Source organism: Protopterus annectens, chromosome 11.part0 (assembly GCF_019279795.1).
Source record: "Protopterus annectens isolate FY-2018-M chromosome 11.part0, PAN1.0, whole genome shotgun sequence".
NCBI lineage: Eukaryota > Metazoa > Chordata > Ceratodontiformes > Protopteridae > Protopterus > Protopterus annectens.
The window spans coordinates 1,542,129,962-1,542,202,050 of NC_056745.1; positions in this window are offsets into that span (position 1 = coordinate 1,542,129,962).

A 72,089-nucleotide genomic window follows, 5' to 3' on the forward strand; every position below is an offset into this window, starting at 1 on the left:
AATGGCACCCTAGACATACTATTTCAGCCCCCCACAAACACACACACATACCCTCCAGTCTTCCCCTGCCCCCCCCCCATCTTGGGTTCCCCATACTATGCACATTACTTTTTTCTTCATTTTCTCACATTTTGCCTTATTCTTCAGCTTTTTCAAGAAGCTATAACTTCTTATATGCATTTTATAAAGTTTTTTTTATATGACCTTTTCGTCCAGTGATGGCTTGAACAGAAATTATGATTGTGGAAATATATTGTGTTGCTGCTCAGCTTTAGTTTTCCTTGCATCCTTTCAACACACCTTTCCTGACCAAGACAACACAGTAATAACCGTTTTGGAAATAACTCAAATAAGCCAGGGCCCAAGAAGCTATATGGTTAGAGATGTTCTGGGATGTATTTTTGAGCATTTTCCCAGCCTTATAATCCAATGAAGACAATGTTCAAAGATGATAAAACAGTAGCTCACAATAAACTAACAAGCCAGTTGTTTTCCGGATATGCAGGTACTATATGGGAACTGCCTGTCTTCGTAACCCCCCCCCCCCCCAAAAAAAAAGACTGCCTATGCATCTCTCTGGTGTTAGACTGGGATGAAAGCAGAAGTTCAAATTGCCAAAGTTACGTATTTCAAGTGGCTGCCGACATGCATATAAATAGCATGCCTCCTCACCTCTAACGCCCAAAAGTAAAACCAATAAAAGTGCCTGAAGCATGATTGTGAGGAAAGTGAAAAAAAAAAGAATGATTATAGTAATGCATTCTATTTTGTTTTTTTAACACCTTTATTGAATTATCACTAGTGACACAGGCGCATTTACATTTATATAGAAGTAATTAAACTGTATTAAGTTAAAATCAACAAACGTTATGCTTCACATAGCTCCTAAACAGTACACTGCCCCTACACAAGCTGTAGTAACCTTCTTTGTACACCTCTGAGGTGTGTGAGAAAAGTAAAAGAAACAATGACTACACTGTCCTGAATCCAAACACAAGCTATATTCACCTAATGTGCATGCCTCTAAGATTTGACTGTGATGAAAATTAAACAATTAATAATCATACAAGCTCCCCTCACACACACACACACACACACACACACACACACACACACACACACACACACACACACACACACACACACACACACACACACACACATGCACACGCGCACACGCACACATGCACACACACACACACACACACAGACACACACACACACACACACACACACACACACACACACACACACACACACACACACACACACACACACACAAAACCTATGTCAGCCTTCTGTACACACACATCTGAGCAGGGCTGGATTTAGAATGTGTGTAGTTGAGAGCAGAGGCCATTATCAGCTTTATCCTAACACGGTCATATCACAGCCTGTTCAGGTTAAACAGTGTAATCAGAAAGTTAATACATTTTTTATCATAATTTTTCCCCAACCAAAAACAGCTTTTACGAGGCCCCCACAGAAAGTCCCCCTATAACCATTTATATAGTCTGGGAAGTGGAAGCCCCCAGAGTCTTAGAAGATGTAAATGTATGGATATTTTTGTGATATATTTTATGCCTTAGGTTTGAATGTCTTAGTGTCTGAATGTTCTGTCATATATTACATGCCTTATGTTTGAAATATAATTACTTCTTAACTACATTTTTACTCATACCAGAAGATTAATGTAGGTGTCCTGGCATTATTGGGTGTGTGCACAGTTAAAAATCATGCACACACAAACATAATTTTGTACTTATTTCAGCCAATAGTAATACATAGTACAATACTGATATTGCCAGATCAGTAACTACTGTTTAACAGTCAAGCAAGCTGCAGGGATGTCACTTTTATTTACCTCATTGAGGGGTAATGCAGACATGTCCCTGATTTCACAGACCCTCCCTGATTTTGCTCATAATTTTGCTCAGTCCACCAGAAATAGTTTGATTTGCTTGTAAATCATTCAGGATTACAGACAATCAATAAATACAGAAATCAGAGTTTTATACTTATTGTCCAAAAAATGCATGTTGATGCAAAAGGTGTTATTCTAGTAACTTTTCTAATTGAATTAGAGTAATATTTAAAATGTGTTCCTGATTTTGAGCCTTTATTCTGCTATTATTGGTATTGTGCTGAATTCTTCACCAAAGAAGTTGGAAGTTATAGTATCTGGTGTTCTGCCCATATTTATAAAACTCCCTGAAAGAGAAAACCATCCATGAAGACTGGAAGCATCTGTTCTTCTTAAAATCCAAGATTTGCAGTGAAATTAGTCTCTCTGGGCTGCTGATCTCATTAGTGCTTACCTTGCTTATGTTCATTAACAGGGTCATATCACAGTGCTGTGGAGGTTAAAGGGCATAATCAGGAAATTAATACATTTTTTCTCCTCATTTTCCCCTACCAGCAGCAGCTTTTGTGGGGCCCACACACAGCCAAGGATGATTAAGGGGGCCCCCTTGCAGCCATGGGTATTGCAGGTTCCTAAAGCTGGGTTAGTTTTAATGGAGAGAATTTCCACCAGAAGAGTTTAACTAAGCCAGGGGCACTGTGTCAGTGATACAATATTTTAATAGAATTATGAAAGCTGTTGCTTGATAAAACACTGTTACTATAACCAGATATATCTTTTGAGTTTTAAAGGAAATATAAATGAGTTATTACCCACCTGATTTATTAAATATACAAGATTGCTGTACTAGCTTTTGTTGATTTTACAAACATGTTACAAAATATCAACATAAGATAACTTGCTGTGGTTGAGGTCCCCCCAGGAACAGAGGGCCCCCAGAGACTGCAGGGCTCACCGGTGCCTAAAGCTGGCTATGTGTGACGTGCAATATTTTGCACTAGAGACATCTGCTTTTCTGAAATATGTTTTCCTTTCCTCACTAGCTGTTGATCCATGTTCTGAAATAAAGCTCTTTTTTCTTCTGGGCAAGACCCTCCAGGACAAACATTGCATTAATGTCTACTTTAACAACTGTGGGAAATTTTGTCTACTCAGATGTGTACAACTGTGCTCAGACAAAAACATACAAGAGACTGCTGCATTACAGTATTTCTCTCCCTACAGAATTCACATATACTTAGTGTATTTGTACCATTCATTACTATTATTTTTATGACTTAATCCCTATGTGCTGCTAGTGCTTGTTCTCATCGGATTCCTGCTAAGCATTTACTACTGCCTGAAGCTAGGAACAGCTTGTACAATGACTCATTACACACCGCTGAGTAGCTCGTCTATGGCTCGTGTTGCAAGCTAGTTCTGTTATTCCACATGCATGTCATAACACTTACAGTGGTTTCTATTTTTCCCTGCTGAGATGAACAGGGGAACTTTTAATGGTGAACATTGGCTCCCTGCAGCTCAAAAACATCATGTTCAATTACTGTCTTTATCGCTAGGGTCCCAAACGTATTTACAGCACGTCACCTTTAATTTGCCTTTGACATATTGTCTAATCGGCCCATATTCTTTTCTATTTACTTACTTTGCCTGACCTATAATTGTGGCTGCAAGCACATGCCATGGAATAAAATATCAACTTGGCCTAAACTGCTCGTTTATTACATATTGCTTGGGCTTCTGTAAAATAGCTCTGATTCTAGATTTCTGTATATTAAAATATCCACTTTATCATGTTTATTTTTTCCCGATTTCTGCAATAAATCTGGTATTTGAATAAACCCAATATTTTTTTTCTGTTTATTTCTATTGTTTGACTACAGCCCAGTTTTGATAACTCAGTTATAAGTTATACTGTTTCATAATACTCTAGATATTAGAACATTGCTTATCTCCAGCATTATAGAATCCTCTGTTCTCCTTCTCATGTTCTTATTTCTGATATGAAAACATATGTTTGGGGAAGACATTGCACATTTTAACCATGTATGTAAAGTGTGCTGAACATAGCCAGCTAGTGAATACTGCTGCTTAGTGTTTAAGTTATTTCTGATCTGTTAGTTTTAGGTTAACTTACTTAGATTTTTGCTTCTTATTTTTATGTCTGAGTAGAGTCACATTTTTTACATTTATTTCAGGCTTTGGTTGTTTATTTCTACTACATGAATGCTTCCCATTTGACTACATCATGCGGGGAATCTGATAAAATAATCTATAATTTTCTTTTCTTTCAATATCTTCAGTTTTGCTAATTCATTCTGGAATGATGCAACTCAGCTCTTATGCATTTCTGGTACCAGAAAATATTACGGAGTTGTTCATTTACTTGTAGCTAAATATGGGCAACCCAAAGCCATCTTGATCTTGGCTCGAGCTAAATACAAGATTGTCTCTGTCTCGTGATCCAGCAGGTTAAAGAGCCAAGAAAGAGCTGAACCACAATCACAGTTTTTTTTTTTTTTTTGAGTAACTGCTGACTGTTGATTCATATCAGACCTGCAGGATCTGAAGAATTTCTGGTAAGTCCAATCTGCATATCTGAGCATTGAGGTTGACTGGAATGCCAGACAAGGTGGTGCCACATTCCGTAGTGCTGAAAAGAAAAGATTTGCAGCTCATTTTTAGGATGAGGGGTGCATTATTTCATTTAATCTAGGGTGCTTGCATGCTTTCATGGAGGGGGGAGCCAATTTCAGTGAGAGAAAGAGAGCTCAGGAGAACTTGGAAAGCACTGTCAGTGTTAAAGATAGCATGGGCAGAATTCTTTTGTTTCTTTATTTTTATTGAGGTAAGCCCCAGTCTCTCAATTGTCCCTGATTTTAGCTCAATGCTGTGAATCTCTGAGAAGTGCTTAGTGCATTTTTTGGGGTGTATATCTGTTTAAGAGCAACGTGTTGAAATTACTATATTATTGTAGTTGTTACTTTTTTCTTTCACTCTCCTCACCATCAAGCATCAGACATGTGCAGAGAGCTGGACTGCTTTTTTTGGGGGTAGGGGTGTGGATGCATCTTATACAGAAAAGCACAAGACCATCATATAATTATTGCTGGCAAATAAACATGTTATGACTTAGGGGCAGTGTATTTCTTTACCAATCACAACCTGAAATAGTTACATTACATTTTTCATTCTTTTCTCAATGAGAATTTAGCACACGGAAAGGTACTATAATTTTTTTTGATCATGCAATACATGAGAGCAAAGGGCAGTTATGGTTGATATGGTTTGTTAGAGGGCAGTATCCATCAAAGAGAAAAGTTTGCCAGTATTGTTATATTTTGTAGCAATTTCACAGTCAGAGATGGTGTACCTTCTCAGAAGGGGCTCAGTCCACCAGGGCAGTGTGTGTATTTTATACCCAAAGAGGTTATTAAGAATACTGATTTTTTTTAATTACTGTGGGTTGCCTTAAGGGAACTGAAATATAGTTTTACATAAAGCTAACAAAATCCAGCATTTTACAAAGCTTTTGTTATTCCATTTAGGCAGTGTATCTAGATTTTACCTTGGGTTGTTTGACCATTTCTTGCAAAGTGTGGCTGAGCTAGTATGCACTAAATCATCATTAAACCAAAAGGGGAAAATGAATTTTTTTCAAGCGCCAGGGCAAATTTCATGTTCCTGCATAGAGTGATGTACTTGTATGCTATTCCTTATCATAGTTTTTTTACAATTTTTCATTGTCAGCAGAACTGTAGCTTGAGCAAAGTGAAGGGGGTGGCTGGAGCAAGCCGTTACGAAGTGTGATCAGCATACCATCAACATTCATTCAAGTGCACGTTGGCAATGTGGCAATGTCAATGTCTGTTTGGCTGTAACCATAGTATTTTTTTTTTGTTACTTAATCACCTGTGGACTTCCAGATGTAGTTATTTCTAACAGAGCTACTGCTGCGATTGTCTGCTGTGGCTTGGCTGTTATTGGGCTGTAAGAGCCAAGCCAGACCCTTGGCTCAGCTCTTCTTCAAACATGCCAAGCTTGCCCAACTTTACTTCCAGCATGGAGTATTTCCTAGTTTTGTTTCTTCTTTTCCTCATATTGACTAAACTTCCAGTTTTCGATGAAGTTCTGCCATAAGTATGATAGTGGATGTTAAAATACCAAGAGATTCATCCTAAAGCATGAGAACAGAATTCTAATACTCCAAAGAGAACACAGTGCTGGAAGAGATACAGATTTAGAATGCAGCTGCCTGTGCAAAATATGTTGCCTGTGTGTATCACTTAAACAAAACGTGTGTGATCAACTAGCTAATTGCAAATTCTGAGTATACTGCTTGAACAACTGATCTTCAGATGCCTCTCAGCTGTCATTGATTTTACAGAATGCCCGATTTTGCCTCATATTTTTGCCCTGACCCGTAAAATTTTTGATTTCCTATAACATCGCAGAGGATTGCAGGCAATCGTGCCAACCAGTTTTGTGCCTCTTATTGTTCATAAAGTGTTTGTTTTGTTTCAAGATATGTTGCTCTATTAACTTTTCTAATGAATTATAGCAGTATTTATTTTAATTTATTCTTTACTGACTGCATTAATCTATGAACAGAGGAGTGAAAAGTAAAGGAAAAATATTAATGTTCATATTTCATTTTAAATGCACTTTCATTTCAAGATGGATTCCTGATTGTTTCAGTCTCCTGATGATTTATTTCCTGCAAACATGGAAGTGCTAACGTGGCAAAGTGCAGAAAGTTCTTTTCTTTGTAGAAAATTCTTTTCTGGAATTTGAAACTTGTGCCTAATATGAAAAGGCACAGACAGTCGATATATCTTAGCAAAATTAAAGCTGTAGCGTTAATTTTTCATTGGTCAGTGATTGTATTTTAATTGTTACAATATTGTTGCTTTTAATCAGAACTCGTATCAAATATCCATGATTTTATGGTTCAGGGAGACAGGACGTTGATTTCCTTGTCTCCCACATACATGTTGTTCTCTGCAATAAACAGATTATTATTCTCTGCTGAACTACGTTGTGTGAAAGTTATTTTGTACCTTAAAAAGTCCCACTAGGCTTGTGGCCTTTTTTCAGGGGAAATTTGGCCAGGGAATCAGGGAACTTCACCTATTCTTTTCAATAGTATTTTTATATCCATCAACTCAAGCAAATGGGAACTCCATTTAAATTTAATCTGAAGGACAACACACTCAGGAGTGCAGCACCTTTCTAATGCTACACAATCCAATCACTTGGAGTGGGAATAGATCCCGCAGCCTTCTGGTCTTCTAGTATCGAAAGCAAGAGTGCTACTTGTTGCACTACTGACACTGCTGACAATTTAAAAATTGTTCCTGATTTTGGCCCTTTGTTCTCCCATTCATTTTGTTTTGATCTAGAATTCCTGAGCAAAGAATTTGAGAGGTATAGTTGCTCACATTTTGCTTTACCCCTCCTCTCCCACTTCTTCTTGTGATTTGAAATTGTACACCCTTGGGCAGAGAGGTCTCTTCCTATGCTGCCCTGGGCTAAGCATCCTTTAACAGGGCATATGATAAACACATGGGGTCGGATTCCAAAAGCTATTTGAGGGACAGTGCAACACGCTGAAGGAAGACTTCAGAGCAGCAAGCTCCAGGCACGATTTCAGAAAACATGCTGCAAGCAGTCTGAACTCTTAACTATTCAGTGTAGGATAATTACAGATTCCATGCATGGCCATCAGATTCCAAAACACACCATGCTTATCCAATGCAACTTACTGCAACATTGACTCTGTTTCCAAAATCCTTGGCATATGCCATACTGTAATGCAAGGAACAGAAGCTATTACTACAGAATACAATGGAATCCATAATAATACTGAACAAAAAAAAAATGCTACCTGAAGTACTGCAAGTCAAGGAGAAGGATGTGCCTGTTTTTCCTAGAAGGCAGCCAGCTAGACAGAGAGCCAGGCTACAACTAAGCCAACTGTCAGATCAACAAATCATTGATGAGTACTGCCTTGACAGACAGCTGGTGCAGGATTTGTGCAACATATGTGTCCCACACATGTCTGTGCTCACATTGAGAGGCAACCACATCCTTCTTGAAACAAAACTGTTTCTCAACCTAGGTGTACTTGCATCTGAAACTTTCCAAAGTCATATGGGGATGCTGTAGAAGTGTTCTAAACAGCTGCCAGTCATATCCTGTCAAAACTCCTGGCAGCAATGTGCAAAAAAGTGAATGACTAGATACACTATTCATCTACCACCATGGAGTGGAGAATCTGTTATGCACCAATTCTATAGCCTTGCAAACTCCCCACATGTACCTGGTACAATAAACTGCTCCCACATCCCTGTCAAGACCCCAGTTCATCCAGAAGTAGACAATACAACAACAGAAAGGGGTGGCCATCTCTGAACTGCCAGTTCCTGTGTGAAGCCGATGGCAGCATAATAAATATCATTGCAACACATCCTGAACATGTCCATGATGCTGCCATAATGGAGGGAAAGTGGTGTGAGGGCTGCATTCCTGCAAGGTGAAATACCTGAATAATACTGGGTAAGTACAGGAACATACCTAGGATGTGAGCTAAGGACATCCCTCCCAACATTATCCATGATGACAACATATGTATTTAACTCCCCCAACAGGTGACTGTGATTATCCATGTGAGCTGCACCTAATGATCCTGTACAGAGAAACATCAAACCTTGCAGAGGAGGCCTACAATAGAGTGCATGCAACAACAAGAAATGCCATTGAGCATGTGTTGTACTGAAAGCTAGGTTCAGATGTCTGAGCACATCCGAGGGTGCACTGCAATTCATACCTGAGAAGGCAGCTGTCAAAGGAAAAATATACTTTAAAAATGATCAAAACACGGTAGGTTCAGGTTAAGGCACTTTAATCTTGCAGCAAGGAGACAAAAACATGCTAATACAGAGTTTGTCTAACCAGAAACAGGAAATACATTCATTTTTATAGGTTTTCAAATTAATCCTGTCCTACCATGCTGACGCAACAGATTACCACCTTTTCATCATCATCTGTTGACCATCTTTCCCATGAATTTCTGCTGATTTAAACAATTTTTATGTGAAACTTCCTGAGGAAAACAACATGGCCTTGGTTACTTTCAGTTAGATACTTGTTATGTTACATTCAAGATACTATGGCTAAATCAAGCACAATGCTAGCAGTTCATTTCTCTAATAATCCTTTGTCTACTTTATATCTAAATTATTGCAGCTGCAGAGGTTCCCATCCTCTGGACAAGGCTGTTTGTCTAGAATCATTACATTTATAATATAAGACATTGTTCATTCATTTACTTCTGACCTAGCAGATAAATACCTGCTTCTCAAGTACATTTCCACAAGGCATAAACAAGAATATTGCTGTGCTAGCAGTTACTAGGTCAGAGGGCAACTTGCAAGTTCCAGAAAGCATGCTGCAGTTTTCAAAAAGCATCTTTTTCAGTCTCATATGAAACTCAATTTGTATAAAACACAGTGCATGAAAAATAGAATGAAAAGCATATTAAAAACACTTGATTATTAATTTGGCATTAAGCATACACACATTAATACATATTTTTCTAACATTTCCTTCCTGTTAATACTTTTTATTCTATTTTCAAAAAAGAATAAACAGCTTGCTTCTTTTCCTAACCTCTTCCATTCAGGATTTGCAGTTAAGAAAGTCATTCAGTTTAAACTTTTATGAAAGTGTTTCGCATTCTAGCAGCTCTTCAAATTCAGTACTTTGATACATAGTCTCAGATACGGATATATCTATGAATTCTTTAATTAATCTCTTCATGCAGGGGATTCCGCAACAAATACAAACTCCTATTAGGAGTAATCCTACCCCAATAGCAATCAATATGTTCATAAAAATGGAGCCCCACCCCCCGAAGGCATTCTGGAAAAACTCTGTCAGAGGGTTTGGGCCTGGTTTGGTCATGGCCGACACTTGCTGAATCACCTCAAGATGGTCGTTAATCTCATGCTGATGGTCAGGAATGAACGCACAGCATTCTTCTTTGATTAAAGCACAAGTTCCACCTCTCGCCGCTAGGGTGAAGTCAAGAGCCATTCGGTTTTAGAGCACTACAGTTCTCATGGCATTCATTTCATCAGTTATCAGTTCAAGGGCAGAAAAAGTCGCATTACTCATTATTTCAAGATGTTTGGACAGTTTTCGCAGCTCCCATATTGATTTAACTCCGCCATACATGGGTGATATAGGGTGATATACCTGCCCAGGATATAACAGCATCACTCAAGTCCATGTGCACAAGTTTGGTTCCCACATTACGATGGTCTTTCCACCCTGCTTCGATTTGTCCCACTGGATTCCCAGGTTTCTTAACAGTCTTTTTGGTTACGTCTCGAGTATTTCAAATACTCCCCTGAGGCAAAGTTCCAGTGTGTCGGATGGCCAGAACCAGGTACCCCAAAAAACAACTGCCAGACCAATTCTCAGGTAACCATTTATATGCCTTTTTAATACATACAAAATAACAGTCTTCTACCTTAGTTATTACTTTGTTATGAAATGACTGCCCTGCAGGAAACATTTTCCTATCTATTACTGATAACTGTTTGAAAAGTACAGGATTGTATTGTACCTGATCAAGAGTCTTATGCATAGATTTCAAAAATGAGTCATAATCTGTACTACAAGATCCACTCAAATCATTTGGTTTTCTATAACATTTATACTGTACTGTAACGTTGTATTTACTCCATCCAATTTGGATGGTACCATTTTTATAGAAGCATACAATTCCTTTTTGTGTCACAGGCAAACACAGTGCTACCTTATCTTGTGCTTTAATAGCAACTGTGTCAAAAAACAGATTTTCCCAGGTCTCATTGACCCCTGGGGGGATAGCAGTCATTAATAAACCCCCGTATGCTGTTGGTATGGCCGTACAGACCCAGCAGTTCGAAACATTAAACGTCTCTGCGTACACACGTGTAATTACCTGATAAGTGTTAAAGTTCGGATGCCAGTCTATGTTTGGTTCATTACGTCTAATCAGTTCAACCTTTGTGGCAGGAAAAAGGAACGGCCACAACAAAAAGAACAGTGTGATTAATATTGCAATAAAAACAATCATACAAGTTTTCTGAGGTTGCTCAATGTCTCTACTCACTCTGTACCTGGCCATTTTGTTCTTGTTGTACAACAGTAACAAAGTTTTTGTCCAGTTCAAAGTTTTTAACCAGTTTACAGTGTGTCAAATGAATCCAGGAAGCTCGCTCTGCAATCTTGACTGCAGTGGGTGTCGACAGTAGTACCTGGTACGGACCTTCCCACTTCGGAGAACTCCAATTCTTCCACTTTACAATCTTCACTCAGACCCAGGTGCCTGGGGCTACTGGTGCTTCCGATTTCAGTTGCACTTTATCTGAAACAGAATTTAACTGCAAAAGTTTGTTATTCAAAAATCGCCTCATATATCCTGCAAGTGAACTGTCAGCCTCCTGCTCTGTAGACATGAGAGGTTTCCACTGAGGTGTATAATATGCCCTCCCAAAGTTTCAAAAGGAGTTAATCCCTTCATATTTGGAACAGTTCTCATACTCAACAGCGCTAAAGGCAAACAGTGCACCCAGTTTTTCTGTGTCTCCGCTATCAACTTCCTATGTTTGTTCTTCAATACCCCATTATGCCTCTCTACCAGCCCTGCAGATTGGGGGTGATACGCAGAGCGGTTCTTTAATGATATCCCAAAATAATGACTGAGTTGTTGAATTGTTTGGTTCATGAAATGTGTCCCGTTATCACTATAAATCTTTTCTGGTATACCAAATCTGGGTATAATTTCTTTAACGAGGACCTTTGCAACAGTAGCTGCATCTGGATTTTTAGTTGGAAACGCTTCTACCCATTTGGAAAACATGTCTGTAATAACAAGGCAATACTTCTTATTTTCACATTTATTCAATTCTATGAAATCCATACAAATAGTATGGAACGGATATGGTGGTGTAGGAAAATTCCCTTGCTTAGGCTTCAACGCCCCTTGTGCATGATGCTTGTTACAAACATGGCATGCTGCACAAAAATTTTTTGTATAATTTGTAAATCCATAGGTTGTAAGCACTCGATTCACTAACTGTACCATCCCCCCTGTTGAGACATGGCTCTGCCCATGGCTCAACAATGCTGCATATCTAAACAAATTAGATGGCAAAATTGGTATTTTTTCCTTGGAGATGTACAGTCCCTTTTCGGGGATTGCTCCTCGTTTTATCCACTTTTGTTTCTCAATATTTGTAGTAAGTGTCTGCATTGTTTTTAACATTTCTAAATCTAAAGTCTCTGAGGGTTGTAATTCCTCACTCAAAAGAAAGGTTTCTGTGGCTGAGGCTGCCTGCTTTGCAGCTGTATCAGCCCGTGCATTACCTTTTGAAATTCTATCCTGTTGTTTTGTATGAGCTACACATTTGCAAATAGCTACTTTTTTAGGTAACAGAATTGAATCTAACAAGTCTAAAATAAGTTGCACATGATTGATTGGTTTACCAGTAGATGTTATCATTCCTCTATTTTTCCACTGTTGCACAAAAACATGTACAGTAGAAGAAGCATACTGACTGTCGGTATAAATGTTCACTTTCTTACCTTTTGCTAAGGTACATGCCCTTGTTAAGGCAATCAATTCTGCTGCTTGTGCAGATAAGTTGTGTGGCAAAGATTTTGCTTCTAAAGTTTCAGTATCAGAAATGACTGCATACCCCACTAGGTTCTGTCCTGTAGGACCCCTCCTGCATGAGTGTCCACATAGCATGTCACCTCTGCATCATCCAAGGGAACATCCGTAAGGTCTTGTCTAGGTAATGTCTTTTGTTCAATCTCCTGCAGACAGCAGTGTGGTTTGCCATCTGCAGGGGTTGGAAGCAAAGTTGATGGATTCAAAGTTGTGCATCATTCAGTTGTTATATGAGGTTGGCTCAACAGTATGGTCATACAGGAAAGATGCCTAGCTGGAGAAAGATATGCTACTTTTTCTTGCAGTAAAATAATTGCGACTGCATGAGGCACTCTCAATGTGATAGGGTGGAATAACACTACTGAGGCTGAAGCCTGCACTGCCATTGCAGCTGCAACTACTGCTTTTACACAGTGGGGCAAGGATCGCGCCACTGGGTCTAACTGTGATGAATAGTAAGCTATGGGGCGTTGTTTGTCCCCATGTTGCTGTGTCAATACTGATGTCATATAACCTTGCTTACAATCTACAGTTTGGATAAACTGCTTGTGATAGTTTGGTAATCCTAAAACTAAGGATGATGCTATCAATTGTTTCAGCTTACAGAAAGCTGCTTCTGCTTCAGGTGTCCATTGTAATAAATCTTGTGTTGCCATCGGCTTCTTAAATATTAAATCGGCCAGTGGAGCAGATTCCAAAGCATAGTTCGGTATCCAACTCCAACAAAAATTAGTAGTTCCCAGGAAGGACATCATTTCCTTCTTGGTAGTTGTTCTAGGTGCTTGTAAAATTGCTGTTTTCCTGTCTTCATCTAATATTCTACCTTCTTTGGATATTACATATCCCAAGTACTTAACTTGTTTTCTCCAAAGCTGTAGCTTGTCTTTGTTTACTTTGTGACCTTGAGTAGCTAAAAATTGTAATAAAGCTATCGTGTCCTCCTTGCATTCTTGCTGGGTGGGGGCTGCCAGCAGAATGTCGTCTACATAAAGCAGAATCTGACTACCTTTCAGTGGGATAAATCCTGCCAGGTTGCTTGCCATTTCCTGTGCAAATATTGTTGGACTTTCACAATACCCCTGTGGTAATCTAATATATGTGTACCGCTTTCCCTGAAATGTAAATGCAAACCAATATTGGCTGTCAGGGTGTATCAGTATCGAGAAAAATGCATTACTAATGTCTACCACTGAAAAATATTTTTGTTCTGGCTTTAAATCATTCAGTAAGGTGTGTGGATCTGGCACCGTTGGTGCCCTAGGTATAACTGCATTATTCACAGCTTGTAAGTCTTGGACCATACGCCATTCCCCGTTTGCTTTCTTGACAGGAAATAAAGGTGTATTACATGGTGAATCAGGAGATTCTATTAAGACTCCTTCCTTGAGTAAGGCTGCTATGATAGGCTTGATTCCTACCTCTGCATCCTTTCTCAAGGGATACTGTCTTTTCTGGGGTCTAAATGCTGACTTTGGCGTTATGGTAACTGGTCCTGCTGTTCGTATAAGTCCTACATCTGATTTCCCTGCTGACCAGAGAATATCTGGTATGTCTCGCAAGGCTTTTTCCTCTTCTTCCAATAAGAGTAATACTCAGCTGTTCTCACTAGCCTGTGAGTGTACAGCTGGGTGTGTCTGTGTAATCCAGTTCAATTTCTGCTTCTGTACTCCTTGTTCGGAGAGCTCTAATTCTGTCTGCTTCTCCCACCTTGTGACTTTTTCACCTAAGTCTGCCCATTTTAAAGTTTTGTTCTTAGTTAAACTAACATGTGGCAGTCGATTAGATTTGTAAAGTGATACAAATTCCTGGGGCAATGAACAGCTTGCTACACTGTTCCCTTCTGCATCCCAGTACAAGTTTAGCAATACTAGCCTGTTTGCATGGTTCTGAAACAATTCTTGTTCATAATCTTTATCAGGTCCTGGTCTATTACAGTAATATAGAGTACAATGCTACAAATGCTGTTTGTCAATGTCGAGGGAGGGGGACTTGCTGATGGCTACGTTCATCAGTTCTTCGGTTACTGCCCCTGGACCAGTCGTAACCAAGTCCTGGCTATACCAATAATACATTTCACCCTCCGGTCGCACTGCAAAAGTGTCCATTTGTCGCTGTACTTCCATACCCTGCATGGTTGGAACTGCGGCTATGCCAAATATCTGCATCACGTCTCTACCCAAAAAATTTACTGGGCATTTTGCAGAAACTACAATTTTACTTTTCTGAGTCATCCCTGAAACGGGGTCTGTTATTGTTATGTCATGGGAGAGTGGCTCCCGGTACAGCTGTCCATTGGCTGCTTTCACTAGTATATAATCTGGTGATTCTGTATCTTCCGGTAGCTTGGAAGGGTGTATCAGGGTCCGTGAGTCCCCTGAGTCACACAAAAATTTAACTTCCCTCCCCTCTACCAGAAGCGTCACTTCCGGTTTTGTGTCTGCTAAGTAAAGCTCGAAGCTCAAAAGGGCTAGGTCTAAAATTTCATTTTCTTCTATGTCTGTGTATTCAGATACATCCTCTACCCCTTGTGTCACATCCTCTGCTCCTGCTATCACATTTTCACTTACCTTTCCCTGCTCACTCTCTTCCAATGATTCCTGACTATCATATAGTCATTCCTCGTCCTCCTTATTTTCTGTAGTCGCCTTCTTGTTTAGCCTGCAATCCCTCGCTAAATGTCCTTTTTTCCCGCACTTAAAACCTTCACCCTTTTTCTTTCTTTCCTCGAAATCTTCTGATCGTTTGTCAGATTGTTTATTTCCCTGGGTATTTTTCTTACCCTTTTTCCTAGTTTGTACTACAAATACTTCTGACCCATCTTCTGCCGAAAATACTTGAGTTTTCTTTTTCTTTTTACTATTAAAATGTCTTTCTGCATGTCTAGCATATTCAAGTAATGGCTGTAATCTACTTGTTCGATGATCTACCATATGCTTCATAATAAAGCTACTAATGGGAGTTATACTACCCTTCAAGAATGCGTTCTTTAACTGTTGTTCATATGAGGAATCATAGATTCATAGATTCATAGATTCATAGATTAGTACTAAGCTAACTGCCCTTGCGAGCCATTTTAAGCCTAGCCAGTATCCCTTGTGAGACTCAAACCATGCACCTTGTGTTTGTAAGGCAAACACCTTAACCATTAGGCCACCCTCCCAATCATGTGTCTGGTTTTCTGGTATCTGCATTCCGCAGTGATTATTAAAACACTCTAACAGTCTAGCATAATATCTATCAACTGTTTCACCTTCCTGTTGAATGCATTGATTAATGCAAGTCCAATCAGCCCTAGGCTTCCACTTTTCAGAGATTCGGTCTGTCAGACCTTTCACTCTGCCATCCAGTTCTGCATTAGTATGTGGGAGTGGTCTAAATTGTGCGTCACGAGGATTCCAGTCGCCACTGATCATGTGCCAATCTGGACCCACAATTTGTCTAACTACTTTTTCTACTTCCTCTCCATTTAAATGGTAACTTAATCTCATACCCTGTAAGTCTTATAAAAATTTTCTAAAATTCACTTTTGGGTGGGGAATACCTTCCGTGGCTTTCTGGATATCTTCCGGTGTCCACGGTCTATAAACCAAAAGAGTCGGATCTTGTCCTGCCTGTCCTGCCTGAGGATTCGGTACTTCTATGAGCAGACATATCTCCTCTTCACTCATAGCCTGTGATGCTCTGTTTAATTCATTTAATTTAATCTCCCTCCTCAAGTCGTGTGTTCGAGACCTAGTCTCGATAGGATCCCTGACAGACGGCTGTGCTTTCGCTGGGACAGCTGGGTATAGCGGAGGTGGATCAGCTCGTCCACTCGCTTCATATTCTGGTAACGGAAGTGGAGGGGGCGAAAGAGGGGCCATTGCTATTACTAAGTTATTGTCTTCTTTGTCTAAGAACATTGTCTTTGAATCTTTAATTCTCTGTTCCCTACGGTTTGCTTCCTCAAGCCACCTATGCGCCTGAGGGACTCCTAATTGTCTCTGCTTTTTTAATTGACCTTTCGTGTCTATTTTTAACTGTTTTACAAGTTTCATAAGTGCAAGTTTATCTAAATTACCCTTGAATTTATACTTATTGACCCATTTGGTGTAATATTTAACATTATCGGCACGCTGTAATTGCATATACTTCGCGTCTTCAGTTAGGGGCGTGTCCCGGGAACCTTTTGTGCACTGATTTTCCATTGGTGTCTTAGCTAAGCTGTAAATTGTTACGTAATCCTTTCTATCACGTGGTACCACAAATCTATACCTTTTCACAGTTTATCTAGAATAACTGTCTACCTATTCTGTTTCCCTGATCTATGACAAAAAAAACAGTAACCCCTTTTTTCTGTCCTTGATCTGCATACGCAAATTTACCTGACAAAAAACAGTTCTGTACTTAGTCCCTGATCTTAAAACAGAAATAAGGTAATTCCTCCTTACCTGACCCTCCGTGAGTTGATCCACCGGATCGTTGACTCGTCCTCCAATCCCAGATCAGAAACAGTGGCTGGCCTCTTTCGAATGACAATTCAGTCGGAGGTCTTTCAAAACAGAAGAGCTGATTTGGCCTCTTCTCCATACGGATGCATGCCACCGGGCCCAATTCTGACCTAGGCCTAGAGCGAGAGATACGTTTCCAGTCCGAAAGACCAATCTGTCAAAGGAAAAATATACTTTAAAAATGATCAAAACACGGTAGGTTCAGGTTAAGGCACTTTAATCTTGCAGCAAGGAGACAAAAACGTGCTAATACAGAGTTTGTCTAACCAGAAATAGGAAATACATTCATTTTTATAGGTTTTCAAATTAATCCTGTCCTGCCATGCTGACGTAAGAGATTACCACCTTTTCATCATCATCTGTTGACCATCTTTCCCATGAATTTCTGCTGATTTAAACAATTTTTATGTGAAACTTCCTGAGGAAAACAACATGGCCTTGGTTACTTTCAGTTAGATACTTGTTATGTTACATTCAAGATACTACGGCTAAATCAAGCACAATGCTAGCAGTTCATTTCTCTAATAATCCTTTGTCTACTTTATCTCTAAATTACTGCAGCTGCAGAGGTTCCCATCCTCTGGACAAGGCTGTTTGTCTAGAATCATTACATTTATAATATAAGGCATTGTTCATTCATTTACTTCTGACCTAGCAGATAAACACCTGCTTCTCAAGTACATTTCCACAAGGCATAAACAAGAATATTGCTGTGCTAGCAGTTACTAGGTCAGAGGGCAACTTGCAAGTTCCAGAAAGCATGCTGCAGTTTTCAAAAAGCATCTTTTTCAGTCTCATATGAAACTCAATTTGTATAAAGCACAGTGCATGAAAAATAGAATGAAAAGCATATTAAAAACACTTGATTATTAATTTGGCATTAAGCATACACACATTAATACATATTTTTCTAACAGCAGCACAGATGATAACTGTGTTTGCCATGCTACATAACAGCACACGACAAAATTCCAGTTGCAAGTGTACGTGAACTACCCCAAGAACCCCAGATGTCTGAAGATGACATCCCACAGCTCTCAGAGGAGAAGCAGGAGGTCATAGGATGCAGAAGACATAGCCATGGGTGGCAGAGGAATCCAGGCCTAGGCAACACGGCAGCATCTACACTCCACACATACATAAATACACAGATTAAACAGGGATGTTTAGGTGTTGTCCCACCACAGCAGCACAGAGTGTATCTAATAGTGATTGCCCACTAGATGTACACACTGAGCATTAAGCAAAACAATATAATCATAGCATATAATATTATGAACATAAACAAATCTATCCCAACATGGATCATCAACTCAGGCCACAACTGACACAGTTATGCATACAGACTCATACTGGTGTATGTGTGTATGGCAGACAAGAAGGGGCACACATCTGTAAACATATTCCTATCCGTCCACTATTAACAGATGCAAACAGAAAATCAACTTAGGACATAAGGCAGAACTTGTCAATATCATAAGCAACCTTTATCAATGTAAAGTAGAAATAAACTAATGTAATAGATGGAGTCACCTATGTTTAGTAAAAATGTCTGACTCCTGTAACATCAGACTTCTCAAAAAATACAGACAGATGATATTGTCAGTGGTCTGTAAAGCAATCATCATCACCACCAGGGGGTGAGACTGACACTAATAGACAAACTGTCTCCACTGTCAGTATTACAGTAATGCAGTCTTGGGCACCCAAGCTGACAGTTCACACCTCTGTCCAGTCTGCCTCTACCATGCATGGAAATATTTGGCCCAGGAGACTGATGGGGAGATGCCAGTATGTGAAGATACACTGTGAGAAGGAGCAGAGGTGTGAGTTGACTGTTTGATCATGACTGTTGGTCCCACATCGGATGTGACAGAAGCGGAAGTGTGTGTGTGTTGCAGAGAGACAGTGGTGCCTAATGGTAAGGGTTTGTTCTGCTGAAAGGGGACCTGCCTCTCCCATGTGGCAATTAGCTAAGCACAGTCAGGGCATGCAGAACCTGGTACTGCTGTATTCTACAGGGCATGCCACAGATAACATGCTTTCATTCTGTACAGCCAACAAAGTCATGACCTCATTGTGTCTGTGCTCCTGTTCTTCATGCAGTACACCCAGCTGGTGTGCAACACAATCTGTGGTACAGGCAAGTGCACAGATGTCAGATCCCTGACATAGTTGGGAATGTTCATTTGCCTGTAGAAGTCAGCAGACACCAACTGACACCTGCCTATGCATTCCATTTACATGCCTACATCTACTACAATGGTCAATATCAACTTGTTGTGGAGAACTGTCAACATCACTCAACATAAAAATGTCCAAAAAATCAAAATAGGACCTAGAACACTAAAAGTTTGAATTCAGCAACCAGAACAGGAGAAGAAAATAATAACAAAATTCGAACCACCACGCTGTAAAATATCAGTTATTTATTAAGACACTCAACGTTAAGTGCTTTCAGGTGAAGTACCCTTCATCAGACAATTCACAAATAAACTGAATCACATTTAAAACACAAAGTTGCCAATCACATTCAATATTGAACCTTCCTCATCTTGAGGGTAGGTTTAATGGGAATAACCCCATTCATCCCAGGTGGTCTGTGGATGATAAAGATGTGTGCACACATATGCATGATGCAGTTCTGCTGCAGCAACACAAAAACGACAATACATGAATATGCATGCAATAGCAATACATACTGATTTAGTCTACATGCATCAATGTTATGCAAAGTAACACATACATGTGCAGCCTGAAATACCTGCTTCCATCCCACCCCTGGGTATGTTGTGCTCCCCACTCTCTGTATGCAGGGATGCAAGAAACTGTGTGATCTCATCAGGACATGTCAATAGTGGGCCACCACTGGTGGTATCCCTTGATCTGTCATACTGGCATACCTGTTCGCTGATCTGAGGATTGTGTCAAGTATCATCAGTGACAGGCCTCACAGGCTCTATTGTGACCTACAGCATTAATCATGTTGGTGAGGTTGGTTCAGACTTCTTTCCTGCATACTGTATTTCTTACCCATCCATGGAGTCTCTGTCCATGCTCTCATAGAACTTCTATTATAATCTCATTCTCCTGTGGGGAGAAAATGTCACCACTAGGTTTGTTTGCCATCTGAAAGATAGCTATATGCACGTTTCGATCAATGTGGGGGCGTACATGCAGAGATGATTATATGGGAAACATGCCACTGTGAGCACTATGCAGTCCTGTGGAATAGAAAATTCTATGAACTACTCCCTGTGCTACATAGTATGGATCTTTTTTTGTCAGTAGTTCTAATACGTGTATAAGAATCCTCAATGAATAAATATCCATAACAGCAAAACAAATGCATACTACATAGCAACATAAGAATAATGCCAGAATGCATATTTTTCCTTACATACACCATGGAGTGCATGTGTATATGTAACCTGCAAGAAATACAGAAAATCTGTAAATTTGTCTTTATGCACTGTTCATCTGTGCTGTTTATATCAGTCTGTACAACTGCATGTGGGAAGCTACTGTATGTTATTGATGCAGTCGTCACCACCTGTAAGCATACAGGTAAATCCCACACCCCTCCAGGAAGTCACAAATATTTTTCATAATGCACACATTTTCCATAAATGGATCAGTCTGAAGACATATACATTTGATAAGGAGTAATGTTAACATACGTCTATAAGGAGCTATCTCCCAAAACAGCAATGCTAGCAGGTGCCAAATTACCTTTGCAGCTACCTATGAGTCAGGTATAAGAAAAAGAGAGACCAGCTATGTGCATACATCTTTAAAGTACCATTTCACCAGACATAATTAATGAGGGTCATTGAAATTCAAGGTTTTGGAAACCCATTTGTCCATGTCCATGTAAGTTCCTGAAATTCAGTGCATTAAATAATAGCTCAGCATAATAGGAAGGTGTTCCATGCAAGTGCCCAATAGGCATTGTTAAACGGGACCATGTGTAGCACATGAAGGCATATCTTCCAATGATCTGATAACATGATATGTGTCATTTTTAAATGTTAACTTTGCTACCTTGACAGATCAGACTATTGCTACCTGTGAACTGAGTGGGACCTCAATTTGCAATTTTCTGAATTGTGTTTTTTGCATTGGATTCATGGACATTATCATTATTATTGAGATAACTATTTCCAGGAGGCTTCAACGTGTGTGAGTGCCCAATTGAACTAAGGAGGAGACCACCCAGATGATGACCATCTTTGCCAGAGTGGAGTATTGCATGAGAGCCAGGCAATGGAACTTCATGATGATCAACATTTGGAACTGGATTATGAAGGAGCATCACCAACAAACAGGGATCTAATGGACTGGAGTGCAGGTTTGCTGCTGTTACGATGACATGCATTGAAGGGATGCAGAGGAACTTTGTCGGAGGATCGCCAAGGTACATCAACAGACGGTGGATGACTAGAATAAGTGTCACAGTTCTACGTATACCTGAATATTAGTATGAAATTTAGAGATTTAGCTGTCTCCCTAATATATCAGATACATGTCTTTTAAAACCATTAAGTACTTGTTCTGATAATTAGCTCATCTGGATAATTTAGAAGGCATGGTGATTGTTCTTCCTGTAAATGTGGGTTTTATTCCCATGGGGTTTATTCATTCAGTAACATTTATAATGTATAAAATACTGCACATTGTAGACATTTATCTGTTTTCTAACATATAACAATGTCATTGCACACATCCACTACAGTAATTTGTCATTGATGCCTACAGTGCCTTGGATATTGATGACTATGCATTTCTTAGTTATCTGTAATACTTTAACAGTATCACCTAGTCTGCCTGTGTATGTGTAAATAATAACTCAGAAATAACTCCGTTAGTATGTTCCTGTTAATAAAGTGAACATTCTTATTATAGTCCAGTTTGTTTACCACAAAAGGAATGCCTGTCTGACTGGCTACACATCTTTTCATTTGTAATATTTGATGCTGCTGGTACTAGTGTGGAACATGATGGTCTATAGCTTTTATGTGTCTGATGTTACCATATTCATCTGTTATTCACATGAATACAGATACATACACAAAGTACTAGCTTGTTCAGAAAAAAACATGTTGGCTGTTAGCTCAGCCTATAAAGAAACAGACGATCATGCATATACCTTATACCTCAACAGAGTATGGTTTTAACCTCACATAGGTGAAAGCTGTCATTATGTTCTTATTGTTGTGTCTTTCACACATTGTTGAAAATGCTGCTGTACATACCTGCTAGAAATATTAACAGTTATTTTGCACATGCTTATGAATAACTCTAGTCTTCACTGGATTGCTGTGAATATGCCCATAATCTGTAATGTTCTGCCAACAGCACCTCTTTAACTACAGTGTTATGTGCAAAGCTTGGGACAGACTGGTATATTTCTGACAAAACATTTTGTGAAATATACTAACATTTGCAAAATTAATTTCATGTATAATTGTGCCATTCTTCATTAAACTGACTTCAACAACCTTCTCCTTATATTTGGAGGGAATCAGATGGTCAGACAAACAGTTGGATTGCATAACAGGGAAATACACTGATATCATGTATGCATGTGATTTATGATTTGCCAGTGAATATCTGTACATGTTTTATGTGCTCCCACATAAAATACATTACTGTGTCCCTGATATACAGCACATTGCAGTTGTCTCTAACAGAAGCTATGTGATACAACAGTGTTCCACACTCTGAGGAATGAAACTTTTCATTTGAGGTGTTTGGCCAGGACAACTGTGCTGCTATGGATTCATTCTTTCAACTTATTTTCTGAAATGCATGGCACATTGTCCTTTTTGTAAAGCCTAAGCCATGATCTGTATGAGTACTCCAGCCCTGCATATTCATAACTCCAAGTTTTTGACTGCATTCCCTCCATACACTTTCAGACAAGATGAATTAGCTTATGCAAGTAGTTGTCAGGGGTAGATTGTGAATATAGCTTAGAGTTTCAGGTCTGAATCTCAGGTCCTCCAGTCACACCTCAACCTGGAAACATCAAAAATCTGGACCTAGGTCCATTAAAAGTAGATACAGCTGGACAAAAATCGGGATGCTGATTAACATAAAATGTGCATACATAATCATGTAACTCCACTCACTCCAATGGAATTGAGGGATGCCAACATGAAGATTGAAGTCAATAAAGTAAATAATAATAAATAATGGCAGACATTTGAATTTCAGACTTAATATCCCTCAGAAAATACATGATAATGCAACACTTGTTATTCTAGCAACTATCTGATTTTAGAGCAGCATTATTTAAAATCTGTCCCTATTTTGGACCTTTGTCCCACCATTACTTTTGGCTATGTCCAGATTTCTTGCTCTGATAGACTGAGAGTGAGAGGTATAGTTTCTGTACATCATAGAAAAATGTGAGTGTGTGTGTGTGTGTATGTGTGTGTGTGCGTGTGTGCGTGTGTGCGTGTGTGTGTGTGTGTGTGTGTGTGTGTGTGTGTGTGTGTGTGTGTGTGTGTGTGTGTGTGGTGTACACAAGTATCAAGCTGCTTGTTTTCTTCTTCTATGAATATACCATTGGTTTCTGAAATATGTCATCTTTATTTAATGACAATTATATCTTGAATGATATCCTATAAAATTTTCCAAACTCCAGTCTAAAAATTATTGTCATTGTGTTTTGTTACCTCATGCACCTAACCTGCAGGTAATTTTAGTAATTCAGTAAACTGATATGCATGCACTGTGTATGTGCAGCTCTAAGGGTTAAGTCTACAGTATTGACAGGAGTATCTCTATTTTAATATACACCTATTGTTTAATAACCAGAAATGTGTTTGGAAACAGTATTGTTGCGTTTAGGTACATTAAAACTTGGAATACTCCAGCAAATATCACTTCTCAGTGAAATTTGCTTTTTTTTTCTGACAGAAGGAGGTGAATTTGCCTATAAAATGATGCGTGTCAAGAAATAATGAAACAGAGAGATTCTGTCTTATAAAGGCAGTAGTGTTTTACCATTCACATCACTGAATATTATCAGAACAATCAGCCCTGTTTTAAGATTTCCCCCAAAAAACTGCAAAGCCATCTCTACGAACTTGTAACTTGATTGTGTGATTCTTTAAGCATGTGTACCTTTATGTAACACCCAAGTGCTCTTGTGAGGAAACCACGGCACAATTGTAAAGGCTCAGGGAGGTGGACCTGGAGCTATGGTGACTTCCTTTTTGAGATGCCAAAGTGACTGAGATATTTTACAGTAATGACAAACAATACCAGCAGACAATGCAAAGGACTGGAGTACTCTTAGACAAAATGACAAAATGAAAGCTTAGCTCACTTTTAGAGAATTTGAATTGCTTTTGTTTCTTATCATATCAATGCTATTTTTTTAGATACAAAATCTATGTTTTATGCATCTGTTAGAGGAAATGTGGGAAACAGTATTTTTTCTAAAAACCTCAGGACATTTGTTATTCCTGCCCCATGCAGTTGTCCAAATAAGGTTTGACATGCATAAAGACGAACAGGTACCCGGCCTGGAGCAACTCATGAATGCAAACACTCTCCATGCCAAAGTTAGGGGCATTCTGTGCCTACAGTATGTAGCCTAGAGCCAACCAGTCCAGCAAAAAAACAAAAAAAACAAAACGAGGATGAAGATTAACTGAACAGGCCCCAGCTCAGTGCAAGTTTCACTGTGCAGTATACTCTTCCACGTGTTGGTAGAATATGATGATATCACCACCTCTGTGTAATTGTTTCAACTAAACTGAAAAGTTTCTTCCCTCTCATTAAATAATTTAGTTACAGTTTGGTCCTGGCTGTTTAAGCTTGATTTCTAGCTGTGCACCAACTGTATCCAGTGAGAGAGGCATGCTGACTACTTCCTCTGTTTTTGTAAACAAAATATATCTGATCCTTATTACAGGCTCATATTTTTGAAAGTACCATGTATACTACTTATAATGGAGGAATACCCATCATGCACCAGTAAGGTAAGTGCAATACTCATACAGTATCTGTCCTTACAAGTCTGATTTAACTAAATATATGTTTAAATATCATTTAGCAACAAGACATGTTTTCTGAACATAGTTTTCAAAATGTAGGCCACAACCTAAATGACAGTCAGTTATGTATAACTATCGCAATAATCCTGAAATGACCGTGTGTTTTTAGTGCATGTGTTGGCACAGTTGTATGTTTGGATGTGGTTTTTAGTGACTAATCTGTTGTGTATAGCCGTGTCTGGTATGACCTAATATAAATATTGCACCTACCTACAACACATTTGATAGTTTTGTTAAGACATATTTATGTCCTTTGGAAATACTTGTGCATATTGACTTTTCTTTTCACCATTTTATAATCAATAAGCAGCATCATGATTGCAAGGCAGTGATTGCCAATAAATGTATATAGGTCATACATACATTTGTAGACAGGCAGTAATGTTTGTACGGCATATGCTAGATTCTCATGTGTCACAGGCTGCCACTGTGTTTAGGATTGAACGTTATTACCATTTTCTTGTGTCGTATTCCTTAAATTGATCCGGGGTTAGCCAATGACCATGTCGTCTGGCTCAGTTGTTTGTCATATGGCTTTTATATTTTGCACGGTATTGTCATCTCTGTCTTCATTATAACAATGTTAATTGGTGGTTGTTCATATGACTCATTACATGCACAGACACATGGAATACATTAGACGTTCACATACAAACATAACTATTCAGGGAACACATGCAAGAAAAAAAACATAGAAATACTGATATTCTGTCAGACACTCAGATGGACAATTTACTGAGGCATACATCAGTAGTAAACAGTGCAGGTCCCAATGCTACTGTTATGTTATCACTGTCCCAATATTATTTTGCAAATTAGAGATATGTAAATGTACCATAAGGCAGTGTCAGGGCATGCTTCACTTCAAATGTCAGGATATGTTAAGTGTGCTGGCTTTGCTTATGCTTGCCATGCTTAATATTAGCTGATAAACAATTGTTTAGGTTATATCATGATTGATACTGATAAACTCTGTTAAGCATGTCATTACATGACCTTAGGTAAGCTGCTCACATTGTGCAATGGATACAGTGTCCCTGACATGTTCCATTATCTAAAAGGGCAATAAGTGTAGATAATGGGGCATAGGGAAGGTGTTGTATGCATGAGGAGACATCTGCTAGCAGCAGAGCTGTTAATTATAATTGTGCTACTTAATAATGGTTGCACCATTTCACTTAGAATTTTGCTTTAAATGAGACCTGCAATCATATCTCCCAACCTCTTAGGGCAAAAAATATGGACAAAACCATAAGTAATGGGGGACAAAAGGCCCAAAAATAGGGACAGTTTTTAAATATTCTATTACAAACTTAGAAAGTTGATAGAATAACAGGTTTTGCATTAGCATGAATTTTCTGAAGGGTATGAAGTTTGAAACTGAAATGTCTGTCATTATTTTCTGACTTCAGTCTTTAATGATTTGCCAGTGATTTGCCAGAAAACCTAAATTTTAATAAATGGGCCAAAAATATGAGGAAAAATGTGGTCATTCTGCGAAAATCTGTGTAGTTGAGAGGTATGCCTCCAATGTATATTCATATACCTTCATTTTCATATTTTGATATGCAGAACTCACATGTCAACAGGATGTTACTTAATATCTCTTAGACTGCAGATATGTGCATCATTTTCAGTTTACTGTGAGCTATGATTTTCATTGAAATGTGGAACATGATAGACATTTGTTTTTCCTTGTTGTGGTTTTGATTACTGACATACATTGCATATGGTGGTACACGTGACTATGACCATTACATATTGTAAGGTTTCATGAGGACTGTTTTCCACCTGTTCACTGTGTCATAGTGGGTATGTTCTGTAGACAGGTAGTATCAGGTATGAATATATAATTTCTGTCCTGTGTGTTGTGATTCATCTTGACAGAACATGGGACCAATGGACAATCACCCATCAGAAATCTCAAGCAGTGCATACCAGACCACTGCCAGAGTCCTCCAATAATGACGACCGTGACAAAGATGAGGATGATGACAGGAAAGCTGGACCTGCATGTGCCATCATCCCTGCTGTACCCTGGAAGAGACAATGCCATGAACAACAGTAAGACAATTATTAGGAGCAGATCCGGGAGGTGGTGACCGATGTGCTTCATACACAGATGAGGGATATGATGGGGAATTCCTTTCAGGACATGGCACAGGTAATGCATGACTCATTCAGGGACATAGTATGACAGATCATTCATGATGTTCATCCCCATCAGAGTGGTCCCTCAGTTCTGTATGTATTATCTATGTGATCCACTTGTGTAATGCTGCCACCATGGTTTTTGCCGTATCGGTAATTGGACTATACTTGTGCATGCATATTATTTTGCTTCTATGCTTATGTGTTACCGGTTCAAACATACAATGCAGATATCATGTGCCATTTAACATTATGTTTCAATGTGTGCATGGCACACATTAACACATTACACTTTACTTCAGCATTCAGCTGTCCATGAATTTTGGCAGTTAACATGCAACTTTTGCTGCAACAATTCCACTGTAAACTTGTGTGTTAGTGACAGAAACTCACAAACAACACATTGTCCATAATCCAGCACTACCACAGTGGTATGGGTATAATTTGTGTATTGTCATATCATGTATATGCAACAGAAGGACATATCCTTGCCTGTGTATTTTGGATGGTAGTTATCATGCTTTTTGAAATTTACATATAATTACAATGCGCAAAAAATAGAGTTTTTGGATGTGACTGTTTGTAAACATTCTCTGACCAATATTAGAACTAGCTTGTACAGACAACCGGTCAGGAAAAATAACTTGCTACATAGTAGGAGTATGCACCCCAATCACTGCAAACGCAACATAATAACTGGACAAGTGGTGAGACTAATGAGATTACATAATCATGACCTGGAATTAGAGTCAGCTGTGACATCTCTGAAATTAGATTTAATAGAAAGAGGTTATAAAGGTAAGGACGTTGATAAATATATTAAAGAAGCATGGAGAGACAGGGCGACCAGGTGTAAACCGTATTTTAATGGGAATCCAATAGTTGAGAGCCTGTGTCCATGAGTGAGAGGAAAGGTTGTGATAACATTTGCCCAAGGATGACTTTGACATATGCAAGTAATATAAATATTGTGTGTGACATTATTAACAGAAACTGGGATATACTCTCAACAGTGGAAGAGTTAAAGGGTGTAGTAGGCGAAAAACCTAAGTTCAGTTTTAGGAACAACAAGACACTGAAGGGTCACCTTTGCTATAAATCCAGTTTGCCTATGGTTATTGATAAATCTGCCAGAGCAGGTACGTACACCTGTAGGAATTGTACTGCCTGTGTCTTTATACATGCAAGCACACACTTTACACATCCAGTATTAGGGTTTAAGGTAGAGTGTTCACACTATGCCGACTGTAGAACAAGGAATATGGTGTACTTCAGTTATTGTGTTAAGTGTTTTTCATACTACATTGGCAAAACTAATAGGCAATTCAAAGACAGGATATTGAAACATGTCCGAGATATAAAAAATATGAAAGAAAATAGTGCGTTAGCCATGCATGTGAAGAACAAAGGTAGGGGACATTTTGGCTTTGGAATTGGTTGCAGATAAGAAAAGAGGAGGTGATATGAAAACTATCACTGAAGCCGCAGAACAGAGATGGATAATGTTACTGCGTGCAGATAGAGCACCAGGTTTAAATAGTATGGTTTCCATCAAACCTTTCCTTAAAGCTAGACAGCTCAAGCATCAGCATATTATACACCATGGTAATGATAATTTATTCAGTAACAGTACAATATGCCATCTTTGGTCTATGTTACATTTGCACATTCATTCATTAGTCACAAAAATTCACACCTTTCAGCAAATGGTATACATATTCAATGATTTATGTACATGCCTCTGCACATATTCCCATCCATTGTGAAACACCGCTAAACCTTTGAAATGTGAGCAGTCACTGACTTAATGTTAATGTGTTGCAATACTGCTCACAGGACTGTCCTCGGCTCAGTAATGAGCAAAGTGTGTGACATATAATTACAGGTGTTTATCCCACATGTTGTTTTACATTGGTATGACAGCATATGTGTATGTGATGCTAATTCTTAGCTTACTTATCTATGCCTGTTAATGTTACATGGTTGCACAATAGTGTGCGTGTGTGTGTGTGTGTGTGTGTGTGTGTGTGTGTGTGTGTGTGTGTGTGTGTGTGTGATTTATACTTGGCCATTTTTCTTGACATCAGCAATGCAGTCTGCCCACATGACATACATTTGCCATTTGCTTCGATGTATTTTGGGGTGGCTTTGACAGCACCCCTACACATGAATTTGCAATGTGTAACCTCACCTTCTCGTCCTGCATTATCATTATCTTCCTTGATGTGGGTCCATGTTGTCCACCTGCCTTCCACCTCTGTAGATATGTAATATATCTTGCAGATATGTTTGTCTTTCTTGAAATTTTTGTCCATAGTCATATACTAGTTTGGCTACAAGGTCAGCTTGTGCCAACTCTATGGCCATTATACAGATATAGGACATATGCACACAAGTCACCGGCTACTGCTTGCGACACATCCTTTTTCTTATTATACTTGTGTGTTACATTTTAGCCATTGTACATTGTTGAAATTCATGTACACAACCTTACATTTTCTAGATAGAAATACTGTTAGATTTGTGGCCATATATTATTATTATTATTACATGCTATTGTTGTATGTATGTGTATTGACATGGCATTCATCTAATTTCCATTTAGGCCACTGAAGGTCTTGCATATACGCCTACAAATGTGTGTTGCCTTTGACATTGTATATCTGTCTGTCATATGCTTTCTGTTACATGTCTGTTGGGTTGTGTACACCTACTTGTGTAGGTAGTAGCCAGTTTACTGTTTTGCTCCAGTACTGTTGTTTGGCACTGTGCTTGGTTGATTGCCTTTCACATGTATAGCTAGAGGTTCTGTTCTGTCCTCTGCTGCTATTATCTTGCATTCCAAGATCTGGAGTCACTCATCTGTGATGTTGCTTGGCTTACACTTGCACTGCTGACAGACTAGTTGGATATGTGTTTATTTATCCAATGTGCACTGTAATCCTTATTTCTTACCTACAACACAATTTCATCATTGGTCATACACATCCAGGTATGAGTGCCACACAATTTGAAGCATGTCATAATGTAAGAGTGCATAGGTATATATGTATTTCTGCATTTCATCATGGCTGGTATGCATCTCCGCCCTGTCTGACAACTTTCCATTAGTTGTGTTGTGCAGTGTGCCATCTGAGTAACTCACCTATCCTTACTGTTTATTTCCAATCTTTGTCTGTCATGTGTTGTTATAGTTTTTATATGGTTATACCTGTTGTGAAGGCCTTTTTATTCTCTGTCCCTATCTTTACCTGTCCTTCTTTTCTTAAAAAATAAAAAATGGGACATATTTGCACCAAGAAAAAAACATTGCCCAAGCCTGTTTTTGTGAATTTGTTGTATTCTTTGCATTTATAAGGTGTTTTATTCATCCAACAATATGGCAATGTAAATCATTTTATCATTACACTATAAGTGATTTTTGCTGCTGACGTAATTTAATATTTTCAAATTTGAATAAAAGACAGCTGACAAAGAATGAAAGAAAGAAAGAAAAAGAAAAAAAAAACAAGATACATAGTTTAGACTTTAAAAACAGAATTGAATTTATATACCTTACACCAGCTCTGTGGTATACAGGACTATTCCGCAGGTGACCCTAGTCCATATAGTGGCTCATTTGACTGCATGAGCTGGATAGGGAGGATGAGAATGACCTCTGCAAACTCACCTGTCCTAGAGGAGAGAGGGAGACAGCTCTGACTCACCACATGGGTGACATCTTGCAGCAGCACAAAGTGTTCACCAAGTGGAGTTCTGAATTAACCAGCAAAAGTTACCATTAATCTATTTATATTATGCAGCTGAAGTGAAATTGGTATGTACTGGCATGATCTCCTTGGGATGCAGTGACTAGAAGCTTGGTGAGCCTGCCAAAGTGGGTACTTCCAAGGGTTTCCCCAGACCAGAATGCTGCCCTGCTTTCCTACCACCCAGCTTGTACCAGGGGAATGGAGGGCTGATAAGGAATCTCAGGCAGGACTGAATAGGCCATAGGGCTCTCTCCTCGCCTGGGAATGCCCAACTCCCATTCCAATGTAACAATTGGTTAAGCTAGGTGAAGGTAGACACAATTCTACTTAAAAAACTCAGCAATTTCATCTTCAGATTCAATATATAAACCAGTTTAAAAGTTACTCAGCTGATAGATCCAGCTAAGTCTACTTCTATAATACACTCTGCCATGGCATGTTTAACACTGGAAGGCCACAAGGCTCACCTTGGGCCTCTGTTATTTTTCACTCTTCATTAATGATCAGTATACAACATATTCCTCCTAAACATAGTCATATAAGCAGATGATCTTCTCGTAATGAATCGGGAAAGTCTCCCCCAGTTATACAACACAAACTCCAAGACAGCTTTACAAGGCTGGGTGACTAGACAGTCAACAACAGACTGCTAAGTAACCCCAAAATTCTAGCTTCATCATATATGCCACCCCTAAAAAAATTTGCAAACCCCCTCCACCTTTCTTGTCAAAGACAACATAAATAATACAATACCGACTATAACCAAACAAAAATATATTGGCATAGCTTTTAGATCCTTCTCTAACTTTTACTGAACATGCTGAACTGGTTGTTAATAAAACTCTTACCCAACTGAAACTTTGCTGTAAAATCTCATATGTTCTTTTCCCCAACATGTGAAAAGCAATAGCTAAAAATGTTCTCATCCCTAAGTTAGATAAACTACAAATGGCAGGGAATAAAATTTGCGCACTTTCTAGACTAATCAACACCCACACATATTACTGTCCCCTGCTAAAAGAAATCAGTTAGCTGGTTATTCCAAGCAGAGCCTTCTTAACTGCTCAGTTCAACACTATTTAAAATCATAATACTCTACCAAGCACCCCTTAACATCCAAACTATGTTTAAGGAATATTGCTAATCAGTTTTAAAAAATCAGGACAATATTCCCCACCTTAATCAGACACAGGTACAAAACAAGCATTAGAGAGAAAGACCTGACTAGACATGGGCCCTCTATATGGGACCATCTCTCCACAGAAATACTGACCTGCTTTTGGACTAGACTGAAGAATCACCTCCAGAAAGTATCAGAATGTTTGATTTTCAAGGATTCTGGTTAAAACATAATTTAAAGTATTTATGTACTGTTGTAAATACTAGATTCCTATTCTTATAATTAAGTAGTTATGTATAATCAAATAATTGACAACAAATACTCTTGCGACCATAATATTCTGCAGTGTATACTTAACTGCATTATTGTATTGTTCCTCAGAGGCTGGGTCAGGGCTGACAATGATCAATAGGCCAGCTCACCCATCCTGTCATCAAATAGCAATAAATAAGTAGAGGAGCCAAATAGCAGGATCCTGGCGGAGCAAAAAAAAAAGCTTATATAATTTAATGTAGCAAATGTCCATGAATGGAGCTAAACAGCATATTGTTTAGACAAGGATGGAGGTACTTTGGCATAAACAAATTGCGTAACTCTCTTTGTCTTAAATAACCTGTCTTAAATAATTGCAGATAGGGTATATCTGCTACCCATCGAAGAACAGTTTTTGGTTCACCATATATCAAAAAATTAATATAAAAAAATGTTGAAATGAAAAACATACAAAAATAGAAAAATATTTTTGCTGGGAGTAATTCTTCTGCCCCCACACCCCCATCATTTATGTATACCAACTCTATGGATGCACTACAGTGGAGAAAAGGACAAAAACCTTAGGAATGAGCTCCTCTGGCTTGCACAGTACTGTATATTGTGGTGAAATGCATTGCACTATTACATTTTCAAACTAAAGTTGCTCATTCACAAGTGCAGCGATCATTTGTAACTAAGCTATCTAAAATCAGTCTTACCAGGCAATGTGCTCAGTATGCCCAAAACGTGCAGTGGGATGGTAATATATATAGTGCTGTCACTGCAACACACAAGAACTAGTGGTTTAAGTCAATTTAACTAGTGTCCCAGATGTGAAGAGTCTAGAAACTAATGTAGCTACATCTGATATATACATTGCTGGCTGTTAAGAATAAGTGAGGTTGTACTCATTAAAATGTAACACTGATTAGCAGCTACATGAAAGTACAAGCATAAGCCACAGAATTATATGCAGTCAATGTGGTATTAATGCTTGTAATGGCAAATTTCAGAAATACCATTAGTAGGCCGATGACAAAAGACAACAATTGATTATGATATATCTGAGCTATATGAGGCAATTAGGGTAATCCAAACACAAGAAGGTACCACAGCAGGTGTGTCATAGAAAGACGCCTACCAGCATTTCCTGTAGTTTAGCACTACACTAATGAACAAGCTAAAAGATCCATACATTTCTTAGCACAACAAAAGAATGTGGACTGGAAACATGGATTTAGATGAAGTGAGTTTGTTTTGCATGGGTATAGCTGATAGCAAATTGTCAAGCCAATTTTAGCATCATATATTGAGAGTACCATTTCAGGATTATGGAAATTTGAAAGGGGTAAATAAGCGTTTCACTAGCGATGCAGGAGTGTAGGATGCAGGAGATTTTTCCCTTAAGCAAAAATGTTTTTGCTTGCATTTTGGGTGAAAATTAACTCTTTCTAGTTTTGATTTGTGCCAGTATTCATAAAGACTTGTGCAGCAGTGAAACTCGCCTACAACAAAGTGCTGAGTTCCACCAATGTGCCCTGAAGGTAGTCATAATCATGCAGATTCCCACAGGGGCAACATCTCATTACCCGGAGTAACCTGCATGACCATGAAAGTGCTCCACTGAGCAGCTGAAACAACTATGATTACAAAGAAAACACACACACACACACACACACACACACACACACACACACACACACACACACACACACACACACACACACACACACACTCACCCAGCCTCAAATGCATATATATATACACACACACACGCACACATGCACACACGCGCACACACACACACACACACACACACACACACACACACACACACACACACACACACACACACACACACATACAGGGGCACAAAGACATACACTTATACTCCCCTTTAAAACACAACAGCTTACCTACATTGTGAATCTGAGCAGAATCTACAGTGTAGGTTCCCATTTTTAAAATACAAAGGTGTGCACATCAAGATTGCTATACATCTGTAACTCTGCACAAAACGTCTATACTATGGACGTCTACAAATCTGTGTCACATACATCTCCTACCAGAGTAGAAGATCAGGAAGCATATTTAGACCCTCACCTAGGAGCTACCATATTCATTTATAGATACAAGTCTCACTTCCTAGAAGTGCATAGTGGTGTTTATAGGCAGGAGTGGAATTTATGAACTGGGACAGTCTTGCTAGGTATACAACAGAGTTTTGTCTATCCGCCTTCATTTTTCCAATATATTCTAGTATGATCAGAGTAACTTCACAGGCAGTGCAAGCAGTGAACAATTTAACTGTTTTCTTACTTTTAATTGACTGCAGTGATCCAACAGATCAATAGACCTTTTTCAGGGGAAATTTGGTCTGGACACTAAGGAAATTATTTATTTATTTATTTATTTTTTGTTATTTTTCTGTGAGTAATTTCCATTTGTTAGTGCTTTCTTAAGGGCTCTGATGTCACAGGGAGCGACAAGGTTATGATTTCATTTAACTTGGTTGAAATATCAAGTTAAAAATGTTGAAACATAAGGAAACCTATGCCAACTAGCTTATTTTCATAACAGTTCTTATTCCCTCATCCTTACATGCAATTGTGATAAATCTTACGAAAAGCTGTGTATGAGTAACAAACACAAAATTAGTATATGTTTCTTTGTCTTTAATAACCCTTTCCAAAGATCGGTCTAATAATGGTGGTATGTTGAAATATTTCTGTCAGCAAATATTCAATTCCTTTTGTTCAAGTCAGAAAATATCGAAAAGAAAAAGGATGAAGCATAAACCACTGCAAACTCCTGAATGGGCTTTAATGTGGTGCTTTTGGAGAGAAAGCACTATTTTATTTGTTTTGTTGCAATCACTGCTTTCAGATGCAATGTTTTTTGTTCAATATTGTCTGACTTAAAGAAAAACATTGGCTCAGACTGAATGTAGGCATTGAAAGACAACAAAATTATACTCCTGGGCACTATCATTGCATACAAATCATCTCTAACACCCAGTGACTTAATTGTGCGGAATGAAATGCCTCTTTCTCAAAACAAAATTATACAGCATTAATCATGGGTACTAATATCCCAGTCCTTCTTCTTTTGTGCCCTTCTGCCTTCACCATTTCATCTACTTCTGTTTGAGAAACATCCCAGTGCTTTGTCTGTCTCCACTGAAGATCTTCATCCTTTCTATTCTCAAATTCTCTTTTCCATGCAGACCTTCAGTACGTGACTCAGCACACATTCATTAGTCATACTATGTACCAGGTTTTCTTTCATGGTATCACCGGCCAACATTATTTGTTTCACAGTATCTTTCTGTGGTTTAGTCTCCGTTTTCTTCTGTTAGACATTCCTGACTTGTTATTTTATCCAAACTCAAAGACCAGATTAGTGTGAGCAGACATGACCCATTTTCCAGCAAGGCACACAAGGCTGTATATGGACTCTTGCTTAGTCACTGTGGGAGATGGCAGCTTGCACAAAGTCTCTGTCACAGTTCCTTTAGTACTTTACACATGAGATATACTACTTAAAGAACTTTCAGTAAACCATACCTCTAGGGTCTCCAGACCATGTGCAGATAGTCTATGCCAACTGTAGAGGACAAGCAGCTATCCGAAGGCGGCACCAGCACTGCATAGATTTACACTAATCTGACCTCTGGTATACAAGTTACTCTAACTGCAGAAATCCACCAAACAAAGCTCCACGCTTCTTAGTTGTGTGTAAATCAGCTTAGCATGCACAACTTTCCCTACTATCAGCATTGCTCTCCCATCCTAGCTTTAAAAGTGTGTGTGTGTGTGTGTGTGTGTGTGTGTGTGTGTGTGTGTGTGTGTGTGTGTGTGTGTGTGTGTGTGTGTGTGTGTCTCACCCATCTAACTTATGCACTGGCTTCAGGTTATTAATCCTTTGTGGGCCAGATCTGATCTCTAGCAGGATAGGGCTGAACTATCTACCCTCAGTTATCCAAACCTCAGCTAAATCATAACGCAGGAACTAATATATGCCCTCTAACAGGACTGAGATGAAACACCTATCCTCAGCTAAAGCACACTACAGGAATTAGTATATACACGAGTTTTATTTACTCTCTCCTGGTTGCCCTTAACACAACTATTTGCAATTGAGGCAGTAGAATAAAACAGAGATTATTTTTAAGTAAGCAAACCACTGTGCACCCCCCAATACAGGGGCCCTGCCCAACCCCCCTTATTTCTATACATTCTGTATACATTCTGTCTCAAGGATCACATCGACTGAGAGAAAACAGATGCAAATATTGAATCTGTGTACTTTAGTCTACTCACAATCACTGCGAGCAAATTAGATGTCAGCATCTGGAACTCAAACATTTGTATTACACCCCACAATATAGTTATAGCATTTTACAGTTATGTATGCAAAGATTGCTAAAAAGGTACATAATAAAAAGTATAGATATGTGCATTTGAATAATTATTGATAAATCTATATAAAAAAGCAAGTTAAAGATTGATAAACTGGTAATGATAAGTCTTAATATTATATCATTTCTAGTAATAACACCAATAAAGATATAGAGAGTCAAGTGGATTTTATTAAACACAGTTGAGATCTTTCATCTCTCCTTTTTATGAAAGCCTTCCATGGAAGCAGCTATGACCTCCCAATGATTGAATGTGATGCTACAGCCTGGGGAAGGTGCTTCTAATCAATAATTTCTTGAGCAATGGCACCAGGAGCAATGTACAGCATCCATGTGTGTTGTTATTGATCAGTTATTGACCCATTATGAGATACAGCTTGTCAATGAGTGTTTTGAAGAACATTGTCATTCTCTACTCATCCTGATGATCAAAAATATTTGAACAAACATAAGACTTTTTCAGATAAATATTATGTTGAATTAAAACAATATAAATGTTGAAAAAGATGCTCATGATGTAAACAATTATGATACAGGGAATGTTTTCAGCTGGTGTAAGAAACTGGTGGTACACTTTGATTTAAATAGTGAGGATGAAAAAAGACATACAAAAAGAAACAGAAATATTATAAATTTTATTTTCCATATTAGTGATTCTTACCTTTTGTATTTTACATCTAAAGGTTATTCTTCCATAACTCATGCAGGCTTGGACTGTGACTCAGATCAGGATGATAATAGGCAGAGACCCAAACAAAATAACCTTTAGGTGTGTGTGTGTGTGTGGGGGGGGGGGGGGGGGGGGTGCTTTAGCTAACTTATCTATTTTTTTACTGTAAAGTGCCTGATGACCTTACACTTAAATTTAAGTATGAAATTGATAGCTTCCTACAGAACTGTGAAGCAGAAACTGTTATTAATTCTAGCCTAAGAAATCAACTAATGATAAATGATCTAACCCCTCATACGTAACGCAGCACTCAAAAGCAAAAATAGAATTAACCACCTAAAGATGATCAACTGTATTTAGCAAAGGATCTCTGACTTGAATATCTTTCAACTTTTTTGGAGATTTGTTTAAAACCTGTTTTACCTTGAGTAGCATCATATCTTAAAGGCACTACTGATTCTGTCAGTTTCATCACCATCAACCCCCTTTTCGCATTTTCTTCATGGAGTCAGGGTGTCATGTCAACTGTCACCATCTCTCTCTATACAATGCCACCCTCCTGCCTTCGTTGACAATCGTGTCTGAATGTCACAGATCTCCTCTCACACAATCCATCCACCTTTGTGCTGGATACCCTCATTTCCTCTCGCCTTCTTCCTGTCTGTCCCAAATCTTCTTCACCAGATTTTTTGCTTTGCTGCACATGTGCCTGAATCACCATAATCTGTTCTTTTTGATCTTTTCCGCAATTGGAGCTATTTTGGCTTCTGCTATTTTTCCTCATTTCTTCATCTGTCCCACAGTCTGCATCCTACCACCCTTCTCGGTCACTTCATTTACATCATCTGTAGCTTTCTTCATCTGTTCTGCCTTTACTGCCTAGGTTTCTGCACCACGCAGTAGTACTGGTCACACCACTGTTTTGTGCACCTTACTTTTCATCTTCTTTGGAATTTTTCTCTCATACACTATGCCTAACGCTCTATGCAAGTTGGCTTTGGACCCCTTGATTCTTGCTTTGATCTCTTCATTCATTCTTCCCTTCTCCTCAACCACCCCTCCCAGTTACTTGAAGCCATTAACCTGTTCCGCTATCTTCCCTTCTATTTCAGAATTCAGCTTCTTTTCATTTTCCTCATTTGCTGTCATTACCACTGTCTTATCTGTACTCAGTTTCACCCCATGTGCTTTCAGTTTTGCATTCCATTTCCCTAAACGTTACTGTAGTTCTTGCTTAGTGTCTGCCTGTAATGCCACATCATCTGCATACAGCAACTTTGTTGCTCTGCCCCTCTGACCTGTTTGATAATGTCGTCCACCACCAGTATGAACAGCGGTGGGCTCAGAGATTAACCCTGATGCACACCCACTTCCACTGCGAACCCCTCTGTGAGACCCAACACTGTTTCTACTTGAGTCTTTGGGACCTTGTACATAGCTTGCACTAATTCTAGCAATGTTTCTGGGACTTCTAACCACTGCAGGACTGCCCAAATCAGCTTTCTTGGGATCTTGTCATATGCTTTCTTCTGATTTTGTCAGTTTAATGTCTGAAATTCTTATGTGATGGCCCTAATATAAGGCTATGGTGGATGTTCATTCCTTATACACCTGTATTCCACATGAGAGGGAATGTTCAAATATTGATGTACTAACTGGACAGGTTGGATATGCAGTCCTTCAAATTTAGTAATTTTATAATACAATTAATGGAAATTTTATATTAAAAAAGAATGATTTTTACAATTGAAGGGTATTGCTATGATTCGGCTTTAGGCTCCATACATAGCAACCTATTCTTGTGGTACTTTGAGGTTAAATACATCTATGGTGTTCAAACTAACTTTTTTGCCATCTGTAAACAACTGGATGAGATATTTTCATGATTGTTGGGTGGTATGGTGAGGGTGATCACCAAGACCTCTTATAATTTAGTGATTAAATAAATAAATAATTTCTTTGGTATTAAATTCATCTTAAGAGCTGAATTGCTCAACACTGATTTCCACAAATTTATTGGCTGGAATAGCCACTCTAGTGACATAGAGGGATAAGCCCTGACTATGGTGCAGGTCACCCAGGTACAGTTAGTGTCTCTAGTAACTGATGGAGTGGCAGAAAAGGGAAAGGCATTACCATTCTGGGGTGTGGGCAGTGACATGGGTGTCTTCTGTGATGATCCCTGATGGAGACGGAGGACATTGCATAGTAGCAGGCGTGGTCCAAAGAGAAGGAGGGGGGGCATAGCACAGCTGCTGCAGATGCAGGGTGATATGCTGCAATGTCCACATTGCACACCTGCCCCCTCAGACACAACCACAAGCATAATGAAGGAGGGATGAGTGGATAAGGTAAATCAAAACAACCCCATTGTGAATGGCTGAGACCCTCAGGATGCCCTTAGGTTTCAACGGATTAATGGAGTAAGTCCAGGGCATTTAGAGTTGCTGGTAGACCCTATGTGGATCTGGAGCACTGGGTAGCAGTGCCATAAGGATGTCGCCGAGGACCTCAATTGGATGGAACAGTTACGTCTAGGAAACTGTTTTCTAAAAGCATTTCTTGCTACTGGATAGTTGCCATTCCAAATACATAACAAAGAATATCCCTGAATCTCAATTTCTGAGAATTAGAAGGCTATAGTGACATGGATTAGGGCAGGGTATGTGAAGGCAACTTGTGACCTTTCTCACAGATTACTACAAAGAAAGTTATAAGGTTGGTCAGTTGAATGGTATTTCATAAGAAGGTCAGGATGATGAAGAGATCTGAACTATTAGTTTATAGAATTAAGCCCCAGACCAAACAACCTCCACAACAACAAAATAATATAGCAATAACCCATGGTTGGGTGTGGGTAATGCTGGATTTACCCACGGTTGGTATGATTTGGTCACAAGGGTGAAGCCCAAGTGACCAAACAAAGCCAACAGTGGGTAAATCCAGTATTACCCACACCCAGCCGTGGGTTATTGCTATTATACAATGATGTTTGTTTTGTGTTGTGTTATGTTTGTGTTGTTGTTATTTAGGTTTTTGTTTGCTTTACTTTGTATTCTTCCACTTTTTGTGAGATGAAATAGTCCGCACTTTGATGGAGTTAGCCACAGCCTCTCTGTTTTGTCTTGAACGTTTGAGAATTCTGATTCTGTAAATATCTTGATGTAGACTTAACTTCGTAATGCAGTAGAATGAGTATTCTGCAGTGTTTCTTTTCTTCACCTTCTTCATTTTAGAATGCAGGGTCAATTTAGAACCATGCCACCATCAGATGTCTTTCACTTATTACGGACTTGATGGCATGGCGAGGTGAACTTTCTATAAATGATATTGGTCAGGGACTTCGCAAGTGCTTCTACTGATGGAGATACATTATCTCCTATGTTGAAGCAAATTGTTTATTGTAAAGAGGTGCTATCCTTAAGTATCGGGTCAAAGTGAAGCAGTAAAATAAATGTAACAGCACTTATAATGGGAAGCGCTGATAGAAGAAATGTAATATGACTACTTCTCAATATAGAATGTATAATTAGACAGCTCAACCTCACATAATGAGAAAAACAAAGCAAAGGAAAGTATAATGACAGGGTAATGTAACTCATTCATACTATAATTAGACCTCCTGTACAGTTTCACATATTGATATATGGGTATTGTAGCCTTATACTAACAGAGCATAATCATGTGGGTGTTACCTTACTTTCCTGTCAATGTGCCTACTTCCTTTGTGGTATTTCCTCTTTTGTAAAGATAACAGAATAGCAGAATCAGCAACAGTTCGGATAAGGCTACTCATTGCAGGTAGAGCATCTCTTTGTTGTATTCAGTGGGTGTCCTGTTTTGTAGCTTATTTCTAGTAGAGGGCCTACTCTGTTCATTTTTGTCCTTTTTATTACAGCTCTCTTATGCTGTGCTGCACCGGGGTCTGCTTTTGTAGATTTGGATGACTACTTATTTGCTGTATGCAAGAAGAAACGCTCTCACAGACAACAAAGCAATACTTTTCGCAATGACATTTCGTACAGGAGAAACTGCTATATGGCTTGAAAACACCCATTGTTCTTGTTCAAAATGTGGTTACGATAATATGCAAGTACCACAGAAACTACCATTCTCTGTTCTGTCAAAGTGCCGCAGCTTAATATGTTAGCTGCCGGACTTTTTTAATTTATGTTGAATTTACAATGTGCATGCTGGTTGGATTAGCCAATCAGTGTGCACGTTTCTTGGCTTTGCCAAGTTTCCATTGTATAATATGTTTTATTACTGTGTATAGCAGCAACAACACTTGCAAGGTCCCTCAAGGCATTCAAAACCATTGGCACATTCACTTAAGAAATGAGGCCCTGTCAGGATTATTAGATCAGGAATGTAAGTTTAGCTTCAGGTGAGTTGCACTTTTTGGGCAATTGTTTGATTATTTAATTAGAAAGTAATCCCAGATGTCCTATAAGCTATTCATAAACTTTGGCTGGAAGCAAAGAATGCTGCAGATACATGTATTGTAAATACATGTTGAATGCTAGTAATTTTTCAATTAAAAATTTGAGGGGGTTCTTTTGACATTAGAACATTTATTATATGTACTACAGTATGGGTAATTTATTTAGTTCTAATCAAATGGAGTTAATTTATATCAGACAAATATCAACAATGTTTAAGGAATAGACTTTCTTATATTTAAGTGGCATCAGGTGTAAAAAGAACAACAGTGCATAATTTAAACATATTTGTGCCACATCCCAGTGCGGTATGATAGAGCAATAACTATGCCTACATCCACAAATATTTATTTGTTTGAGTCACTAAGTAAACAAAGAAAACTGGTGGATTGTTCTAACAAGTACAGTTTTGTTTAATCTGGCTTAAGTGAAAATCTTTGAAATTTTTCAAGCTTGTGATAGTTGATTTTAGTTAAGTAGATGGCATTCATTCAAAATACAGAACTGACAGGAGGCACTGTAGATAGATCTGGTGTTTTTTTTTTAATTACTATTATTATTATTATTGTCGCCTCACAGTAAGACATTGTCCTGTTCGATTCTCAGCTAGAGCATCTTCTGTGTGGAGACATGCGTGAATGGGCATACCTTCATTGAAGGTTGTGCGTCAGGGCTGGCAACTCGGCACATAAAAATCTACTGCCAATCATTAGCGGACTGGAGTTCCGCTGTGGCGACCCCTAACCGGGAAAAGCCGAAAGACACAAACAAACTATTATTATTATTATTCCTTTCAGAAATGTATTTAATTTGTAGATATATACAGATATAGTGAATTATTTTAGGAAAGCTGGTGTGCACAATAAAGTAAATAATATTTTTAACTGTGTATGGTTGCTTATACGTTATATTTAATGGTTTAGCATCCTGTATTTGCTGTTGATGATAATGAAACATAGTGAGACAGTCTACTGTAAAAGGGCATTTGTCTTGTGATTTAGGATGCAGATCAGTAGCAGAATTGGTTTGTTGAAGCAACGAGTTTAGCACTACTAGCCACATTGAGTTGTTCATTAGTTCTCACGTTAGCAAATGTGTTTGCTGACATAACATTACACTTTGAGCCAGTGTCCACTTTAACCATTGATCTGGACAGTACAAAACACTCCATTCCTTGCCAATAAATTTACTGCATCAACCTTTTCACTAATTACAGATACACCATCTACATAGAAAGAAGAATTACAGCTCTCTATATGATCAACTTGCTTTTTCGAGTTACCCTTCTTTATAACTGTGCAAGGTTTACTTGATATGCAAAACTTTTGGAAATGGTTCCATTTTTTACACCTGTTGCATCGCTGACCAAATGGTAAGCACCCTTCTCTTCTAGACTCATGATAGGCATCACAATTGCGACAGTTAATAAAGCTGGATTTGGGTTTTGCTAACTCATCCTTGTACTGCACTAAGCATGTAATTTTCTTAGAATTTGCTGGAAAACTATGGGATCTCCCAGGAAAACCCACAGGGGTTGTAGGTGCCATGTGCTTAGGCCTGTTTCTGCTAGCCACATGTTGCATGCTGTCTACATTTGCTCTGGAGCCTGCTGAAACCATGCTCTTATAACTTGCAAGGATACTTATGTGCTTTTCCGTAACTTCATGGATTTGACAAATCTCAATAGCTTTGCTCAGCATTAAATCACTGTCATGAAGCAAAATCTTTCTCACTGCAGCACTATTAATACCACATGCAAGCCTGTCCTTTAGCAACTCATATTTTAAGTCACCAAACCGACACTTTTAGCTTTGTTTCTCAGGTCAGTTATATAAGTTGCAAAAGTTTCCCCTGGTTTTTGATCTCTTGTATAAAACAAATGGTTCTCTAATGTAATATTTGTCTGGGGGTTACACATTTCCCTGAACTTGCATTTCAAACACTCTGGGTCTTCCCTTGATTCAGCCTCTACAAGAATATGATGGTTTTCACCTTCTCCCTCATATACTGCTGGTGCATACACAAATGAATGCTCTCTTTCAATGGCCTCTGACCCAACTAGGTATAGCAAAATGAATGCATGCATCCTTGTCAGAATAAGCTGCTTGTATAAAAATGTTGTATTCTTGTTCAAATATTCTCCAGTTCTCTGCGATATTCTGATCAAACACCAATGGTGATGGTTTTTGAAATCTGTCTGCCATATTAACACACACCAGTGAAGGCTTTTGCAAGTATGCACAAACACACAGACATGTACATATGCCAGAAATGTATGCCAGTATTTGTAACTATGCCCAATAGCACAACAAGCTTCTAAATAACTGAACTTTGCAAAATAATTCTCTTGGGCACTGTAATACTCTTGAAATCACTGTATTGTAAGAAATCACCTCTTATCAGTATAAGAAACATTTCAAAATAACTGCACTGTGTGAATGAAATGGGCAGAAGAAGCTTAGAGTAAGAAACATTTCAAAGTAACTGCACTTTGCAAATAATCAGACACAGCACACTGAAACTTTCCTAAAATGGCTGTACTTTGCTAAATAACTCCTTACTGTGCAAGCAACACTCCGTAATGGCGGCACTTTGTGAATAGACACACCCAGCACAAGAAACTTTTCAAAATAACTGTATTTTGTCCATGTGCATGTCAGAGTGAGAGTGTGTTATTTGTTAAAAACATTCTAGCTGTGTTGCTGGCGCAATGTAACAACAGTCATATCATGCCTTTGTTGTAATGTTAAACATTAGAGCAATGTAGTGTGTCAACTTGCTTACAGCTATAAATGTAATCATTAGAATTGTAGTGTGTTGTTTGGTACTCAAAAAGAGGTTAACAAAAAATACCTAATAATTATGTTCACAATCATTAAATGTATATAAATAGAGCTATGTATCAACAACATGTGGCACTCACTCACTTGGTGCTGGAAGACCAGAAGGCTGTGGATCCTATCCCCATTTGAGGTGACTAGATTGCTGACACTGCAGTGTGACATTAGGGTGGTGCTGCGCTCCTGAGTGTGAATGTAATTTTAAACCAAGGTCCCATCTGCTTGAGTTGATTGAAGCTCAGGTTGATGTAAAAGATCCTCTGGCATCTATTACAAAAAAATAATAGGGTAAGTTTCCTTATGCCCTAGCCAGTTTTCCCCTAATAGTACAAATACACCTTGGGTCTCCCCCAAAAAAGGAACCTAGCCCAGTAGGACTAATCTGGTCAACAAAGGATAAATGTAAACCATCGCAACAGTCTTATCTGTACCACTAACCTTCTAAGAAGATCAGAATTTTATCACTCATTACACTTAATATGTGACCACTGTTAGCTTCTGCAGAGGTGCATCTTTCTAAGTGTTACGATTGTGAAGATATGTGAAGGCTACCAGCCTAGCTAGATAGAATTTTGTAGATAATTCTGTCATTTGAAAATATTAATATAAGCCACAAGCTTGTTCTCTTAAATGTGAAAAGACTGTATTGGATATCAAGTAGCAGCAATGCCCCAAACCAGAGAATAAGTGTTCCTGCTGTATAAAAATATGATAAATCCTTAGCAAAGTTGCAGGAACACAACGGCTTCTGTAATTCAAAGTAGGAAAAGTCACCACATTTGAAAATCCACTTTTTCAAAAAGAACTATAGCTCCACATGAAGTAAACAGGGAACGTTCTTTATTTAACGATCAGTGAGCGCTTTCACCCATAGAGGGCTTCATCAGACTGTACAAAGTAGGTTGGTTGTAACAGTCCTTAAATAACTAATGCAATTAAGGAATCAATTAAAAAATTTGCATAAAATCGAAACATTCAAAATCTAGTGAAACAAAAGCAGGAAATCAGCTCATTCAATTCTACTCTTATTGTATAGAAAAATGGATATTATCATAAAACATTAATTAATGCTGCTTAAAGACGAGCTGTTTTCTAAATTAATGTTATATGGCTCAGTATTCTTATATACATACATTTCATTTAAAGAATTACTTGAGGAATATTCCCATTGTAGTAACCACTAAAATCCACCAGATGGTGGTAGTTCACATATTGCCTAGTGTATCAAATACACTTAATTTAATACAAAGACTTTGGTCATAAAAATAATAATAATTTATACATGTGTCAACTATAAATGTATTATATTATATGTTTAAAAACATCATAAAATTCATTAAAACTTAATCCTAAGTATACATACGAGTGAATCTACGGAATAGTGTATATTAACCAAATGCCATAATTCCTGATCATGTTACTTTTTATAGTAAATAGAAAGCCATTTGTTTATTACAGTATATTTCATAACATTAATGACCATAAAAATTATATGTACATAGATAAATTGAGTGAGATCAATGCGTTTACTTAAATGTTTTACCTAATCTCCTCTTTTTAAGAAATGGATAGATATTAATTTTGTCATTCAAGCCAGGGGGGTGATCCGCTTTGCACGAATAATCCATCTAGCCTCATGTTCTAGGGTGGTTGTTTCTATGTCCCCTCCTCTTAAACTGTGTGTGATGGTTTGTATGACAAAAAACGTAAATGTATGTTTACCTCCATTTTTCTTAACATGTTTGGCTAGGGCATTCCTATCATCACCTATCCTAATACTGTAGATATGTTCTCTTACTCTCTCCCTTAGCTGTCTATTCGTTTTTCCTATATAGAAAGCTGTGCATGCACTGCACTGGGCTAAATAGACCACGTTGTCTGTTCTACAGGAGGTACCAGTATGGAAGGTAAAGGTGTGCCCTGTAGTCGGTAGTTTAAAGTATACCTCAGTGTTAATATGTCTGCATTGATTGCAGCTGTTACAAGGAACGGTGTTCACTTGATGTGTAACATGACTACTCATAAATTTATGACATAGAGTTCGTTTCAAGTTGAGTTTATTTTTGTAACTGAATCTAGGCTGTTCTTCTATTAGATCACGGACATCATCATCTATCCTCAACAAATGCCACTGTTTGGCTAATATATTCTTAACCTCACTAATGTCTTTAGTATAATACAGCGAGAAGCTAACTGCTGAATTTTTTGCTCTACTACTGGTATCTTCTCCTTCCTCTACGTTAACTCTACTGGAGAAATAGGGACGTGCTCTTGTTTCTCTTAATCCATATACTTCATCTATTGCTCTGTCCACATCTTCTACACTATAAGACCTTTCCATTAATCTATCTTTTAACCCTTCAACCTCATCCAAAAAGCCTTTCTCAGTAGGATTGAGCCTAGACGCTCTCATTACTTGTCCCTTTATCACGTTTTCAAAGATGTGCTTGGGATGCATGCTGTCCCTATGCAGAATTGAATTCCTGAAACACATTTTTCTGTGAACGGAAGTATTAACTATTCCATTACTTAATTTCATTACATTCACATCTAAGAAAGAAATGTCTTCTAAAGAGTACGACATAGTAAATTTAAGGTAGGGCGTCAAACTATTGACGTCCTTCTCAAATTCTAACAGACTTTCTATGTTCCCTTTCCAAACCAGGAAGAGGTCGTCCACGAATCTCCTGTAAAAAGTGGCATAATTATTGAAAGAGGGGAGGTGGAATAACTCTTCTTTCTCCCATTCGGCCATTACTATGTTGGCGTAGCTATTGGCACAGGATGTGCCCATAGCTACGCCATCATTCTGTATGTACAAATTCTCATCAAAAATGAAAATATTGTTTTCTAGTATGATTTCCAAAAACATGGTTAGTAACTCAATGAATTGATTATCCATGTCTGCATACTTTTTAAGGTAATTAGAAACACTGTTAATGCCCACTTCATTAGGTATAACTGTGAAAAGGCTTTTTACGTCCAAGGTTACCAGCAAACAGTCTTCAATATTGTCTTCTTTGGAAAGATATTCATATAATTCTAACAAAAACTGTTTACTGTCTTTTAAGATGTTTACATTACTTTCCAACACTGTTTTCAGATGTTGTTCCACAAAAAGAGAGAATGGTTCTGTTAGCCATCCACGTCCTGAGACTATAGGTCTCATGGGGGGATTTTCTAACCCTTTATGTATTTTAGGGAGTCCTTTCAATACAGGGATTAGCGGATGGTTGACTTTAAGAAACATGTAAAAGTCTTTCTTAATTAATTTACTTCTCAGTAAATCTTCTAGAGTATCATAAATTCTAAATATTCTTATAATCACATCATTAATGTCTAGTCTCAAATAACTACCATCATTATTCAACATATCAGTCATGTTCCTGACGTAATGTTCAGTGTTCATAACAACCAGTGGTCCTCCTTTGTCTGCTGGTACTATCACTATACTATCATCCTCTTTTAAACTTTGTAATGCTTTCCTCTGGGTGTAAGTCAAGTTATTCTTTCCAAATTTCTTCCCTTGCATAGATTTTTTAGTTGAGTAATAGTCATATAAGTCATTTTCCACAAGTCTGGTGTAAGTTTCAATCACTGGATGTAAAGGTGGGGAGTATGTACTCACCGGTTTAAACACATTATTAGCTCGGTCCTTGTCGACTAGTCCAAAGTCAAGTCTCAGTTGTAAATTCCTTACAAACATCCTTACATCTATGACAGTGTCTGTATGTTCACTCATTCGGGTGGGTATAAAGGATAAACCCTTTCCAAGTACTTCTTTCTCTTCAATACTGAGATTCTTACTTGATAAATTTATAACTAGGGATTCCCTGTCTTTGTCCACATTTTCTTGAGTGTGGGCCCCACTTGATTGGGTTCTATAAATTTCCTTTTTTGCCTTCCCCTGCTCATAGAGTGAGAGCGCCCTCGGGGTAGGGGGGACTGAATAGGGTAAGGGACCTCTAGTGGTGGAGCCATGACTTCACTTTCTTTCCCTTGTTCATTCGTCACCACTTTCTTTCTAACTACCGATGTATTCCCATTTTTAGTATTTATGTTATTCACAATACCCTTCACACTAGAGCTAAAGACATTAGGAAGGTTATCACAATGCTTATTGTGTCCCTTAGTTTGTATAACTGTTGGATACAAATGTTGGTTACTAGCAGAGCCTTCAGATATACTAACAGTGTCCTTAGCATGTGATATATCAACATTCACTTCATTAGCATCAGATTCAGTAACAACAACACCATATCCTGTATTAACATTCAATCCTGAGTTAACATTATCATTTACAGTATTTACAACATCTCTAACTGCAGTTCTCTTAGTACTGCTTTCTCTCCGTGCAGTCCTGGGCCAGGTGAAGACATGGCCATTTTTGAAATCCGTACTGTCTCTCTCAATTTTTGTTTTCTTCTGATTAAAAAGTCTTGTCTCAAAGAGAGACACATTATCCATTAATCTATCGAGGCCCATTGTTGCTTTGGATGTTTTATATTTAGCAACAACGGAGCTGTGCAAAGCAGTCACTTTTACCCTTAACAACTCTTCTTCCGGTCTGTGAAAATCTATCAAAAGCTTCATATAGTTGAAGCTTAAATCTATATTGAGTTTTTGCCACTTTAATAGAAGTTCAGGAAAATGGTTACCTGTAGTGGGCATTTTTAATACTCGTAGCCCTCTGGGGATAATCCTTTTCTCTATGCACGCTTCAAAATGCTGTTGCTGCAGCTGTAGTCTTTTGAGTTTCATGAAATCTGCTTCAAGTAAATCCAAGTCCTTCGCCAGCTCCAATAGTTCCTCAGCATTATCGCCATGCCCAAAATCCTCTTTACTTGGTTCGAAAAGAAGTAGTTTATTGTTGCTGCCTTCTATGCATTCACGGAACCTCCCCTGCGTCCGTTCAAGGGAGGGGTTGGTCTCTGGCGTGTACGCCAACTCGATATCATCGCAAGAAGCCAAACAAGCCATACTCTCAGGTGGGACCGAGTAAAAATTATAAATCAAGTAGCAGCAATGCCCCAAACCAGAGAATAAGTGTTCCTGCTGTATAAAAATATGATAAATCCTTAGCAAAGTTGCAGGAACACAACGGCTTCTGTAATTCAAAGTAGGAAAAGTCACCACATTTGAAAATCCACTTTTTCAAAAAGAACTATAGCTCCACATGAAGTAAACAGGGAACGTTCTTTATTTAACGATCAGTGAGCGCTTTCACCCATAGAGGGCTTCATCAGACTGTACAAAGTAGGTTGGTTGTAACAGTCCTTAAATAACTAATGCAATTAAGGAATCAATTAAAAAATTTGCATAAAATCGAAACATTCAAAATCTAGTGAAACAAAAGCAGGAAATCAGCTCATTCAATTCTACTCTTATTGTATAGAATAATGGATATTATCATAAAACATTAATTAATGCTGCTTAAAGACGAGCTGTTTTCTAAATTAATGTTATATGGCTCAGTATTCTTATATACATACATTTCATTTAAAGAATTACTTGAGGAATATTCCCATTGTAGTAACCACTAAAATCCACCAGATGGTGGTAGTTCACATATTGCCTAGTGTATCAAATACACTTAATTTAATACAAAGACTTTGGTCATAAAAATAATAATAATTTATACATGTGACAACTATAAATGTATTATATTATATGTTTAAAAACATCATAAAATTCATTAAAACTTAATCCTAAGTATACATACGAGTGAATCTACGGAATAGTGTATATTAACCAAATGCCATAATTCCTGATCATGTTACTTTTTATAGTAAATAGAAAGCCATTTGTTTATTACAGTATATTTCATAACATTAATGACCATAAAAATTATATGTACATAGATAAATTGAGTGAGATCAATGCGTTTACTTAAATGTTTTACCTAATCTCCTCTTTTTAAGAAATGGATAGATATTAATTTTGTCATTCAAGCCAGGGGGGTGATCCGCTTTGCAACGAATAATCCATCTAGCCTCATGTTCTAGGGTGGTTGTTTCTATGTCCCCTCCTCTTAAACTGTGTGTGATGGTTTGTATGACAAAAAACGTAAATGTATGTTTACCTCCATTTTTCTTAACATGTTTGGCTAGGGCATTCCTATCATCACCTATCCTAATACTGTAGATATGTTCTCTTACTCTCTCCCTTAGCTGTCTATTCGTTTTTCCTATATAGAAAGCTGTGCATGCACTGCACTGGGCTAAATAGACCACGTTGTCTGTTCTACAGGAGGTACCAGTATGGAAGGTAAAGGTGTGCCCTGTAGTCAGTAGTTTAAAGTATACCTCAGTGTTAATATGTCTGCATTGATTGCAGCTGTTACAAGGAACGGTGTTCACTTGATGTGTAACATGACTACTCATAAATTTATGACATAGAGTTCGTTTCAAGTTGAGTTTATTTTTGTAACTGAATCTAGGCTGTTCTTCTATTAGATCACGGACATCATCATCTATCCTCAACAAATGCCACTGTTTGGCTAATATATTCTTAACCTCACTAATGTCTTTAGTATAATACAGCGAGAAGCTAACTGCTGAATTTTTTGCTCTACTACTGGTATCTTCTCCTTCCTCTACATTAACTCTACTGGAGAAATAGGGACGTGCTCTTGTTTCTCTTAATCCATATACTTCATCTATTGCTCTGTCCACATCTCCTACACTATAAGACCTTTCCATTAATCTATCTTTTAACCCTTCAACCTCATCCAAAAAGCCTTTCTCAGTAGGATTGAGCCTAGACGCTCTCATTACTTGTCCCTTTATCACGTTTTCAAAGATGTGCTTGGGATGCATGCTGTCCCTATGCAGAATTGAATTCCTGAAACACATTTTTCTGTGAACGGAAGTATTAACTATTCCATTACTTAATTTCATTACATTCACATCTAAGAAAGAAATGTCTTCTGAAGAGTACGACATAGTAAATTTAAGGTAGGGCGTCAAACTATTGACGTCCTTCTCAAATTCTAACAGACTTTCTATGTTCCCTTTCCACTGGCTTGAATGACAAAATTAATATCTATCCATTTCTTAAAAAGAGGAGATTAGGTAAAACATTTAAGTAAACGCATTGATCTCACTCAATTTATCTATGTACATATAATTTTTATGGTCATTAATGTTATGAAATATACTGTAATAAACAAATGGCTTTCTATTTACTATAAAAAGTAACATGATCAGGAATTATGGCATTTGGTTAATATACACTATTCCGTAGATTCACTCGTATGTATACTTAGGATTAAGTTTTAATGAATTTTATGATGTTTTTAAACATATAATATAATACATTTATAGTTGACACATGTATAAATTATTATTATTTTTATGACCAAAGTCTTTGTATTAAATTAAGTGTATTTGATACACTAGGCAATATGTGAACTACCACCATCTGGTGGATTTTAGTGGTTACTACAATGGGAATATTCCTCAAGTAATTCTTTAAATGAAATGTATGTATATAAGAATACTGAGCCATATAACATTAATTTAGAAAACAGCTCGTCTTTAAGCAGCATTAATTAATGTTTTATGATAATATCCATTATTCTATACAATAAGAGTAGAATTGAATGAGCTGATTTCCTGCTTTTGTTTCACTAGATTTTGAATGTTTCGATTTTATGCAAATTTTTTAATTGATTCCTTAATTGCATTAGTTATTTAAGGACTGTTACAACCAACCTACTTTGTACAGTCTGATGAAGCCCTCTATGGGTGAAAGCGCTCACTGATCGTTAAATAAAGAACGTTCCCTGTTTACTTCATGTGGAGCTATAGTTCTTTTTGAAAAAGTGGATTTTCAAATGTGGTGACTTTTCCTACTTTGAATTACAGAAGCCGTTGTGTTCCTGCAACTTTGCTAAGGATTTATCAGACTGTATTGGATGTTGAACTGCAAAAATGTAATAGTGCACTCTACTGTAAGAAAGCTGATAAGTCAAGCATTTTATGACTGTTTTGATATCAGGGCTCGGAGCCATGGTGTCTGAACCAGCAGATTCTTTCTATTGTTTTGAGACTAGAGTTAATTGCTAGATTTTACATATATAATGTCTTTAATTGCTGTAGTTTCCTGACCAGGTGCAAGCTTATTAAGAAATGTTAATGTAGAGTTTCTGTTAGCCTGGGAATCCAGAGAATTGTTAAGAATGATGTAATCTAAAATGAGTCAGTAGGATGTATTCTCAATTTAAAGGACTTTCTCAGAGACAGAGAGAGAGCATTTTGCATTTGTTTTCAGAACTAACATCACCAGCACTTTCTTGCTCTACATGGAAGTTTATTTTAGAACTGCGTTTGCTCTTAGATATAGATAGGAAATAGGAAGTCTAGTCTAGCTGTTTTCTGTATTGATGTCAGAACTTTTCTACTGTATTATTTTAAGCATTTCTCTGTGATCTCTGTACTCTTGACTAGCACTGTGTAGTAAGTAATATTGTCTTGTGTTCTTATTTATTATTAAATATTTTAAACCTTTCAACTGTGGCTGTTTTGTGTAGAGATAATTTAAGCTCTAGAGTACATTGCATGTATATAGTGATACTATCCAAGCCACTCCAAATAAACCAATTAATATGTGACACTCATGCACTGGCCCAGTAATCAAGGAGCCTCAATCATCACCACTAACACCAGTGAGGGGCTTCCACACTGGGAAGGATAACAAATACACACACAGTAAAGTACAATTTCCCTTAAGAGCACACAGAGATCACAGTCAGTCTGGGGCTGGTTTCTTCCTTTCTGTCCAGATCCCAAATAAGACTCCCCACTAGCACAGCTATAGAGTGGGATCCTTAGCCAGGGTCCCAAGCCAAGTCCTCCTAGCACTCAATCTGTCCAACCAGTGCTTTGTGTGCCTACCCAAGTAGCTGATACACATACACACACACTTTGAGATATGATTTATATACAACCACATAGACACTCCAGGGGAAGGCTGGCACAGGTTCACTAGCTATGCCCCTTCTGTCCAGCCTATAAGGTAGTAATCACTGCCACCAGGACCATTACTTAGCTACTAAAAAGCCCAGTACCAAAAGGTGTCCAATAATTACTGTGCAATATTATCCAAATGGTAAGTGTGACTGAGCAGCAAGGCTTATTTGGAGTGGCTTTGTACAGTATCACTATATATATTTGTTCAGTTGAAAGGTTTAAAAATATTTAATAAATAATAAAAACACAAGATAAATCTCTGCAATTCAACACAGTGCTAGTCAAGAGTTCAGATATCACAGGAAAATGCTTAAAATAATACTGTAGTATAGTCTGATATAAATATAGAAAACAGCTAGTCTAAACTTACTATTTTCTATCTATTTCTTAAGAGAAACACTAACGTCTAAGATCCTGCTTACATACAGACAGAGCAAAGCAAGTGTGGTGAGTGGTCAATTCTGAAGACAAATGCAAAATGCTCTCTCTCTGTCTATGAGAAAGTCCTTTAAATTGATGTTACATCCTGCTGACTCATTTTAGATTATATCATTCTTAACAATTCTCTGATTTCCCAGGCTAACAGAAACTCTACATTAACATTTCTTAGTAAGCTTGCACCAGGTCAGGAATCTACAGCAATTAAAGACATTATATATGTAAAATCTAACAATTAACTCTAGTCTCAAAACAACAGAAAGAATCTGCTGGTTCAGATGCCACAGCTCTGAGCCCTGAGACCAAAACAGTCATAAACTGCTTGACTTATCAGCTTTCTTACAGCAGAGTGCACTGTTCATAGGTTTACAGGTTCATAGGTGTGTACTAGGCTAATGGCCCTGGAGCCTTTACAAGCCTAGCCCATAGGACTATCCTGGCATTGTGCCACCCAACCTTAATTCCTAGTGCCTCTGCCAAGTAGACCCACTGGAGTGATCTCTGGCATGAACTTTCTATTTCCCATACACTCATCAAGATTTCTCTTGAAGAGGGCCAATGAGGTGCTCTGCTTGACATGTATGGAAAGTTTATTCCATAGCATGGACAGTCTCTGGGTTATGAACCTGTCCCTCCAGTATGTTCTGTTGATTGTGGTAATGAGGTTGAAGTCTCTGGAGCGTGTGGTGTGGAGGGATTGGGATTTCTTTAGATGTAGCATTTCTAACAGAACTGGGTCAGACATGGCTTTGTAAGTCAAGCAGAGATCGCCTCTAAGTAGGCGATATGAGACACAGAATACTTGGAGGTTTTGAGTCTGTCCATATAAGACGACTGTTTAAGGCCTAGGATCCTCTTTGTGAGGTACTTTTGCGGCCTCTCCAGTTGTTGCAAGTGTCTAGTGAGGTACATGCCAAATGGGGCATTGTACTCAATGATTGCCCTAATGAGGGAAAAGTAGAGGGAGACAATGACCTCTTTCTTCCTGAATGCAAAACCCTTAGTAATGAGATGTGCCACATAGAAGGACTTTCTGACCACAGTGGCAACATGGTGGTCAAAAGAGGGATTGCTGTCAACCTGTGTTCCCAGATCTCTTATAATGCCTTCTGTGTTCAGTGGACTACCAACATTTTTGCAGTTCAGCATCCAATGCAGTCTTTTCACATTTAAGAGAACAAGCCTATGGCTTATATTAACATTTACAAATGACAGAATTATCTACAAACTTGTCTCTAGTTAGGCTGCCAGACTTCACATATCTTCACAATATGAAGCCCATCTCCATATGCATAGAGTTGGCAACAATGATGAAATATCCATCTTGCTTTTGTCTTTTTTTAGCTATATCTATTGATATTTGATTCAAAAGATGCACCTCAGAAGGCAATAAGAGAAATGAGGCACTCTGTACACCAGAAGTGATATATATATATATATATATATATAGAGAGAGAGAGACTGCGAGACTTTAACATGTGTGGTCTTGAAAAAAGAAGACATAGGGAACATAACAGAAATGTTTCAGTATCTCAAGGATATCAACAGTGTTCTAGCAGCTGCTGCCTTTTAAACAGGAGATTATGGGAATAATAAAACATGATCTGAAGATGCAAGGAGACATGAGGAAGTCTTATTCCATAGAATATATAGTTCATTAAAGCTGTGTATCTGAGAAACAGTAACACAACTCAGGAATGTGTTAGACAAATGTAAGACTATTCTAAATGGGTGATGAAAGAAAGATATCTGCTGGTTAATTAGGACTTGCAGCTTGGTAAATAGGTGAGAAAAACAAGGTTAAGTTGGTACTGTGTCACTTATCTATCAACAAAATGTATGTTTTTTGTTTTATTTCAGCTTCCTTTGATTCGCATTTACAGGGAAGTTGGTTGAAATGCCATTAATCAAAATACAAATCTATTTTTCAATGGAATTCATTTAAGATTTGCAGGTAGCTATGTTCTCATCCCTCTTACATTGTATAACAAACTCTAGGTCATGAGATTAATTTAGACACTTTGTTTACTGCATATGCATCAGGCCAGACATATCAGTGCCGTATCTTGCATCTTACACTCTACCGGCTTATTGAAAATGAGGGTAAGGGGAAGATGTATGATCTTTGATAGTCAGGCCTCAGAGAGTTCTGCATTTTGTGAATGCAGACTTCTAAACACCATTCCACTCCTTCCTTCAACAAATCATTGTGTTCTGTTTCAGTTCAGATTCCCCCTGACTGGCCTATTTAACCTCATTTCCAACTGTCCTTCGTCTAACCCCAGGTATAACTGTTATTACCCCTAATCAGCTGCTGTTTACTGATTGACCATTATGTGAAGGGAGAAGTGAAAGATGGGAAAAATGCTTAGTATATACATAATATTTTCTCTTTTTGGAATCTAACTTGTTTCAAGATGAATCCTGACAGGCTGAGATTGTCTTCAGTTTTCTTTTACTGCCAACATGAATATTGTCAATGTAAAAAGTAGCAACATGTAAGACTGGATCTTACATCTAATAAGGAAAGGTACAGATAAGGGGTCTGCAGATTCTTAACGAGCAGAATACTACAAAGGTGTTTAGTTTTAATTGGTCAGTGTCTAAGATTTAATAGATACAAAATATTCTGCCTAGAAGCACTTAACAGTATAAAAGAAATAAGTTTCTTGGTTCAAGGAGAATAGATTTGAATTGCTTATTCTCCTACATACGTGTGTTCCTTACAATAAAAGAGATTATTCTACTCTGTTGAAATGTGTTGCATAAAGTTATGTATGACCTTAAGAGCAACCAATGTGGTCTCATATACATTCTCTCCCTGTGTGCAATGTTTTTGCTGGCATAAGTGCTTGATGAGGGTAGGACACAAACCAGAAGACTGCTGGACTCAAAAGTATTAAGGGGATTTAGAAATGCAGATATTTATTAATTTATTCAGTCATTCGTTTACTTTTATAATATCTTAAGTAAAGTGGTCCAACAGAAACTTAACATGACCTGTGCCAGAAACAAGACAATGCAGCACTTAATTATCAATACTTATCAACCTTACACGCCTTATATGCAAGGCAATGGAAGTTATTTATGCTGACACAGGCAACTTAACTGATCTGGACCCTAGTCAGTATGATTTTGTTAAGAGCAGGTCCTGTCTTTTATTTAAGACTCTTGAGAGGCATAGAAAACCCTGAATTGTGAGAATGTTTTTTTATCAAAAAGGAAGTAAAACGTTTTTACTTCATTTCTGCTTAAAATTTTCATTTCTATTTTATAGCGATCTGTGAAGCTATAGTGGGTTTTTTTCTGCTTTTTTCTATGTTTTAGCCAAAAATGTTATCTGTTTGCATATTTTAATATGTACTGGGACCTTAGTCGTGCAGCGTCATTTGCAGTTGTGGGAAAATTGTGAATTACTGCAAGATCTTACCATTGTTTATATATTATGCTGCACTTATATCTCCATAAGCTGAATTACTTGTAAAAGCTAATTATTTGTATTTTGAACTCTTGTCTTAGAGGCCTTAGTCTTGTTGTTTCTTTCACAGTTGTGGCAGAACTGTGAACTACATCCAGATTTGACCCTCAATTATTCATATATAACTGCATTCTTATATCATAAACAATGTTACTGGCAAATTTCTGCATAGTCTAGTACCTTAGACTGCTGTAGACTTGCAACAGTGGCAGTATTATATATTCTGCAGGTTTTGTGCTTTATTGCTTTTACAGCTGTTTACATTCTAATTTTGCTGTTAGAGTCCCTGCTGGGTGAGAAAGTAAACCTATATATATTTTTGTCTTTGACTGATAGAGCTGCTTTCTGTCTTACCTGCTCCATTTTGTTTTTTGTTTTAAGAAATCTTGGCCTGGTGATTTTATTCGATGTGAGAAACAGACACTTAAATTACCTAGGCTCATATTAAACACGATTTTTCATCGGGTCATTTGAATTGTCTTCTGAGTAATACTTAAATACAAAGTTAAATTCTGGGACTGTGTCTGAAGGATTTCAAGCCTGCATAAGATATAGCACTGCTGGTGATTCCTTGCTAGGGTTTCCCAGCCACCCTCCCATTTGTTAGTCTGCTTTTTAAACCTGGTGATTTTAAGCTTTTCACCCCTGCTGTAAATTGAGCTTAATAAGCTCTTCCCTTTCTGCACTGCTGCTATCTTAAATTTTTTATTTGAATTATTTATTTGCATTTCCTTGTGCTTATATTGAAAAGTGCATTTTCCCTCTTATTGTCGGTTGTATTGATTTACTTCATCTGAATTCATTATTTAGCTAGTAGTGTATTTTTACACTCTAATAAGTACTTGTTTTCTCATCAAGGTCAGTGGATTTTCCTTCTAATATACTGGGGAGTTGCCTGGTCTGTCTAGGTTGAGGAAACACTTAAGATTTCTGCATGTGGTTTTATTGGTTGGAGAGCTTAATAATCAGCTTATCTTGTTTTTAGTGCCTTTATAAATTCTGTACAATTGAGTGACTCTTGGCTCATTTATAGAAAGTGAAGTGCTCTTATTAAATAACCACACTTTTATGAGCTGTTTAAAGTACACTGCTGTATCCATATCTTTAAGTTTGCTTGGGGTAGCACTTCACTCTGGATATTCTCTTACTGTGCTTTTATATTAGGAGGACTGGGATTATTCATCTAGTGGCTGTATCTACCTGGTCTTTCTGAGCTTGGAACCCACAAAAGGGCTCTAAGTAGTTTTTCTTTGCACTTCTCTTATATGTTATGACTGTGTGCTGCACTGCTGCTTTGCATTGTATTTTACTACTGCATTCTTGCACTTTGTATTTCACACCAACTGCTGCTTTTATGTAATTTAAGAAAACATCTTTTTCTGCTGTTTTATTCTGTTGATATTATTAATTCAAGAAAAACTGTGCTGCTTTTTACACTGTTGCTTATTTAATTAAAAAATATATCCTGCTTTTTTCTGCTGTTCCATTGCACTTCTGTTGGCCATAAAATAGACTGGATTCAGACTGGCTGAATTCAGTTCTGTTTGTAGACAGGACATCTTTTTTGGAGAAGACCCCTGTACCCTCATGGCAGGATAGTACAGTACGATTATCTAAATGAAGGTTACTGGTGCAGGGCTCAGTTTGAGCTTTTTCATTGATTTCTTTGCATCAGCTGCTTTGTGCTTGCTTGTGCATAGCCCACTATTCGGCACCACCACGTGGGGGGTAACTCTTGGTGGTTATAGACGCAAAAGCATCAATAGAAGCATGTTCCTTAGAAGTGGCTGCTATATGGCAGAACAGTCCTAAAATAGTGCTTAGTTTTCCAGTGAATCACCCAGCAGAGATTTTGCCTCTTACCTATCAGCATCAGACCCTATAGGTCCCCTCTTTTATAGACCTCCTTCTGTACACCCCATAGGTTAGTCACCCTAAAATAGTTCCCTGCTTGATACCCCCATCATCTTCGAATCTGCTGAGATACCAGGTCCAAAACTTGCATTATGGACTGTCAGTTTCCCTCTGTTTCTCCTGCCAGCCTGGTGGACATGGGTTTTTGAGGCAGTGTAGCAACTGCTTCATGTATACTGACAGCCCCTTACTCCTAAATCACTCAAGTACAGTTTGTGAGAGATGCTCCTAAACTAAGAATCTGGAATCACTGCTCTCTTATGCACAGAACATCAGCACTAAACAGGTTGTCAGCTCACAGACCATGACTCCTATTTGTAATATGCACCCAATACATAAACCTTCATATGCAGAGGTACTCTCTAGAAATCTACCTAAACACCAGAGACCTCCAAAACACAAACATGCTACACGTAACACAACACCCAAAGTACCCAATACACATAAAAACACCAGCACCTGTGTCTCACCAAATAAGCCCTTAAGCCAATGCACAACTATTCCAAATGTTTTAGTTATAGGTGACTCTATAATGAGACACACACATGCCCCACTCACCAGGTTGAACAAGAGAAAGTTACAGTCAGTTGCCTGTCTGGTGCAAGGATTCACCAGATCATACATGCATTCAAGTCTGTCAACAACAAGTACCGTTATGACTCCATCATAGTTCATGTTGGTGTGAACGACTTAAGATGTACCTCCCTGGACTGTATAAAAGACATAATTGAGGTCTTTGAATATGTATCCTAGGTGGGTATGTCCCTAGCTTTAAGCCGCATTTTACCCTCACCTTGAATGATACCACAATATAAAAAGAAAATTACTGACTTCAAAAATTGGTTTAGTTTCTGGTGTCATTCTAAGGGGATCCAGTTCCTATCAACCTGGGATGACATGGTGGATGTACCATGCTGCTTTACCAGAGATGGTCTTCACCTGGCACCTCTAGGCTTTCAGTTGCTGGCTAAGGCACTTGTCTCCCCCATAATGCTTTTTTAGACAAGGTCACAACAACAGAATTCCCAATGTGAAAATATCAAACACAAAGAAACTAAGGGTCATGCTGCTAAACACTAGTAGTTTGAATCAAAAACTGCACTCTCTGGAAGCACTTCTCTCTCTCTCTTAAAGATGATGATGTCTGTGCAGTCACAGAAACTTGGCTCAAGGGCACAGAAAGTACCCCGGCCTTGCAAGGCTCTAATGCCTTCCACACTTTCAGACCACAAACTGAAGGTGTGAGAACCAAAGGAGGTGGAGTATCTCCTCATTAAAGATAATTACACCTCTAGACTGTCTAGACAAGAAAATTCTATGGAGCTACTCCAAGTCCAAATTACCATGGATAAGACCCCCCCCCCCTTCAGGTCATTGTCAGTTACAGGTCCCCTTCCATGAACTAAGATGCCCACACAGCTTATTTAGACATACTTGGGACAATTAAGGTACAATCTAACGTCCTAGTTATGGGTGATTTCAACTATCCTTCCATTAATTGGGAAACTTACATGAGCCCAAACTCACTTGCACAAAATTTCCTGGACTTTGTTAACTCAAATGCACTGGAAAAAATAATGCACCACCCCACAAGGGGCTCCAATATTCTAGACCTCTTCCTCACCAATATGAGCTACCGATGTAATGCCTCAAGTGTAGGGCTCGCACTGGTTAAATCGAACAAGAAAATCAGTCATTTTTGAAGTAGCAATAGCACCAGAACTCTCCAAAGGAAAAGTCAGGCTAAACAAACTTCACCAAGCTAACTATACCATCCTAAGGGAAGGTATAGTCGACTTCCAAGCTTCAGTTTCCACAGATGGCATTGACGGTTATACTAAGGTATACACTGATGCCCTATATAAACATCTACACGAATGTGTAGACATAGCTGTGCTGAATAGGATTAAAGCAAGATCCTCAAAAAAAAAAAAAAACATCCTAGTGAATGTCTAGCATTAATAAATTATACAATAAGTGAAAAAAGCTGCTGTATAAAAATACAAAAGTGAGATCCCAGAACTGGAAGAAAACCCTCCTCAGATTAAACAAGCAAATAAGACAATTTGTAAAATCTTTAAAGAGCAACTATGAGAAAAAGTTAGCAACCATAGCCAAGGATAACCATAAGGCTTTCTTCAGCTATGTCTGCAACCTAAAAGGTAGGACTCAGATGTGTGCTGAACTAATTGTGGATGGCATCACACACACTGACCCTGTGAAAATTACAAACAGTTAGTAGACAGGTTTGGTGAACATGTCACCCACCTATCCTCCCTGAGCATACCACAAACCATGTCTTCATCAACTCCTCCTCCCTGCATCTCCAAAGAGCAAGTCATCAATGCTGTCTCCATGGGACCAGGTGGCATTCTGTGCTGCATTCTTAATGTTCTAAAACAAGAGGTAGCTACTCCATTAAGAACTCTATTCAACCACAGCCTGAGTATCGGCTTTGTCCCAACTGAATGTAAAACAGTGACTGTTATCCCCCTCCACAAGGGTGACTCAGCAACAGACCCAGGTAACTAAAGACCCATATGTTAACCAGCCTCATCTGTAAGGCAAGGTAATGAATTATTATCGACCTCATAAATAAGGATATAGATGACCTCCAAACCCTGGATCTATCTCAGTTCAGTTCTGTCAAGAGCATATCATGCCTGCTAAACCTGGTGGACATCTTTGAGACCATGACTAGAGCCACAGACGAGGGGAAAGCCATGCACACAGCCTGTCTTGACTTGGCCAAGGCCTTCGGCACTATCCCATATTCAAGCATCATTGACAAACTAACCCAGTTGAATATCAACCCCTACATTGTCAGATGGGTTGCAAACTGGCTCACAGATAGACAAATCTCAGTCACAGTGGGAGACTTTACATCTACCAGCAGACCTGTCACCAGTGAGATCCCACAAGAGTCAGTGCTGGGCCCCCCTCTTGTCTGGCATATACTTCTCAAAAGTTTAGGCCAAAATGGAGGGACTGTGGCTAACCAAGTTTGTGGATGACTGCAAATTAGGTGCTATCATTGAATCCCCTAGCGATGTCAGCGTACTTCATAAGGGGCTTACACAGACCAATGATTGGTGCCAATGCCATGGTCTTAAACTAAATGCTAAAAAAATTGTCATCATTCGCTTTGTAAAAACAATGTCCCTGCTAATTATAAAATAAACAATAATACCCTAAGTACCAATTCAGTAGTGTGAGACCTGGAAACACAAGTTGACTGTAACCTCGACTTTGACCACCATGTGTCTACTGTGATGTGAAAGGCATTCTACATCACTCACCTAGCAAAGGCATCGCCTCAAGAGCAAAAGAGGTTATAACTCCACTGTAATCACCCCTCATCAGGCCTATTATTGAATACAATGTTCCCTTTGGTATGTATCATACCAGACACCTGCAACAAGTTGAGAGGCCTCAGAAACGTCTAACTAAGAAAATTCAGTATCTCCAGCATATGTGTTATAGAGACAGACTGAAGTCACTGTCACTGTACTCAGTAGCATATAGACTACTTACAGGAAACTTATGTCTGGTTTACAGGGCAATCTCTGACCCAAATCTAATGGAAATGCTGCACATTCATAACTCAAATGGGACTAGAGTCATCCATTCCAGAGACTTCAGTCTAGCCTGTGACATAAGCAGGAGCTGCTGGAGAGACAGATACATCTGTCAAAGGTTGCCACTCCTCTGGAATAGGTTTCCAATCCATATCATTTCTGCCAGGATTGCCCCATCTTCTCTCTTTGACATAGGTAGTCCTTGCTAGAATAACTTTAGGTATAGATGATATCTCTCATCTAGTATTATATTGGGATTTAGCGGCTAGACTTGTAAAGACCATTGAGTCAATAGCCTAGTAACACCCTATGAACCTATGCGTCTTATATTCTACTTATCATTTACCTGCGTAGTAAAGTTACATTCCAGTCTCTTTCTGTTTACTTTGCTGTTTTTCCAAGGTTTGTTGTGTCTGCCCTATCCCCAGTGATATATTAAGTACTGCTCTCTACTGATTAACTACAATTCTTCCTTACCCCCACTGTAAAAGCTAAAGTTTCTGAAATTTTAACCTATCTGGGGTCACTGACCTATAGCTCAGTCATAGGACTAAGAGAACTGAGACTTGCTACAGTTTCTGAAGTCACATAGCTTCACTACTGGCTTTATTTAATTGGAGGATGCAGACAACTATGCTGAACAGTATGCCAATGCAGTTTACAAGCATCTGTACAGCTGCATGAACTCAGCCACACCCAATAGAACTAAAACTTGCTCCTCAAGGAAACACAAACCTTTTTGGTGGACATACTCTATCAACAGGCTTTACAACAAAAGGAAGAAACTGTTGCCTAAGGGTAAAAGGGAACAAATTCCAAATTGGAAAAACTCTCTCCTTAGCCTCAACAAACAAATTAGATCACTAGTGAAAAACTCCAAGACAAATTATGTATCGAAACTAGCCTCCATAACAAAGGGAAACCATAAAGTCTTCAGTTACGTCAGGAACGTCCTTGGCAAAGCCTAGGTTTGTTCTGAATTAGTACTTAACAGTATCACTTATAGTGATCCTGTTGACTTAGCCAACCTGCTAGCAGATAGGTTCAGCACAAACTTCACCCCCCTGTTCCCCCCACAAAGGCCCTTTTAACATCCCCGATACTTGTCCCACAACTCACATCTCCATAGATCAAGTGTTACAGTCCCTATCCAAAGCAAAGAACACAGTTTCCATGGGACCTGATAGTATCCCAGGATGTATTCTGACTTCTCCATTGAGCACCCCATTTAACTACAGCCTAAGCACTGGCTTCATTCCAGCAGAGTGGAGAATTGCCATTGCCATCCACCTTGCACAAAGGTGTTGCCACTACTAACCCTGGAAAATATCACCCCATTAGCTTGACAAGTCTGATCTGTAAAGCCATGGAGCGTATTATTATGGATCTCATAAACCAGGACATAGGCAGTCTCCAAGCACTTGACCCCACCCAGTTCGGACTCATCAAAGACAGATCTTGCCTGTTGAACCTGGTTGACTTCTTTGAGACTGTCACCAAGGCTCTTGATGGGAGAAATTCAGTACATACAACTTATCTTGACTTGGTCAAGACCTTTCACACAATCCCCCACTCAGGCATCATCGAAAACCTAACACAACTTGGCATAAATCCCTATCTCATTGGGTGGGTGGCCAATTGGTTCACTGACAGGACCCTCAAAGTCAAAATAGACACCTCCACCTCCAATAGCAGACCTGTCACTAGTGGAGTTCCCCAGGGATCTGTCCTTGGACCCCTACTATTTGGCATCTATTCTCAGAGGTCCAGGCAAAGACAAAGGGCCTGCGGCTCACCAAGTTTGTGGATGGCTGTAAGTTGGGTGCCATCATTGACTCCCCAAATTATGTTAACATACTGCAAGAGGGTGTCACAGAAACTAATGACTGGTGCAAAAGTCATGGCCTCAAACTAAATGCAAAAAATGTATCATCATACCATTTGGTAAAAACATGACCCCTAATGACTACCACATCAATAGCAACCCCCTAAGCACACAACCTATGGTGAGAGACCTGGGCAATCAGGTTGATAACAACCTTACATTTGATCATCATGTAGCAGCAGTGGTCAGAAAAGCCTTTTACTTGGTTCATCTCATAAGTAAATGGATTGCATCCAGAAAAACAGAGGTTATTACCTCTCTATACACCTCCCTCATTAGACCAGTAATTGAGTATAATGCCCAATTTGGGATGTACCTCTCCAAATATCTGCACCAACTGGAAAGGCCACTGAAATACCTCACAAAGAGAATCCATGGCCTCCAACACCTGTTCTATGCAGAAAGGCTTAAATCACTATCACTCTACTCGGTATCATATAGATTGCTCAGGGGTGATCTGTGTCTCATCTACAAGGCAATCTTGGACCCTGCCCTACTAGAGATGCTCCACATCTGTAAGTCTAACTCCTCATGCACTACCCACTCAAAAGGCCTGAATCTAATATGCGCCATCAACAAAACCTGCTGAAGAGACAGGTTTGTCTCCCAGAGACTGCCCTGTCTCTGGAATAGACTTCTCATACACATCATACAGAGCACCTCGCTGACTCTCTTCAAGCACACCTTTGATGAGTGGATGGGAAACCAAAAATTTGGCCCAGGGGTTCCACCTGTGTCCCTCATTGACAGGGGCAACAGGTGCTGACTGAGGTTTCTTTTTGGGGATAAACTCTTGGCTAGACTTGAAAGGGCCCCAGGGCCATTAGCCTAGTAACCTCCTATGATCCTATGATTCCCCTCCAGCTTGAGTATTTCCCTGCTTCTCCCACCCCCCCTGAAACCCTATGTCTCTGGCTTCCATTCCTTATGGTAATCTAATTTCCAAAGTCCCTCCCTCCCCTCTTTCATTGTTATTGTCAGTTGTGTAATTTAAGCACTTTTCTCACTCATTGTTTTCCATTGATCCCTAATACTGAGTGCCCACCCAGCAAACCAGTATTGCTCTTAAGTAAACCTCCCTTACTACAACTTGTATCCTGCTCAGCTTCCTCCCCACACTCTGAGGGGGTCTTGAATTAATACTGCTATACCTCTGGCAACTAAGAGACGTATTTTGTTGTTTTGCACTTCATTTAACTGCATTTGAGTGTTATTGCTTTATTTTTACTCTGTTTCTTAGTTTTGCCCCATTTTAAAGGTTGCTAATATTGTACTGTTTGCTGATTGCTGAGATCTGCACTTGAGAGAAGCCTTCCAGGCAGTGTTACTGTGTAATTTGCTACTTTGTATTTGTTGATGATACTTAATTGTTGCATTTCTGCACTTTTGGCCCCTGCAGGACTACCCTTTTACTCAGCTGCATGAAGAAAAGCTAGTTTATGCAAGGACAAGCAGTGCCCCATGTGCTTAGGAGTAGATACTCTAGTTACTATTCTAAACTCCTGCAGCAACTTACTACCTTCCCAACTATGGCTAGATTCCATGGACACAAACTTTCATGCTATCTCCACAGCCAGCTTGGTGAATATGGACATGTTGAGACAGTCTAGCAAGTGCTTATATTAGTTGACAACCAGCTTAATCTCAAACTGCTAAGGTATGTGAGAAATGTTTTTATACAATGTCACTGGAGGCAAAGTTCTTACATACAAGCACACATAATAGCCCACCACCACACACAGTATGGATCACACACACACACACACACACACACACACACACACACACACACACACACACACACACACACACACACTTTCACATATGCTTAAAATTAATCATCCTAAACAGCAAAGATCACCCAGACATTTGACCTACAGCAGATATCCTCACCATCCCCAAAAGCACTCCACCAAAACAACTCTCACTATAACTCATATGGCCACACCACATGGAACTTTAACTTCAAACCCATAAGGCAAGTCATCACACAACCCAATATTTTAGTTACAGGAGTCTCCATTGTGAGGCACACAGGTGTTCCACTCACCAGGCTGACTAAGAAGAAAGTCACGGTCAGTTGTCTATCAGGGGCCAGGATCTGCCAGATCACTCTCACACTCAGGTCATTGGACCGCAGGTACCAGTATGGCTCTGTAATACTCCATGTGGGTGTAAACTACCCTGTACTATATGAAGAGAGACACTATGGAGCTCTCAGACTATGTGTATGAGCCTAGCATTGAGCAGCATTCTGCCTTCACTAAGGATGATAGCACAACGTAAGCAAGAAATGATTGGCTTTAATGATTAACTTAGCTTCTGATGTCATTTCAAGGGGGTGCAATATTTGTTGCCATGGGAGGATATGGTCAACAGACCACATTGCTTTGTCAAGGATGGTCTGCACCTGTCCCTTCTGGGCTTTTTAATATTGGATAAACATTGTCCTCCCCCATACTGCATTTTTTGGATCTATATCACATTATCAAAAACCTGTATCATCGAACACCAGAAGACCAACACGTATAGTGCGAACTACAGTAACGGCAAATGTACAAAAACCACAAAATGCAAAATGTCGAAGTGTCATGGTTGGCCCATCTGCGGTATAGCTCCGTAAGGTAAGTGTGCGATAGTTACGGACCTTAGGGTTAGGGTGCGGGTTAAGGTAAGTGCATAGATAGGTAATGTATGTAAGGTTTAGTGTAGGGTTAGAAGTAGGGTTTGGTTTGTGTATGTATGTGTTTTATTTATTATGTTTGGGTATGTAGTATGTAGGGCGCAGTGGTGTGGTCCGACTATGACAGTTCAAGATTTGGAAATTCGTGGTTTAGGGGGTTTGGCGTATTTGTGGTTCGGGCTATGTGTGTCGGTGTTGTGGTGTTCGATGATACAGGTTTTCGATAACATAATATAGATCCGCATTTTTTAGACAATGACAACTGAAAAAACCTTCCTACATAGCAAAATCAACCAAATGGAATCTAAAGGTGTTACTATTCAATGCCAGGAAACTAAACAAGGAAGTCCACTCCCTCCAATTTCTCCTCACCTTAGAGAATGTGGACATCTGTGCAGTTACCCAGGTGTGGTTTAAATCCATGGAGAGCACCTTGGTAGTACAAGGCTACATTGCCTTCTGCACATTTAGGCCAGCTGTTGCACCAGCAAGGACTAAAGGCCAAAGTGTCTCAGTCTAAATCAGTAACAAGATCACCTCAAGGCTGGGCAAAGAGGATGATGAGCTTGAGCTTCTGTTGTCCAAATTACCAAAGGCAAAGTCCCATACCATACCCTTGCTAGCTATAGATCCCCAAAAATGTCCCAAGAAACTCATAACTCAGACTTACCATTCAACCCAATACTACATTAATAGGTGACTTTTACTACCCACTATAATCTGGGAATCATACATAAACCAAAACCTGCAGGCCCAGAGATTTCTTTGTTTTTGTAAACATTAACATGCTGGCTCACTAGGGGAGTAAATGTACTGGACCTGGGCCTCACTAACATTGGAGAATGCTGCACCCCTTAGTTTAATGTCCTTTCTGCTAAGCTTGGGTCATACAACTGTCTTCTTTTCAGAAAATATAAAACTCGTGACCACATCTGAAACTGTAGCATTTAGAAAGTACTCTAAATCAAACTTCCTATTAAGTGACAATCTTACAAAATTTCAAGTTCCCCTACAAACTCTAAGAATACAGATGCCTGTGTGGAATTGTTTACAGATACTCTGTACAATCATGCTAATAAATGCATAGAGACAGCTGTATCTGCCAGAAATAAGCTCAGAGCAAACTCAATAAACAAGCTGTCATGGTGGAATCCAACCATCAATAGGCTGTATCACATAAGGAAGACAATCATAGCAAAAGTCAGGAAATACAATGCCCAGCAGGATAAAAATCTAAACAAATATCTCGGAGGGCAAATCAGGTCTACCAAAGCCAATATTAAGGTAAAAATAGCCTCCCAGGCCAAGGACAACCACAAAGCTTTATTTAGCTATGTCCATAACCTCAAAAGCCCTACACAAAACTGTGCAGGGTTAATTGTGAATGGAGACAAGTACACAGAGCTGAAAGATAGAGCAAATCAAATTGAGCTCCAATTTTACCTGCCCCAGTCACTCTCCAGAAATGCCATGGAACATAACCCTCCCCAGCCATTAATGGGGAACTGGTCCTAAATGCACTCTCCAGTGCCAAATACATCACAACAGGATTCCCCTAAATAGCATGTAACATGACGTATCAGAATCACAGGAGGAAACATAGCCTCAGTCAGGCTTCATGCCACATGATTGGATGTCACCTGAATAAGGGCAAGCCTTCTACAGATCTCAAAAACTACAGAACAATTAGTCTGACTAGGCTCATATGCAAAGCCATGGAAAGAATTACCATGAAAATGATTAATAAAGACATTGGAAACCTTCAGATACTGGTCCCAACCCAGTTTGGTTTTGTTGAGGGAAGATCATGCCTACTCAGTCTGGTAGACTTCTTTGATAAAGTCACCAAGACAAGACGAGGGCAAAATAGTGCGCAATGCCCTTAACCTACAAAAACATTTGGTATAATACCCCATGCATTGTAAACAAACCCACAAAATTAGGCATAACCCCCTGTGTTACATGTTGGATTCCTTGCTAGCTCTCAGATAGGACCAATGAAGTTAAAATAGGAGACTCTGTCTCCACAAAGAGGATGGTCAGTAGTGGAGTTTCTCAGGACTCAATGCTGAGTACTCTCCTTTCTGGATTCTACTTCTTAAAAGTCAATGCCAATGTCATGGGTCTCTGATTGACCAAGTTTGCAGAAGACTGCAAGCTATGTGCAGTCATAGAATCCGCCCCACACCATACACTAATATCCTCCAGGAAGGGGGTAGTGCAGACAAATTAAAGGTGCCATATGTGTGGGTTAAAATACAATGCTAATAAATGTATAATAGTACCCTCTCGAAAATCATCTCCCCCAGGAAACTACCTCATTTATAACACCTCCCCCCAAGAGTCAACCCAGCTGTCAGGGATTTAGGGACATATGTAAACTCTTATGGCTCTTGACCATCATGTGTCTAAGGCAGTAAGGAAATCATTCTATATTGCTCAACTTATAGGCAAGGGTATGGCGTCTAGGTCCAAGGAAGTCATCATTTCTCTGCACTCAGCCTTCAACAGAGTTGTCATTGAGTATAATGCCCCCTTCGGTATGTACATGACCAGGAACATGCAATTCACAAAGGTTCCTCGCAAAAAGAATACAAGGCATTAACAACAAGTCCTTTGTGGATCACCTCAAAGCCCTAGCCCTAAACTCTGTCTCCTGCAGACTGTGTAGTGGTGATAGATGCCTGGCATGCAAGGCATCCCAGTATCCCACTCTGATGGACCTCTTGCATAACCACAAAACAAATAGCATCAGAACTACCTGATCCAGGGACTTAAATCTTGCTAGAAACATGAATAGGACATGTTGGCGGGAGAGGTACGTCTCAGAAAATAGCCCTTCTCTGGAACAGACTTCTCATCCATGTGAAGTACAGTTCTTCCCTGGCACTATTTAAGCATAACCTAGACCAGCAGATGGGAATTCAGAAATTCACCCCAGGTCCGTCACCTATGTCTCTAATGGATAGAAGCAACCTGTAAATGTTTGACCACACATGTCCTAGCTTATATATACCCCTAGAAATAACCTCTAGGGCACCAAACATGTTGGATACATTTGGGGCACATGGCTAGACTATCCCCCAAACTGTCATTATTAAAAATTTAGACAAACTTAATATAAACCCTTATACTATTCTTTGGATTGCATATTGTCTATCCAACAGATCCCAAGTACAGAATGTTGTTGGTACCCTCTCTAAACATAAAATTGTAACTTGTGGGACCACAGAAATCAGTGCTGGACTCTCTCCTAGTTGGCATTTTGCAAACATCCAAGCCAATAGCCAAGAAGATGTAATTGACCAAATTTGCTGATGACTGTAAGCTGGACACTATTATCTGCTCAACCACTCACCCCAGTCCCAGAAAGGACTGGAATATGCACGTACATGGGGTGCTGAAAACAGTCTCAAGCTAAATGCAAATAATAGTGCAGCACAATAGCATTCAGGAAAAAAAAGCTGCCCCGGCCTCATACTCCTCTTCAGACAGACACGGTGATGAGGCCTGTGTACTTATGTGAACAACTCTCTCTCCATCTCTTATTCGATCATTGTGTTTCTGTTATAGTAAGTAAACCCTTCTGTCTGACCCAATTCATTTCCAAATGAATATCCTCAAGATCCAAATGTTCATACTATCACTATACTCTTCACTTATCAGACCCATGATCAAATATAACCCTCCTTTGGTATGTACTGTTCCAATCAGTCAACTACAAAAGCCCCAAAGATTTCTAACAAAGAAAATCAAAGGCCTTAAATCCTTCAGCTATCGCAATGCATTAACATGACGCTCCTTATACTCAGTATACTGCCAGCTGCTCCCAGACGACTTATGTCTTGCTTTTTTGAGCCATGAAAGACCCAATCCTATTCAACCTCTTATTTATTCACAAAACCACTGGTTCTACAAACATTTGTGCTAGGAACATAAATCTATACCGACATATAACTAAGACTCAGTGGAAGGATAGCTTCCTAATGCAAATTGTTTCCACCCCATTGAATAACTTATCGATACAGATCAAATTCTACTTTGGCTACCTTTAATGCTAGTCATTATGACTGGATAGGTAGACATAAATTTACACCTGGGTTATCAAGTACAGCCCTGCTAAGGTTGGGAGGTGAACACTATCAATGACTCGTAAAAGAACGTCAAGAACTTTTTAAGTGTGCCGAGTGCAAATGGTGTGGTATCTTATGGTCCTCAAGATCACTTTCCTAATATTGTTCTTATGTTTCTATAACAAAATTACAGACAAAGAGAAGGTAGCAGTAAGGAGAATTTCAGTTACTGGGGAATGCATAATATGACATGTACCTGAGCCTGGAAA